Source organism: Lactuca saligna, chromosome 7 (genome assembly GCF_052625555.1).
Source record: "Lactuca saligna cultivar CGN05327 chromosome 7, ASM5262555v1, whole genome shotgun sequence".
Taxonomy (NCBI): domain Eukaryota; kingdom Viridiplantae; phylum Streptophyta; class Magnoliopsida; order Asterales; family Asteraceae; genus Lactuca; species Lactuca saligna.
Window position 1 is genome coordinate 177455863 of NC_136423.1, and position 72089 is coordinate 177527951.

The following is a 72089-nucleotide window of genomic DNA, read 5'->3' on the forward strand; positions in this document are numbered from 1 at the left end:
GGGGGTCCGACACCTCCTCCCATACAACAGCTCAAAGGGTGGCATACCAATGCTCGAATGATGGTTGTTGTTGTAAGAAAACTCTGACAAGAGTAAATATGTGTCCCAACTTCCTCCAAAATCCAAAACACACGCTCGGAGCATATCCTCGAGTGTCTGAATCATCCGCTCACTCTGCCCGTCCATCTGTAGGTGGTATGCGGTACTGAAATGCAGCCTCGTACCCAACTCCTCGTGAAACTTCTTCCAAAATCTGGAAGTAAATCGTACATCTCGATCTGAAACAATCGACATCGGTACCCCATGCCGCGATACCACCTCGCTCACATACAACTCTGCCAACCTCTTAGCATAAGAGCTCTCACTGATAGCAAGAAAATGAGCGCTCTTCGTCAACCTATCCACAATCACCCAAATTGCATCGAATCCCATCACAGTCCTTGGCAATTTGGTGATAACATCCATGGTAATCTGATCCCACTTCCACTCGGTAATCTCCAGCGGCTGCAGCTTACCATGCTGATGCTGGTGCTCAGCCTTAACTTGGCGACAAGTTAGGCACCTCTCGATGAACCATGCAACATCCCTCTTCATAAAGGGCCACCAATACTCATTCTTTAGATCCAAATACATCTTAGTGGCTCCGGGATGGATCGAGAACTTCGGTGCAGTGCCGGTTTTGTCGCAGATCTTCGGTTGGTCATAACTTCTTCGTTATAACTCGGATTTTGACGAAGTTTTCGCCTACAAGTTTCTAACGAGATTCTCTACAACATCAAATAATAAAATTTTACTTATTTAAAATTTTATATTTTCGCTAAATTTCACTATTTGGATTTTAATTGGAATCTCATAAGACTTCCAATATTTTCTGAGTGATTCTAAACATAGTTTTACTTTATTTCTAGTAAAAACCATCTGTTAGAACTCAACACTCAATTTTACATAATATTTCACAATTTTATTCATTACAAAACACGATTTCAAAATGTGTATGTTACAAATACCTCCTCCTTTTGAGGATTTCGTCCCCGAAATTACATCGATTAAAATAAATGGGGATATTTTGCTTTTATCTCATTCTTATTTTCCCAAGTATAGTTTGGGCCACGATGGTGTTTCCACTTGACAAGCACCAATTCTACTTCTTTATTGCGTAGCTTAGTTGTTCTTTCATTCACGATTTCTTCAGGCTCTTCAACATATCTTAACTTATTATCCACTTTCACCTCAGATAATGGAACTGTCTCATCGTAGATGCTCAAGCATTTGCGCAGATAACTTACATGAAACACATCATGAATACCTGCCAAATCTTCAGGCAATTCTTAGCGGTATGCTTGCTTTCCAATTCTCTGGATGATTTTGAAAGGACCAACAAATCTAGGACTCAACTTTCCTTTCTTCCCAAATCACATAAGGCCTTTCCTTGGGGATACCTTCAGCATCACAAAATCACCTACTTGGAATTCTATAGGTCGTCTTCTCTTTTCCGTATAGGACTTATGTCGATCCCGGGCCGCTTTCATTCTTTCTCGTACGATTTGAATCTTTTCGGTGGTGTCTTGAATCATTTCAGGGCCTCCAAGGATCTTCTGTCCTACATCACGCCAACATAACGGCGTACGGCATTTGCGACCATATAATGCTTCATATGGTGGCATTTTGATTGAAGTGTGGTAACTATTATTATACGAAAATTCGACAAGCGGTAAATATTTATCCCAGTTACCACCGAACTCCAAAACACATGCACGAAGCATATCTTCTACTGTCTGGATTGTTCTCTCCATCTGACCATCTGTCTGGGGATGATAAGCGGTGCTGAGAGCAACTCGAGATCCCAATTCGCGTTGCATACTCGCCCAAAAGTGTGAAGTGAAGCGAGTATCGCGATCGGAAATGATCTTTAGTGGCACACCATGTCTTGCAACAATTTCATCCAAGTATACTTGTGCGTATTTCTCCATTGGAGCCGTTTCACGCATGACGAGAAAATGTGCACTCTTAGTCAGGCGGTCGACGATTACCCAAATGCTATCATGCTGTCTAGCAATCTTTGGCAATTTGGTAATAAAATCCATGGACAACTCTTCCCACTTCCATACAGGAACACTAAGGCTTTCTGGAGTTCCATAAGGCTTTTGGTGTTCTGTTTTGACTTGTAAGCATACTAAGAATTCTTGTACATATCTTCCAATGTCTCTCTTTAATCCAGGCCACCAATAATCAGCTCTTACATCATAGTACATTTTACTTGTACCAGGATGTATTGATAGCTTAGACTTATGAGCTTCATCTAAAATCTTCTGTCTTAATCCACCAATCTTTGGAATCCATAGCCGATTCTTAAATACTTTTAATCCTCGTGGATCATCAATTAAAACATCGGCATAATGTACCATTCCTTCCTTCTTTACATTTTCTAGCTTTAAGGCTTCAACTTGCCACTTCTCTAGTTCATCAAGAATGGTGAACTTCATTGTAGTGTGAGTAATAGTATAACACATACTATTAGGATAAACTTTCCTGCTAAGTGCATCTGCAACCACATTAGCCTTTCCAGGATGGTACAGGATTTCGCAATAATAGTCTTTGATCAGCTCCATGGCTCGTTGTTGTCTCATATTCAAAGTTTGCTGACTAAATATATACTTGAGACTCTTGTGGTCGGTAAATAATTAGCATTTCGTACCAAAAAGGTAATGTCTCCAAAGTTTTAGGGCAAATACTACTGCAGCGAGTTCAAGATCATGGGTAGGATAATTCTTTTCATAATCTTTCAGTTGTCTTGAGGCATAGACTATCACTTTACCACGTTGCATCAACACACAACCGAGTCCCAATCTTGAAGCATCGCTATATACGGAGAAATCATCATCACCTTCTGGGAGTGATAAGATGGGAGCATGAGTCAAAAGATCTTTTAGAGTTGAGAAAGCTTTTTCTTGAGCTTCACCCCATTCGAACTTCACTTCCTTCCGTGGAAGACTTGTGAGAGGTACGGCTATATGAGAAAAGTCTTTAATGAATCTCCAGTAATATCCCGCAAGACCTAAGAAACTTCGAATTTTGGAAGCATTACGGGGCACTTCCTAATTTTGAATGGCTTCGATTTTGATGGGATCTACAGATACACCGTTACTAGAAATAATATGGGCGAGAAATTGAACTTGACGAAGCCAAAATTCACATTTCAAGAATTTAGCATAAAGTTTCTCCTTTCAAAGAAGTTCTAAGATTTCACGAATATGAACGGCATGATCGGCTTCAGACTTGGAATAGATTAAAATATCGTCAATGAATACGATGACAGACTTATCGAGCATTGGGCGGCACACTCGATTCATCATATCCATGAATACGGCAGGAGCATTTGTCAAACCGAATGGCATGACAAGGAATTCAAAATGCCCATAACGAGTACGGAAAGCAGTCTTTGGTAATCCTTGCTCTTGTACTTTCAACTGATGATAGCCAGATCTGAAATCGATCTTTGAGAAATAGCTAACACCCTGAAGTTGATCGAATAAATTGTCGATGCGAGGTAGTGGGTACTTGTTCTTGATAGTCATTTTATTCAGCTCACAATAATCAATGCACATTCGCATTGATCCGTCCTTCTTCATGACAAACAATACTGGAGCACCCCAAGGAGAAGTACTCAGTCGAATAAAGCCTTTGTCAAGTAATTCCTGCAGTTGGATCATCATTTCTTTCATCTCGGCTGGTGCAAGACGATAAGGAGTCTTTGCAATCGGAGTAGCACCGGGCACAAGGTCAATTCGAAATTCTACTTGTCTGTCCGGAGGAAGTCCAGGCAGATCATCGAGGAAAACATCGGGATATTCGTTAACAATGGGAATATCATTTACAGTTTTATTCTCCTTTCTTGAGATGTCAACTGTATAGGCCAGATAGATAGGACAACCTTTCGATATGAATTTACGAGCTTTTTGGAAAGAGATTATTTTTAAGATCATTTGTTCACCGTAGACATGAATAGGATCTTCCCCTTCAATAGGAATGTGTACCATCTTTTCGTAACACAAGAGTTCTGCATGGTTCTTTGACAACCAATCCATGCCGAGAAAAATATCGAAATTGGGCAAGGAGATAGGGATTAGGTTAGCAAGAAAATTATAGCCTTCAATTTCTATGACACAATCCCTATAGATTTAATTAGCAAGTAATGACATACTTCCTGCAGTATCTACGTGAAATGGTTGCGCGAGTGCATAGCAAATAGTTTGAAAAGAATGCGCAAAATTCATAAGATACGAAAGAATCCGAGGCACCAGAATCAAATAAGATGTGTGCAGGTCTAGAGTTGACAAGAAATGTACTCGTCACGACATTCGGGTCCTCACGTGCTTCCTCTGTGGTAATCTAGAATGCACGACCCTTAGCTTTTAGCACCTCCTCCTTTTTAGCTGGAGTACTCTTTGGTTGTTGGACAGGAACTTGACTTCTCGCTCGTTGTTGAAACACATCATGAATACCTGCCCAATATTCAGGCAATTCTAAGCGGTATGCTTGCTTTCCAATTCTCTGGATGATTTTGAAAGGACCAACAAATCTAGGACTCAACTTTCCATTCTTCCCAAATCGCATAAGGCCTTTCCTTGGGGATACCTTCAGCATCACGAAATCACCTACTTGGAATTCTATAGGTCATCTTCTCTTTTCCGTATAGGACTTCTGTCGATCACGGGCCGCTTTCATTCTTTCTCGTACGATTTGAATCTTTTCGGTGGTGTCTTGAATCATTTCAAGGCCTCCAAGGATCTTCTGTCCTACATCACGCCAACATAACGGCGTACGGCATTTGCGACCATATAATGCTTCATATGGTGGCATTTTGATTGAAGTGTGGTAACTGTTATTATACGAAAATTCGACAAGCGGTAAATATTTATCCCAGTTACCACCGAACTCCAAAACACATGCACGAAGCATATCTTCTACTGTCTGGATTGTTCTCTCCATCTGACCATCTGTCTGGGGATGATAAGTGGTGCTGAGAGCAACTCGAGATCCCAATTCGCGTTGCATACTCGCCCAAAAGTGAGAAGTGAAGCGAGTATCGCGATCGGAAATGATCTTTAGTGTCACACCCCCAAACCAGAACGGCGGAAACGTTCGGGGGCGGAGGACGTCATGTTCAATATCATAACAGTTCATAGAAAGGAAAGTACACACCACCATATATAATAAGTTTGCAAGATGTTTACATAGTTGTATTCATTACATGTTCAAAATAAAGGTACATAAACATCATTCAAAATGAAGTAATTAACGCCAGCGCGTTAATCCCAAAAGTTGATTCCCAACCTGCTTAGCGATTTCCTGAGAATACAAGTTATTTCAAAGAAAAAGTGTCAACAATTAAGTTGGTGAGTCCATAAGTAGTTTAGAAAAATTGGATGCCATTCCAAAATGGGTGTATGTTTTCCAGTAAACGTAGCGTTTCAAAATGCAAAGAGTTGTGATTTGTGGTGTTGGAAATGAATGCATTAGCTCCAGAAAATCCCATATTTTCCTTAATAGTTGAAATACGATTTGTTGTGTTTTCCAAGAAAACCCTTATTTTCTTATAAAAGTATGAGATGTATATAGTTGTTCATGTTATAAGTTGTAAATGATTGCACCGGGAAAATCCCTTATTTTCCTATTAGTAGTTTGGTTTGTATGCAGGAAAAACCCTTATTTTCCTCACACATAATGCCAGTCTCTAAGACCGAAAATTGCAAGAAACCGACGTTCCCCGTAAGTGTGTCATAGTTTTATATATAATAAAACTACGCGAAGACCGAACCGGTTGGATGAAGAATAGTTTTAATAACTACTCGCTCATCAAAACTGAATATCATAATAATTGTATATCCGATGAGTTTCTATAACCATACTAAACATAATATGCCTGTAACGACGTTCTTCAGGCGTCGCAGTGCTATGACAACTGTCACCCCAAAAGACGGACTGTAGCTAACAGTCAGGGTGCGGGATCATGACTTCCTGTATAGATCTATACACATTTGACACGTTCTCATCGCGGGAGATTCTGGTTATAGACAGGACCTACTGCAGTACTTTCTAATAAAGAAAAGTAACGTTTGAAGATGTACACGTCTCATGGATTCTCAATTAAGTCTATATTAAAGTGATAGTTTTGTATGCAAAGTTTATCCTTTTTCAAAATCTTTGATAAAGCAAAATCATAAGTTTTTAGAATGTATAAAACGATTTAACAATGAAAGATCATTATATGCTTCGTATAAGTCTAATGCACACAAAGTATGACAAGAGTTTTCCATAATAGTAATGAGTTCCAAGTGGTTTATTTGATAATATAAGTGAAGTGAAACTTTATAAAATACACGATAATAACCGTATGTTTACTTGTATTCCCCCCCTAAAAGAGTGTAAAAGTATTTAAAAATGTATTTAAAGTGTGTTAGAAAGGGGTATGAACTCACTTGACAACTTGAAGATAGCGAGATGGAAAAACGGCAGAGTTTCGTCTCGGGAAATGGATTTTCCTCGGAAATCTCGGGATTCCTCGGGAGAAAATCGACCTTCGGATCTTGTACGAAGCGACCAGGGCTTCGGGGTAGTACGAGCACGGAAAACGAGGAAAAACGCAAGAGAAATGAGAGAGAATGAGCCCTTTCTTTGGAAACCTTCGTATGCTATTTATAGAGAGGCTGGTCTGCCTCAGTACGCGGGGCGTACGCTAGTACGCAGCGCGTACGCGTACGTCACGCATGACCGAGGCCTCGACTGCCTCGGCTTCGGATGGGACGGATCCCTGGGTTCGCGGGTCGGATGGGACGGGTCGCTGGCACGCGGGTCGGATGGGACAGCGGGTCGGGTTCTCCGGATCGTGCGACGTGGACGATCCGAGGCCGTGGCCTCTCAGTACGCGGGGCGTACTAGGGTACGCGGCGCGTACTATAGCCCTAGGCTGACTCCTCTTCGGATAATACCGAATTTTGAATAAAAATTATATATAAATTAATTATCAAACTTCAAAAATTCATATCTCCCTCATACGAACTCCGTTTTTGGCGTTCTTTATATCCCCGCGAAGGTGAGACTACGATCTACAACTTTCATTTAGATTCCGTTGGCAAATTCCGAAATTATTTTTATTATTTATTTATTAAAGTGACGTGTTTAAGGAATTTCTTTAAAAATTCATAACTTATTCATATGATGTCCGATTTGAGCGTTCTTTTTATGCATGTTTGTAGTTTAACGATATCTATCACTTTCATTTAGACACCTAAGGTCAGAAAATGTTTTATTGAAACTTTGCGTTTTTACGTAACTTTGTATTGCTGGTTTTTGTCGGAAAACTTATAATGAGCATAACTTCTTCATTATAACTCGGATTTTTGTGTTATTTATATGTTTGGAAACCTTAAGATGATAACTACCACATAGTGTACTCCAAATAGAGTTTTTGAATACTTCATATTCTATTTCCTTTCTCAAGGAGGTTACATGACTCGATCTTTACTGACATGAAATAACGGGTTGTTACATCATCCCACCGTTAGAGGGAATTTCGTCCCGAAATTTTTAATACAAAGGAAGAGTCTTAGGGGCTGGGGAAGAGATGTGGATACTTCTGTTGCATTTGATCCTCTCGTTCCCACGTGAACTCGGGTCCCCTCTTAGCATTCCATCGGACCTTTACTATTGGAATGCGACTCTGTTTAGTTCGTTTAATTTCCCTATCCATGATCTCGACGGGTTCTTCCACAAAGTTAAGATTTTCATTTAGTTCGATCTCATCGAGTGGAATTACAAGTGTTTCGTCGGACAGACACTTCTTCAGGTTTGATACGTGGAATACTGGATGTACTTTGTTAAGCTCTATTGGAAGTTGGAGTTTGTAGGCTACTGGACCAACCCTTGAAATGATTTCGAAGGGTCCAATGTACCTAGGATTCAGCTTCCCACGCTTTCCAAAGCGTATCATTCCCTTCCAGGGTGAGACTTTCAGTAGTACCCGATCGCCAGTCTGGAATTCCAATGGTTTACGTCTTTTGTCGGCGTAGCTCTTTTGTCTATCCCTCGAGGATCTCAGTCGCTCTCGTATTTGCGCGATCTTTTCAGTAATTTCTCTGATGATCTCTGGACCAGTGAGGGTGCTATCAGGGACTAGACCTTTTGCTAGTTGGGTGTCGCCTACTTCCGTCCAGCACAGAGGTGATCTGCACTTACGGCCGTAAAGGGCTTCAAATGGAGCAGCATTGATACTGGTATGATAACTATTGTTATAAGAGAACTCAACCAAAGGTAAGTGAACATCCCATGCTTTACCAAAGTCGATTACACATGCTCGCAACATGTCTTCCAAGGTTTGGATCGTTCTTTCGCTCTGTCCGTCAGTTTGGGGGTGATAGGCTGTACTCATGTCCAATCTTGTTCCCATGGATTGTTGCAATGATTGCCAGAACCTAGATGTGAATCTGCTGTCTCTATCCGAGATGATAGACATTGGCACTCCATGGAGTCGTACGATCTCTCGGATGTAGATTCTCGATAGCTTTTCCATTTTATCAGTTTCCTTGATCGGTAGGAAATGAGCGGACTTGGTTAATCTATCGACGATTACCCAAATAGTATCTTGGCCACCCTGAGCTTTGGGCAGTTTCGTTATGAAGTCCATGGAAATCTGCTCCCATTTCCACTCAGGAATTTCAGGTTGTTGGAGTAGTCCTGAGGGTTTCTGGTGTTCTATTTTGATCTTGGCGCAAGTCAAACACTTGCTCACATATGTAGCGACCTCTGCTTTCATGTTTGGCCACCAGTAGAGTTGTTTGAGATCTTGATACATCTTGTCTGACCCGGGGTGTACGGAGTATGGAGTCTTGTGTGCCTCGTTCATAACTACCTCTCTAAGTCCACCAAACTTGGGCATCCATATTCAGTTCATGAGGTAGCGTGCTCCGTCACTCTTGATTTCTAAATTCTTGTCCATTCCCCTAAGGGTTTCACTTGTCACGTTTTCGGGTTTTAGGGCCTCTATCTGAGCTTCCTTGACCTGTGTCGACAGGTGCGAATGGATTGACATGGCTAATGACTTCACTCTTCGGCCAGAGTACTCCTTACGGCTAAGGGCATCTGCCACGACATTAGCCTTTCCTGGGTGATAGCGAATCTCACATTCGTAGTCGTTGAGTAATTCGACCCAACGTCGCTGCCTCATGTTCAACTCCTTCTGGTTGAAGATGTGTTGTAGGCTCTTGTGGTCTGTAAAGATAGTGCATTTGGTACCATATAGGTAGTGTCTCCAGATTTTAAGAGCGAAGACCACCGCCCCAAGCTCTAAATCATGAGTGGTGTAATTGACCTCATGCGTTTTTAGTTGTCGTGAGGCATATGCAATAACCTTTCCCCTCTGCATTAGTACACAGCCCAGCCCTTGCTTCGAAGCGTCTCAATATACTACAAAATCTTCGGTCCCTTCTGGGAGAGAAAGGATGGGCGCACTGCAAAGGGCCTGTTTCAAAGTCTGAAATGCAGAATCTTGCTTTTCTCCCCAATTGTAGGTCACCCCTTTCTGGGTTAAGGCGGTAAGAGGCTTTGCGATGCTGGAGAAATTTTGGATGAACCGTCGATAATAACCAGCCAGGCCTAGGAATTGGCGAATTTCTGTTGGTGTAGTTGGCGCCGACCAGTTTTTGATAGCCTTAATTTTTGATGGATCCACGTGGATCCCTTCCTTGCTGACCACGTGACCGAGAAAGTCCACCTTTCTAATCCAAAATTCACATTTTGAGAATTTTGCATACAGTCTCTCAGTCTGTAACGTCTCTAGCACTTGCCTCAGATGTTGACCATGCTCTTCTTTATTCTTTGAATAAATGAGTATGTCGTCTATGAACACTATCACGAATTTATCCAAGAATGGACGACATACCCGATTCATTAGATCCATGAATATGGCCGGGGCATTAGTTAGCCTGAACGGCATCACTACGAATTCGTAATGTCCGTATCGTGTTCGGAAAGCCGTCTTGGAGATATCACTCTCCAGGACTCGCAGCTGGTGATATCCCGACCTCAGATCGATCTTGGAGAAGTAGTTGGCTCCTTGGAGTTGGTCGAACAAGTCATCGATTCGGGGTAGGGGGTATCGGTTCTTGATGGTAAGTTTGTTGAGTTCTCGGTAGTCGATGCACATTCTGAATGATCCATCCTTCTTTTTCACGAACAGTACAGGTGCTCCCCATGGTGAGAAGCTCGGTCTGATGAATCCTTTTCCCAGTAGTTCATTCAGTTGGCTGGATAGCTCTTGCATTTCTGTCGGGCTAATCGATAGGGTGCTTTGGCTACTGGGGTAGCTCCGGGAACCAGATCGATTCGGAACTCCACTTGCCTCGCAGGTGGTATTCCTGGAAGGTCCTCGGGAAAAACATCAGGAAAATCGCGTACGTCGGGCACACTCTTGATATCTTGTACTTTGCGTTTCACATCCACAACATGTGCCAAGAACGCGTGACACTCCTTGCGTAGGCATTTCTGAGCTTGGATACTTGAGATGATACGAAGAGTGGTACTTGGTTTGTCGCCCAAGATAACGAAAGTTTCGCCGGTTGGCAGATTAAGACGAACGGCCTTATCGTAACATAGAATGTCCGCATGATGAGAACTCAGCCAATCCATGCCAATGATGACATCAAAACTCTTAATCGAGACTGGCATGAGGTTGATTGAGAATGGATGATCATTTAAAGTTAGGGTGCAATTTAAGTATATCTCCTTAGTGCCTTCGGTTTTCCCGTTGGCCATTTCTACTATGAATGGTTCACTCAATGATTGTGGTATTGATTTCAGCAGGCCTTTAAAGCCGTGACTCACAAAACTCCTTTCCGCGCCACTATGAAACAAAATGCATGCATACGAGTTATCGAGAAGGAACGTACCCGTAACAACTGTAGGGTCCGCAATGGCTTCATCCTGTCCCATTGCGAAAACTCGGCCCCTTCCACCGGTATTCCGGTTGTTTACCCTTGGGCAGTACTTGCTGTAGTGCCCTGTGTCTCCGCACTCGAAGCAGGCGCGGTTTACCCCGGTATTAGTGGTGGGAACGGATGGTTGGATTGGCCCTTTACAATAGCGAGTTGTATGTCCCTTTTTATTACAGTTGGTGCATTGAAGATTGGAGCAAGGACCGTGGTGGTGGAAACTGCATCGGTTGCATTTAAGAAGTTTCCCAATGTATGAGCTTGTGGGGGAAGGGTTCGTAGGTACAGTAATAGCGTGTGTCGCTATCACTTGTTGTTTCCTGGGGTTTTCCTGGAGAGTTTGTCCTCTCCTTTTGTTCCAAGTCTTACTCTGGCCCTGAGTTTCCCTAGGTGGATTTGCAGTTGTCGAAATGATACCGGGTTTTACTCCGTGGTCGATGAGTCGCTGGGCCAGGCGCTTAGCACTGTTGTAGGTAGCAGGGCCGGAAGCTAGGACATGCCCTTGAATCTGGGGTGACAACCCCCAAATGTACCTTTCAACCTTCTTTGATTCTGGGTTGACCATGGTAGGGCACAGTGCAGCGAGGTCGTTGAACCTAGTGGTGTAGGTGATTAGGTCAGACCCAGTCATTTTCAGATTCCAGAGCTCCTGCTCAAGCTTTTGTACTTCGCCCCTTGGGCAATATTCTTCCAGTAGTAGAACCTTTAGGTCGTCCCAACTCATGGCGTTGGCGACAGTGAGCGTCACTGAATTCACATGGCTTTTCCACCAAGTGAGGGATCGATCTACAAAGGTGCAGGCAGCGAACTTGACTTTGCTTGCTTCTAGGCATGAGCAGATCTCGAAGACCGTTTCGGTCTTTTCGAACCATTGCATTAGTGCAATGACTCCTCCTGTTCCATTAAAAGTTTTTGGCTTAGCGTTAGAGAACTCCTTGTAGGTACATTCTCTTCCTTGGCCATGACCAGTGCCATGATTTGGATGATTCGTGCTGCTTCCCGCCCCTCCATTCCCTTGGGAGTTTATTTGCGAGAGGGCTGCAGTTACTGCTGTTGTGATAGCAGCCTGAACCATGGCCGGATCATAAGCTGGTGGTGGAGGTGGTGGTGGTGCCGTGCCCGGCCTGGGCCTTAGGTTTGGACGAGGAGGCATCTTGCTGCCAAAAGAAAAATATGGAGGAAAATTATAAGTTTTGGCAGTTCAAAGTTGAATGATATTGAATGAACTTCTAATAGTTTTAGGAAGTTGAGTTTAACTGACACATGTTTTAAGCTTGAAAGTAAAGTTTGAATAGATGCACCAATGAATCGAACTATTTGCGCATGATTAACAACGGTAAGAAAAGCGGTATACCCTTATATATATTAAACATATAGTTGTGTTACAGCGGGGTCTAGACAAAATTTCTTGGCCTCTCTAAAGGCCTCCGGTTACGGAAAATTTTTAAAGAAAGTAATACTTTTATCCAAAGTCCTAGTTTATAACAAAATTTGAGAGTTGGGCAAGTACTACTTGCGGTGCGCCTTGCGTTTAGAGCTCGACTCTGTGTCGGACTGCTTCGACCCCATGAGGCGTCTATCAAACGCAGCTTGTTGTTCTCTTAATTCTGCGAAGGCCGCGTTTGCTTGTGCTTGAAACGCTTCGGCGCGAATGTGGATGTCGTTCTGCATCAACTCTAGGCGGTTGATATCGGCCGTGTGAATTTGCACATCCACATTGATCTCTCGGATTCGGTTGGCTTGCACTCCAGATTGATAGCACTGGTTGGCGAGTTTGCCAACCATGACCGGAAGTGCGCGATCGGCTGATCCCCCGCCTCTCACATCATAGAAGTCTCGGCACATGCCGTAAGGAGGGCGTAAGCTTTGTTGTTGGCTCCAATGATGGAGGTGACTTCCCCACACTGGAGTGGGTCCTTGGAAATTCCTCACGTGGACGGGAGGTTGTAGGACTGGTGGATTTATAATTTCTGGCTCCGAATCCGTGCCAGAGTCATCCCCTGCCTCCAAATCTATAGGCTCTTCGTCTTCTTCAGAATCTGCTTCGATCCACCCACCATTACCTTGGTTGGGGTAGTAGGGGTCATTGGGGTGATGGAATCCCGCCATTTAGACTGTACGAGAATAGGGTTAAAAGTTTACTATAAGTTAGAGCACATGAAACTTACTCTCGAGTTTAATGGTTGACGGCACTCGAATACACCCTCAATATTCTTTATGCTTTTGGAAATTTTAAAATTTGTTGTCCATTACAGACACTCCTTGGCATATGTTTAGTCGGCTCTTGGAAAAATATAGTTGATCAGGCTATATCCTTCCCAGTTCCGATTACATGTCCCAAGGCATACCTGCACTGCACAACCGATATATAATACTTCAATGTTGTTTTAACTATGGTAATGACCATGTTGTTGATATGAAATGAATGCATGCCTACTTTACAAAAACAAAATAAAAATTAAAATTTTTAAAAGTATGACTCTTACTCAGAGTGTTTTTACCCAGTTGAGTTTATAGTTGTATACCACAAAGAAATGGTTTTGATATACTTAATTCCCTATAAACAATGCTCTGATACCAATCTGTCACACCCCCAAACCAGAACGGCGGAAACGTTCGGGGGCGGAGGACGTCATGTTCAATATCATAACAGTTCATAGAAAGGAAAGTACACACCACCATATATAATAAGTTTGCAAGATGTTTACATAGTTGTATTCATTACATGTTCAAAATAAAGGTACATAAACATCATTCAAAATGAAGTAATTAACGCCAGCGCGTTAATCCCAAAAGTTGATTCCCAACCTGCTTAGCGATTTCCTGAGAATACAAGTTATTTCAAAGAAAAAGTGTCAACAATTAAGTTGGTGAGTCCATAAGTAGTTTAGAAAAATTGGATGCCATTCCAAAATGGGTGTATGTTTTCCAGTAAACGTAGCGTTTCAAAATGCAAAGAGTTGTGATTTGTGGTGTTGGAAATGAATGCATTAGCTCCAGAAAATCCCATATTTTCCTTAATAGTTGAAATACGATTTGTTGTGTTTTCCAAGAAAACCCTTATTTTCTTATAAAAGTATGAGATGTATATAGTTGTTCATGTTATAAGTTGTAAATGATTGCACCGGGAAAATCCCTTATTTTCCTATTAGTAGTTTGGTTTGTATGCAGGAAAAACCCTTATTTTCCTCACACATAATGCCAGTCTCTAAGACCGAAAATTGCAAGAAACCGACGTTCCCCGTAAGTGTGTCATAGTTTTATATATAATAAAACTACGCGAAGACCGAACCGGTTGGATGAAGAATAGTTTTAATAACTACTCGCTCATCAAAACTGAATATCATAATAATTGTATATCCGATGAGTTTCTATAACCATACTAAACATAATATGCCTGTAACGACGTTCTTCAGGCGTCGCAGTGCTATGACAACTGTCACCCCAAAAGACGGACTGTAGCTAACAGTCAGGGTGCGGGATCATGACTTCCCGTATAGATCTATACACATTTGACACGTTCTCGTCGCGGGAGATTCTGGTTATAGACAGGACTTACTGCAGTACTTTCTAATAAAGAAAAGTAACGTTTGAAGATGTACGCGTCTCATGGATTCTCAATTAAGTCTATATTAAAGTGATAGTTTTGTATGCAAAGTTTATCCTTTTTCAAAATCTTTGATAAAGCAAAATCATAAGTTTTTAGAATGTATAAAACGATTTAACAATGAAAGATCATTATATGCTTCGTATAAGTCTAATGCACACAAAGTATGACAAGAGTTTTCCATAATAGTAATGAGTTCCAAGTGGTTTATTTGATAATATAAGTGAAGTGAAACTTTATAAAATACACGATAATAACCGTATGTTTACTTGTATTCCCCCCCTAAAAGAGTGTAAAAGTATTTAAAAATGTATTTAAAGTGTGTTAGAAAGGGGTATGAACTCACTTGACAACTTGAAGATAGCGAGATGGAAAAACGGCAGAGTTTCGTCTCGGGAAATGGATTTTCCTCGGAAATCTCGGGATTCCTCGGGAGAAAATCGACCTTCGGATCTTGTACGAAGCGACCAGGGCTTCGGGGTAGTACGAGCACGGAAAACGAGGAAAAACGCAAGAGAAATGAGAGAGAATGAGCCCTTTCTTTGGAAACCTTCGTATGCTATTTATAGAGAGGCTGGTCTGCCTCAGTACGCGGGGCGTACGCTAGTACGCAGCGCGTACGCGTACGTCACGCATGACCGAGGCCTCGACTGCCTCGGCTTCGGATGGGACGGATCCCTGGGTTCGCGGGTCGGATGGGACGGGTCGCTGGCACGCAGGTCGGATGGGACAGCGGGTCGGGTTCTCCGGATCGTGCGACGTGGACGATCCGAGGCCGTGGCCTCTCAGTACGCGGGGCGTACTAGGGTACGCGGCGCGTACTATAGCCCTAGGCTGACTCCTCTTCGGATAATACCGAATTTTGAATAAAAATTATATATAAATTAATTATCAAACTTCAAAAATTCATATCTCCCTCATACGAACTCCGTTTTTGGCGTTCTTTATATCCCCGCGAAAGTGAGACTACGATCTACAACTTTCATTTAGATTCCGTTGGCAAATTCCGAAATTATTTTTATTATTTATTTATTAAAGTGACGTGTTTAAGGAATTTCTTTAAAAATTCATAACTTATTCATATGATGTCCGATTTGAGCGTTCTTTTTATGCATGTTTGTAGTTTAACGATATCTATCACTTTCATTTAGACACCTAAGGTCAGAAAATGTTTTATTGAAACTTTGCGTTTTTACGTAACTTTGTATTGCTGGTTTTTGTCGGAAAACTTATAATGAGCATAACTTCTTCGTTATAACTCGGATTTTTGTGTTATTTATATGATTGGAAACCTTAAGATGATAACTACCACATAGTGTACTCCAAATAGAGTTTTTGAATACTTCATATTCTATTTCCTTTCTCAAGGAGGTTACATGACTCGATCTTTACTGACATGAAATAACGGGTTGTTACATTTAGTGGCACACCATGTCTTGCAACAATTTCAGCCTATGTTTGCTAATTGGAACCCTAGCCGAAATTCTAAATGCATTCTCTCCTCTCACCTCTCATCCTTTTGCTACAAGTGTTTGTAAGCCTTTAAAGGTGCAACATTTGAGGCAATTTGCTTTCAACTGTCAAGATCTACAAGGTGTTCTTGTTATTACGGCAAAAATTTGCAGTTTAACTCTTTTTGACCGGTTGAAACCGGTATCAAATTAATTTGAGAGTATTTCATAAACTAACCCAAAATATTAGGACTTTCTATAAACAAAAATATTAGGACTTTTCTGCAAACAAAAACCTTATAATAATAATAATAATAATAATAATAATAATAATAATAATAATAATAATAACAATAATAATAATAATAATAATAATAATAATAATAATAAATAATATTACTGTTTTCCGAACTTGTTATTATTAATATTGTTAATAATACATATAAATGAAAAAATAATATTAATGACATTGTTTAAGGGTGGAGGTGGAGGAGATTGTGATGCTTTTAGCATTGAAATCATGAATATTTGTTTGTATATTTTTACTTTGTATATGATCATTTCATATTGGTTATTATTGTTTTCAATTTAGAATATTAATACTTAACAATTTATAAGAAGTTGCATATTTGTAAAATTGTTTATAAATAGTTTAAGGTAGAAGAATTTATCACTTTGTATATAAATTTTTTTAAGGTGGAAGGATTACTTTCCAAATCCAATAGATCCACTACAAACATTAAATAAGATATTGTAATTAATACTTTTGAATTTTGACGTGAGTTACCTATGTAGATGTTTGTGGTAGATCTGTTGGATTTGGAAAGTAATATTTATACCTTAAACAATTTTATATACAAAGTGAGAAATCATTCTATCTTAAACTACTAGTTGTGAGACCCGTATATTATACGGGTTGATTAAAACAAAATGTTAAGTACGAACGATTAAATAGAAATTTTATTTGAAATTGAAATTGAAATAAATGAAAATTATGAGAAAACAAACATGCAAAAAGTAAATAAATTAAAATTATGTGTTTAGTGTGTACTAAACGGGTTAATTATAGCAAAATGTTAAACATAAAGGTTTAAACTGTAAATTTATTTGAAATTTGAATTAAATTTTAAAATTTGAAATTTGAAATTTATAGTTATTATGGTTGGTTTAATTTATGGAAACTAAATTAATGATATATTGAAAATGAAAATTAAAGTAATGACAAGTGGAAAATAAATATATCTCAAATTATGACAAAATGACATGTGGCTAATTTTATGAGAGAATGACATGTGACAAAGTCATTTTCATTTATTAGGGTAGATTTACAAATAATTTTACAAATATACAATTTCTTTTAAATTGTTAAGTATTAATATTCTGAATTGAAAACAATAATAACCAATATGAAATGATCATATACAAAGTAAAAATATACAAGTAGACATTAGTGATTTCAATGCTAAAAACATCACCATTTTCTTTACCTCCACCCTTAAACAATGTCATTAATATTATTTTTTTCATTTAAATGCATTTATATGTATTATTAACAATAATAATAAGTTCAAAAAATAGTATTATTATTTATAATAATAATAATAATAATAATAATAAGAGTTTTATATGTAGAAAAATCATAATATTTTTGTTTATAGAAAAGTCATATTATTTTGTGTTAGTTTACGAAATAGTTCCAAATTAATTTGGTACCAGTTTCAACCGGTCAAAAAGGGTGAAACTGCAAAGTTTTGCAGGTTTTCACGACTTTTTCGTTAAAAAAAATCTTGAAACTTAAATGTAATTTTTCCAAAAGGGGAAATGACTTATTAGGGTAATTAATTGTTGCCTTTGTACTCAATTGGTCACTTTCTTTTTTTTCTTTTTTTTTTGTATCTCATTTACCATTGAACTTGTTGTAGGTGTTCACAGAAACTATTGAAACCGACTATTGAAGGTTTCTGACAATTTCTTATCTTCGGTGACTCTCCGGTCGTCTTCTCCGGCGAGCCTCCGGTAAAAATGTGATTTTCGACGGATCCTTGGGTCTCGGCTTGATGACTTATAGCAGCAGCAAGTAGCAGGAGGTGGTAATGGTGGTTTACCGGTAGCAAAAGGGAGGTGGCAGGTGGGTTCTAGTGATGGTAGGAGGAGGTGGCAGGTGGCTTGCTGCTTGCGTCCCTTCTACCTTTTTCTGGCGTCAAATCGACAGGAGGGGGAGAGGGGAAGGTGGAGAAAGCTATGCAGCAACAAAGGCGGTGGATGCCGCTTGGATGACAGTCGAGAAAAGTCCGCCAGAAAAACTTATTTTTGTTGGAGGCTCGCCGGAGAAGACGACCGGAGAGTCACCGGAGATAAGAATTTGTCGGAAACCTTCAATAGCTGGTTTCAATGATTTCTGTGAACACATACAACAAGTTCAATGGTAAATGAGATACAAAAAAAGGAAAGTGACCAATTGAGTACAAGGACAATAGTTAATTATCCTAATAAGTCATTTCCCCTTTTCAAAAATTTTGAGACTTTTCTGAAGATTTTCCACACAATTACTGTCTAAATGTTTATGTGTGTAATTTCATAATGGCATGCAACAAGTTTATTGGAGTTAAATTTAAATTTCCAAAAAAAAAAAGTTAAAACCCAATTTTTAGAATAATTCGTAAATTGGAACTTAAAAAAAAAAACAGTTTTCCTTTATCCGTAACCGGTTTGACAAGATGTATATATTCCTTTCAAAAAACTGATAAAAACCAGAACTACCTAACGAAATTCCTTTATAAAAAGAACGGATGTGGTCCGAACCGAATGTTTTAGAAAGTAGGTTTCGATATTAAATAGATTTTGTGTACATCTAGGTATAAAGTTTTAGACGGAAAGATGTGAGCAACATCCACAAATGTTTTTATGACTTGACAGTCGGATAACGGTGTTACCATGACACAAACACCTCCCCTTCACCGTTTTTATATATATTATGAGGCTTTCCGTTGCTTTTCATTACCATCACAACCTCCCTCAACACAGTTATCTTCCTCTCTTTTCTTCTCCTTCACCTCAACATGTTCTCCACTTCTTCCTTCTTGTCAAACTCGTTTCCAAGGTAAAAAAGATGAATAATTTTTTTGTTGCTTTTAAAATATAAAAAATAATTTTTCAACAAATAACAAAAGAATCACCGTTGCAGGTAAATATTTTAATAAAAATATTAATTATAAAAGTTATAATATTTTTATTATACTACTACTATTTATAAGGTATTAGTAATATTCATATAAGTTTATTGCAAATTGTATTCATTATTAATAATATTTTTGTGATGGAATTTTTTTTACTTGAATAGTGATTTATTTATTTATTTGATGTTAAAAATAATGAAAATTAGAGCTTGTGTTTGATATCAAAATGATGTTCATAAAGTTGGAATTAGGAACATTTCTTGGTATTTTGCTAAACCTCTTGTTCAATAAAAGCAAAATGAAAGACAAACCCACGAGATGCTTCATAGAAATCACATGCCAAATGATTCGTTTTTGAGTAAATTACACGAATGGTCCCTATGGTTTAGGGTAATTTGCGCGTTTGGTCCCTAACTTATTTTTTTAACTCGGAAGGTTCTTACTGTTTGTTTTTGTTACGCGGTTGGTCCCTATCTTACCTAAAAAGACTATTATGCCCTTGATTCTTTTAATTTATCTAAATAAACACACCCCTAATCCCACCCCATCACCTTACCTCACCTACCCCATCATTTTTTTCTCTTTAAATAATAGTCTTTTTAGATAAGATAGGGACCAAACGCGTAACAAAAATAAACAGTAGGGACCAAACGCGTAACAAAAACAAACCATAGGAACCTTCCGAGTTAAAAAAATAAGTTAGGGACCAAGCACGCAAATTACCCCAAACCATAGGGACCATTCGTGTAATTTACTCTTCGTTTTTAGATGCTGGCCAAACATCATCCCCAAAACAAATGAGCTTACCATTTATGGTTTATTCTAATTTAGGTTTCAATGCAAACCGCTTTTAACTCTAAACTTGATATTAATGTACACGATATCTAAAGGATAAATAAAAAATTATATAAAAAGCACAATAATTATTACCATATAAAAAACAATAACAACAAACCTCACAAATGAAATAAGATAGGAGAGGTGGATATCAACAATTATTAAACAATTATTATATGAATAAAATATTATCCTAAAACTTAAAACTTACAAAATATCTAAATATAATTGAAGAAATATAAATATATAATTTATCAAATTAAATTTATTTTAATTATTTGGATTAAATAAAGAAGAAACAAACACCTTACTTGAAGACAAAGAGTGAAAGCTCCTAATATTTGGCAGATTCTCAATGGACACAAAGCAAAGCACATTTCTTCATCCAAAGATGGAGGTGGACAACATGAAGACTCTCAAAAAGTCAAAATGTCTGACTTCCTACTTCTCCTTGACCACATTCAACCCAATCAAACCGCGTCTAATTTCTTCGAAGATTCCATTCTTTTAAATCTCAAGTATTCCGAATGAGCTCACCACGTTCCTTCCTTCAACCTCTTCTGTACCTTAAACTATTCCTCCATGAATTATTATTCAATCTTAGCGGTTTGACTTTTCTCTTTGACCATCTTCATCGACACCCCTTTTGATCTTCGATTTCGAACCAACAACCAAATAACAACAATCAATCCTCATCTGGGTATTCGTTTCTTGATCAATTTCCACAATTCCATTCAAAATATCAAGAAATGGGGTTGTGTAGTAGCAAAAGCAAGAGTGGAGGGACATACCCTGATGCTCATAGAACAAGATCCGTTGAACCCAATGCGGTTTACACCAAAACCCCTGCTCCGGCAGCTCAAACTCCGGCGAGAAAGCAGCCGCCGCCGCCCAGTCCCAAGAGGGTGTTTACAGCTGACTCGATTCTCGGAAAACCATTTGAAGACGTTAAACAACATTACACCATGGGGAGAGAATTGGGTAGAGGTCAATTTGGTGTTACATATCTTTGTATAAAGAAATCAACTGGTCAAAAGTATGCTTGTAAGTCGATATCAAAGAAGAAACTTGTAACCAAAAGTGATAAGGATGATATGAGGAAAGAAATTCAGATTATGCAGCATCTAAGTGGGCAGGCTAATATTGTTGAGTTTAAAGGTGCTTATGAAGATAAGCAATCTGTGCATTTGGTTATGGAGGTTTGTGAAGGAGGTGAGCTTTTTGATAGGATCATTGCAAAAGGTCATTATAGTGAAAGAGCTGCAGCCTCGATTTGCAGGTCGATTGTGAATGTGGTTCATGTTTGTCACTTTATGGGAGTGATGCATCGTGATTTAAAGCCTGAAAATTTCTTGCTTTCGGATAAGAGTGAGAACGCACTTCTTAAAGCTACAGATTTCGGTTTATCGGTCTTCATTCAAGAAGGTATTGCTAATCGAATCTCTATTTTGTAACATATACAAATCTTAATCTTTTGACTTTTAAGAAAAAATCCCATTGAAAGAATCGGTTCTTGCAAGATTTTATAGGATTCAACAATAATTAGATAGTTGAACTTTAAAAAGTTCAATGATTCACGTTTTATTGTGGGCATTTTCGTGATCAATCTTACTAATGAAAATTTCCTAGATTTTTATGTAAATGTTTGCAATATATCTCACGGACTTGTCTACACAAGCTCACTCTATGACACTTAGTCCTCAAACCAAGTCAAATCACTCTCGTAAACAAGGAAAACAAGGAAATGTATGTGAAGTAAAGCAAACGATGAACAACACAATAAGTTAATGGAAAGAGATTTGTTAGTAGTGCTTTAGAATGATAGAGAAAACTACACAAGGATAGGATGATTATATGAGTGGACAGTAATTTAAATGGAAACTATTTTTGAATATACACAACTATTATTGCTAGATCTTTACACTCTTATTCGGGTTAAGTGTCCATCTATAGAAAAAGCTTTTAAATGAAAAAATATCAAAATGTTATGTCTTTGATGTAAATAACATTTATACTTATTTGCATAAGCCGCACGATATTTTGACAATTTTTTCGGAAGAAAACATAGTATTTCATTTTTACATGATGGAACCTGTTAAACCGATAAAAGGCAAGAATGAAAGTTGGATAATACTTTTGGTTTACATTATAAAAAACAATTAGGTCGTATCTGAAAAACTGGTTAAAAATATTAGGTTTTTCGTAAAAATAACACTTCAAATTTAAAGAAATTACAATTTTAACACTTCATGCTTGAGATCTTTAGTCTTCCTGCAATACGAGGGGACAATAACATGAATGAACGCTAAAGAAGGTCCTACTTTACTCTTACATCTATAGATTCTTCCACCATCTTCTTGATATCTCCAGAAAAGTTCTTAATTCGATCTTGGTGTACAATGTCTTGAACTTCTTTTGAGCTACACAGCATTATATATGATGACCTTGTTATATGACAAAGCAAACAAATACTTTCAGGAAAAGCGTATCGGCAAGTTGTTGGAAGTGCGTATTATGTTGCACCAGAGGTATTGACACGTAAATACGGGAAGGAAATAGACATATGGAGTGCAGGGGTGATACTGTATATCCTGCTAAGTGGTGTGCCTCCCTTTTGGGCAGGTAATTTGATGCTCTGTTTTTTTATTTTTTTTTATAAGTTATAACATGAAATTGGGTATGAAATTGCAGAGACAGAGAAGGGAATATTTGATGCTGTACTTGAAGGTTATATTGATTTTGAAAGTGATCCATGGCCATCTATCTCCACAAGTGCTAAGGATCTTGTTCGAAGGATGCTCACACTAGACCCTAAGAAGAGAATAACTTCTGCTCAAGTTCTTGGTATGTATCTGTATAATAATAGATCATAGATGTAGATTCTTAGGTGTTGTTTCTTTTTTCAAATGATAGACTTCGGGGCTCTTTGAGAAAAATAAACCCTTTAGCGCTGAATGATCCCAACCTCTTACTGGTTTGGAGGTTATTAAACAGATTATTAAAATGGTGACATGTTTTAATCTGGTAACATATATACGACTGTTTTTTCCTTACTTCAAAAAGAACGGTTTATTTATATAAATAAAGTAAATAAATAAAGTTTTCCCCCATGGCCATAGGCATAGGGTAGAGTAAATTCCAGTATTTACCCTTATTTGACAAACGTTCCAACACCATTTAAGTAACTATTACAACTAACACATCCAAACCTTATTTCTTGCATTACTTTTTATTATGGTTAATTATCTGATTAAACTAGTCATTATCACATATTCAAAACAGGCTATGCTCATAAGCTCATATGTATAGATGCAGATATGCTCATGAGCTCATAATATCTTTCTTGTATGTTTCAAAAATGGTACACAGAGCATCCATGGATAAGAGAAGGTGGTGAAGCATCCGACAAGCCAATCGACAGTGCAGTCCTTTCTAGGATGAAGCAATTCCGAGCTATGAATAAGCTCAAGAAGCTTGCTCTCAAGGTAACCCAAAACAGCTACTATTTTAGCTTCAGTGTTACCTCTAATAGAGTGTGTTCATCCATAGAGGTGAACACAGACCGGGCTGGACCAGTATTGCTGGTCCGGCCCAGTCCAATTTGATTACAGTTAGGACTGGGTCCAGGACCTGGACTCAGTCCATTCCGAAAACCGTACACTGCTATCTATCTACTGACACCGACAGTATGAGTTTTATAGGTCATTGCGGAAAATCTATCAGCAGAAGAGATTCAAGGGTTGAAATCAATGTTTAAAAACATAGACACTGATAACAGTGGAACTATTACTTATGAAGAGCTTAAAACTGGATTGGCTCGATTAGGGTCAAAGCTCTCGGAGGCTGAAGTGAAGCAACTCATGGAAGCAGTAAGATGTTTCCCATGTTAAAAAAAAAAGTTGGAATTTCTATTTTTAAACACCCTTTTACCTTATAAACTTGTTTTTTATGATTCAGGCTGATGTTGATGGAAATGGATCGATTGATTACATTGAGTTCATCACAGCAACAATGCATCGACACAAATTAGAAAGGGAAGAACATTTGTACAAAGCCTTTCAGCATTTTGATACCGATAATAGTGGGTGAGTAAAGTAGCCTTAAAATTTATTGTATTTAACTATAAAACTATCACAATTCACAACCAATCTAATTTGGTTGTGATGTTTTGAGTGAATCAGGTTTATTACAAGAGATGAATTAGAAGCAGCAATGAAGAAATATGGAATGGGAGATGAAGCCACCATTAAAGATATTATAGCCGAAGTTGACACCGATAATGTGAGTTCTTTGTTGTCATAGTTGTCTTGAATGTTTCTTGAGTGTTTAAAAGTTACAATTGTTGTTTGTGTATGAATTATTATAGGACGGGAAGATAAACTATGAAGAATTCTGCACGATGATGAGAAGTGGGACCCAACCGGGCAAGCTGTTCTAACTAGTGCAATTTGTTTCTTCAAACAAAACAGAAAAAGAATCGGAAAACAGCTTCTAGAAACTCCAATGTCTACTAGATAGATACCAATGAATTTAGGAGCATAGATAATAATCCAAAAGAGCCGAGTCTGAGTTTGATTCATCAAAGTTTTACTATTTTCATCATTTTCCCAATACCCTACTCGTAATATGTATTATAGTTTTTTAAATCGCTCTTTTGTTTATGAAGCATTTGTTTGGTTTGTTCCTATATAAATTTTATAATGGTGTAAAGTTGTATCATTATTGTTATTTCCATTTTGGATTGGATTCTTATGTCTATCTCTCTACCTGTACCTAAACTAAAGAGTAAAGAGTGATCACAATTTTGTAAAAGTAAAGGAGACAAGGTTTGATGGTAAAGTCAACAACAGTTCTGGTTTGTAAAATAAATAATGTCAAATTTGTAAAAAGTTACGACTTAATATTGGGAAAAATCCCACTTCCTTAACTTTCTATGTTAAGTCATTCTTTTGGCATGAAGTTAAAAAAACAACTATAAACATGAGTTTTATAAATGTGGAAAATCTGTCAGTAGAAGATTTCAATTCAAGGGTTGAAATCAAAAATCAATTTTGTAGTAAAAAAAAAGGTAGAACAAGGTGGGGAAAAAGACTTGCTCTTAATATCCCGGTGGAAAGGACATGTATGCCCTCCTCGTCTAACTGTATTCAAACATAAGAAAGATCATGGCCATTCATTTTTGCTGATGAAACATGCATACAAGCCAATAAAATGAGTCAAATTCGATGCCAAAACCAATGCATGTTCAAATGTAGACTTTATTACAAAAATCAACTGTGAATGTGAGACATTATCTAAAAATTCCATAACAAAATGATCCAGAAAATGCTGATAAACTATAAATCTTGATTCAATCTTTTTGATCATTTACCCTTTTTTGCAGGTTTTTTCACATTTTGTGGCTTTTGTGGCTTACGTGCACGTGTAAGTGCAAATTCCCCTAATTTGTGGCCTACCATGGCATCTTTTATTTGAATAGGACGATGTCTCTTTCCATTATGAATAGCAATACGATGGCCCACCATTTCGGGTATGATCATAGATGCACGTGACCATGATTTTATGGTGTGTTTCTCATCATTTGCATTCAGCTTAGCTATCATTCTCTTCAAATGAGTAGCTACAAATGGAAATCTGTTTATAAGTGGTGCCATTGAGAAACAAACTTCTTCCTTTCACCAATACCTGAAAGTGAGAAACAATGTTTTCAAGTGGATATAGAGTTATAGACCAACTTTGCAAATACATTAACCCTAACTTTAGACCATATATGAAAATCATACTATAAAGCTATAATGTTAGATTGACAGGGGGAATGAAATAAAACATATGCATTTATAGTTTCATATCAACAAAATTCCTGGATAAATGCTTGAAATTGCAGGGTAAATTTTTGAAAATCATGTGACATAGTTGGTTTGTCATCAACCATTCTTTTATAAAATGGAGAGCATGTAGTAACACTAACATATTCTCAAAAACCAGATTCTAGAAGCTCTGTTAGTCTTTTAACATCTTCAAGAAACCTTATGAATTCAAAATAAAGATCTTCCATCTCCATGTAATGTACTTAAACTAATCAAACAGCCAAAGTGCCAAACAATGAGTACAAGTGTACAACCATAAGTAAGGATCTTTCCGGAAATCGAAGGGGGGAAAGCATCGACATCATGAAAGATGTAACTAACAGTCGAAAATGAAAGATGCCATAACTGAATGCAAGTCGCGTATGGTAAATAAAACCAAAAAACAAAACCTAATCGCAAGGTGTAAGCCTTTTCTAACAAATGTGAAGAGTTAGGGTTCTTATGATTACCTGAATCACTTCATCAAGAAGCCATTCAATAATTAAAAATCACTCGAGAGAGGCGTACCTAGATCGATGATGTGGGCGAGATCGATAAACTCGCTCTTATGAAAAATGAGACAGGCAAGGGTTTATTTTCAAGTTGAAGCGCCTCGTTTTTTTCTGTTTCGGCTCAACGAAGCTGATAAAATGTTAAAAGGGTAAAGGATATAAGAACATTCTTTTTTTCATTATTGTAATTTTCTTTTCTTTTAACTTTACTTTTTCTATTGGAATATTAGATTTTGAAACATCAATTTATTATAATGTCAAATAACAAGTTATTTTTATTTTTTTTAAACCAAAAAACTAATATAATCTTAAACTATTTCTCTAATTTTTCCCTCATAAGACTTGAACCATCAACCTAAAAAAAACATGAATTAGATGATTTAACTCGATAAATAACATGTTAATAATATATATATATATGACCATTACCTCTAGAGGTTAACACTTTTTTTGATAAATATATTATTTCAATTGCCTTCAAGTTTTTAACAACCCACAAAAATATTATAAAAGATAATAAAATTTGTTTTTTTCGATTTTCACCTGTTATAGTATACAGAAAGTCATTTTGCATATTTACATTTTGACCCATAATTTTAAATTGTTTATGGATTTGATCCAAACTTTAAATTTTGTTACATATATATGGTTCAAACTTTTTCTTGAAAACAATTCTACCAAAAAATTGTTTGTTTTTGTAAGGTGGTAAAATGTCAAAAAAATTTCTAGTATATTATAAAAAAGTTGTAAACACTATAAAAAAAATGTAAAAAAAGTTTAAAAAAAGGTTGTAAAAAATATAAAAAAATCCTGAAAAAACATAAAAGAAGTTGTACAAAATAACTACTTTTTGGTAGAATTTGTTAAAAAAAAAAAAGTTGGGGTCATATTCTTAACAATATTCAAATTTAGAATAAATTCATAATAAAATTTAAAATATAAGATAAACGTGTAATAAAAAAAAAAATACAGTTTATACATTTTTATAATATTCTTTTTGAGTTTGTTGACAAGTTGAAGATAATTAGAATAGTATATTTAAAAAAAAGAAAATGTTTGCCACAAACTTAATGGTTATATATCTATAAAAAACATAAATAACTAAATCTGTAAAACAAATTAATCTAGCAACAGAAAAATACTAAAATACTGTTCACTAAAATAAGTTTATTTATTTAATTTTAGATTTCCGTAAAAAAAAAAGTTTTATTTATTTATTTATTTTTTGAAAAAATTGTATGCGTTAGAGAGACTCTTGAATCATTTTACAACTAATGGAAGGTCGGTCATACAACTAGAAGGCCGTCGACGGAAACTCCGTATCACTGCCCAAATATCTATCGATCTTCGAAAATCTCTCAAGAACTCCGGTTCCGATTCCCTTTCAGGCCATTTCTCCTTCCTTTCATCATTTGATGGATAAAGGAAAGGGTTTGGAAGCCGTACAGAGATCCTTTCAGAATATTGATTTGACTTTCAATTCCAGGAACCCTAACAAATTGGCCAAGAATTATAACCCTTTGCTGCTATCTTCCTGTGAGTTTCTATATGCTAATTCTCGTTTTCTAATTGTTTATACACATAAGAGTTGTAGTCAACATGAATTTCTATTAGGCTAGTTATCTTGAAATCTTGTAATTTCTTTATAAGGGTAACACACTAGCTGAACATAAGGGCAAGGGGGTATGTAGATTCATATCTAAATGTTCGTATTATGTATGATGTGCTTCCTTTATCTTTCGATGAAAACGATGAATATCATATTTCGTAATTTAGTAGGCTGAGATAAATTTTGAAGAGAAGTTTCTGATTGTTTTGAACTTCACAGCTATGAGTTACATATAAAAGAACTAAAGAAGTGTTGCTGAGTATATCAGTTTTTCTTTTGGTTTAGTTTGAACTTGAATATGTGTATTTTATTTGGCTGCAATCAGCTTGCTTATAATTGTTTTGTTTGTGTAACAGGGTCACCTTTGGAGAAGAGAAAACCTCCTGCTCTTGTAAGCTTGTGTCTTGGATTTATAGGCAAACATCTTGAGGATATTATTGAGGATTTAGATCTTGTGGCCAGTTTCCCACCAGACATTAAGGTAGGTATTATGATTCTGTTATTTCACACTTATGTATGTGAATATCCTTTTGATGCTCAAGATTGTAGCAAAATGAGGATAACCAATTTGCGTTATAGTGAATATTATTTAATAGGAGTTTGGATATGTTTTCATTGTGGTGCTTATTGACTAAACTCTAGTCCTTTGACATGTATCTTAAAATTTTCATTCAATAAGCACATTGTTGTGACATCCCTCATTACATTTGGAACTACATAATTAAAGATCAGGAAGCTACATGCTGCTTTACATAGTTTTCAATTAGGTCTATGCATTTTGGTTGTAAATTTCATGGCTTAGTTTTATTTGGTAAAGGCCGTTGGATGGGGAAATTCAGGGTAGTTTTTTTTTTCTTTTTTTTTGTTCAGTTTGTTAGTATGTGTCATTATGTATTTTTAACAAAAAGAACTTTTTAGATTCTAGTCATAGAGATTTGAGTATATTTCTTTAAAAGAATGTTTGTGTTTTAGTCTAAATTCTTCAAATGAATGATCAACTTATCAGATGATCATAACAGCCATTGCAAGAAGAAGAAATTTGCTAAGTGATGATGTGATCGTTGCATTGGCTGAAAGCTCATGGGAAATTCTCGATTTATCAGATTCAGAAGTCTCAGATATCGGTTTATTGAAAGTGATAAGGATTTGTAGCCAATTAAAAGCTATGGACATAAGGTGTTATAACATGAAGATTCACTTTTGTCTTTTGTATGCTATTTCCATTAACATTAGTTTCTTATACAGTCGTTGCAGCAAGATCACTCCATTTGGTGTTTCAGAACTTGTGAAAAATTGCCCTTGTCTAGAGATATTGAGATGGGGGTACGATTTCCATATCTTTCTTTTCTATTTTCTATTTTATATTCATATAAAATGTTGTATGTAAAAAATTGTTGACTACACCACAAGATGAACAACCCAATATTTTGGGCTTATTGTATACGGGCTATGAACGCAGTTAATATTGCAGAGGATGCCCAAGGAGTGAACATACTGCACGCAACTCTTTAAGCATCTTGAAACCAACATTGAATGATGTTGAAGGCGATTCATGGGAAGAACTTGATACCACAGAGATCATACATGGAGCACAATCTTTACGTTGGCTTGTATGGGTACGTATTCAAACTTACTTACAATGTTTCTCCCAAATATACCCTTTATTAATTATAAAAAAGCTCAACATTCTACATGCCTTTTTATGTCATTTCACATTATTCAGCTAGCTTATTAGATAGTTTTGCTACGTCATTTTTATCGGCTAGTTTGTCAGTTAGCAGCTAGTTTTTTAGCTATCAGCTAGTCTGCTTAACATGGTCTTAGACTTATTCTTTGTGCTTGTTTTACAGCCAACAATTGACAAAGATTCATTAGAGATTTTGGCAACCGAATGTCCACGTATTATAGTGAACCCGAAACCATCATTCTTTGGGCACAAAGGGATTGATATTCCCAAACACGCGTTACCTGGTGTAGCATTGGATGAATTTATTGTAGAAGATATCGACCCAAAAACATGGGCAGTTTCAGGATCTAAGCTTATAAGGACAACTCAACCTGTTTTGAGCTCAGTTGAGTTGCCAATTGCTGAGAAATTTAGGCTTGCGTTTGTTGAGAGAGATGCTAGATTGGCTCCTAAACGTGCAAAGAATGCTAGACAACGACAAAGAAGGGCAGAAAGAGAGTGGGTGACAACAAGTACAAGTGTCAAGTCCATTGTGCTTGCTGGACAATTGAGTAAAAATTTACGTAGTTAGTATGTATCAATAGTTAAAGGTTGCAAATGTTTTATAGAATTTTGTCTATGTATATCGTGTTTTACTATATTGTAGCAATTTATGTGTGCTATGTTGTTTTGGTTGCAAGATGCTTAAATGTTTGCATGCAATGGTAGACACTGCCATACAGTGTCTACCCTTGACTGCTGTCATTAACTGTGAAATTTTCATATAATATGTGTTTGAATTCACTTAGAGCATCTCCAAAATTACCTTCTTTTTTCCCTATATCTGAGTTATAAACTTAGTTGAAAATCATATATGAAAAATCCAGAAATAACCGATTGATTTTGAAAATATTGTTTGTGTATAGGGAGATGCCTATAATGATTGTTGAGGTGTATCGTTGGACAAAAATTAGCTTCCTGAAAGGATTAAGTTGTGAGAAAAAGGTACTTCTGTATATTGGGTTATATAAAGGACATATTCTGTTAATCAAACTATGCTATATACTATTATTGCTCTTCAATCCACCATTATGTATCCCTTTGGCTTTATCCCTTAAAAAATGTTCCTTAGGATCTACTGTCAATATCCTTGATTCATATCCATGCTTTTAGAATTGATAATGATGGGGTGGAAGACGACAAATGTTTCAGGGGATATGAAAGTCAGAATTAAAAACTCAACATGCATTGAAGTATTTAACTTATATGGAACAAGTGGACTATTTAAAAGATGATTAATTTCACCTAAATGCCCAATTTTTTATAAACACGTGCGAATCTTTTCAATCGCCTTGAATGCATATTAATATATTAGGACTATTTAAAATGACTTTGGATGCATCATGTTTGATTTTTTGTTATAAAAACAAAAATGCTTTTGACATATATACATCCATACTTGTTCATAATCGCTCATTCTTGCAAACTATAATGTCTTTTTTAGCATTTTCACAAGAATGAAATTTAGTTTGCAAAAAAAGCCAAGTACAATTTTTTGAAAAGTAGGAGCACCTTATAGTGGAAAATCTTGTTAAAGAACACCCAACTCAATATGATGCCACTTTAGTAATATAAACAAACAATCATTTGTTCATATAGCACTGACTACTTTTACAGACGTCTTTGTTTACATAATATATAGATGTTAAGGGGACCCTTTTTATATAAAATCAGCATTTGAATAAACTTAATACATGTCAAAGAAGTTAACTCTGTTAAGATTCGGGGCCCATCTCGTGCTTTGGTGGCTGCAACCAACTATATTTAGGACCATAAACACGATACAGTCCAAACCATTCTCTTTTTTCCTTTATTTATATTATCACTCTCTTAATTTTCCAAAAGTAATCACAAATGGTTTAAATATATTTGAAAAACAGTGGAGATCTGATTGGTTTTGAATTGGTACTATATACATCGAATGGCGGCTGCTGTACACCAAACTAAATCATGCTGATGGCTGAACTGAATGGTTCCAACCTCTTAATGATTAAGAGAATTTAATATTGTTGCCTAGCTATTTAGATGAAATTCCAAGGCTTTTGATTCTTTCAAGATCCTGCAGATATTGTTCCAAACCCCTTGAATGCTAACCGATTCAGAGGTTACTTCTGAATAGTTTCATTCAAAGGTTACCAAACAACCCCTAAGCGGTTGTTCTTTTTTTTTTTCCCCTCATTAAGTGTGGTTTACATAAAATAATCAAATTTGTGAAAAGTCAGGACTAACAGGGAAAAACTTGTTCACTGACTATCTCTATTAAGTGATTGTCTATACATTAAATAAAAAAGAAATATTTATATATAATGGGTTATAGTAAGGAGCATTTATCCATTGATAATGTTCTTTACCTATCTACCTTTTTACTTCTCCCTAAATTTACTTTTTACATTCATTTTATTCAGTAATATTTCTAGACAAAAAGGTAAAATAGTACCTAACAGCTGCTGGTTTTGAAGATTTTCTGCGACTGTATTTGTATGACCTGATACATTGAATGATAGCTGGAGTTCATCAAACAAATTGGAAAGACCATTATGGCTTTCACGAAATCGATTATTTTAAGAAAAGGTCGATTGATGTTATTGATATTTATTTGATAGTTACAAATACCATTCAAAGAATCAATGAAAGAAGGCTCCTTTTTCATAAGCCAACATATTTTGTGCTTTCTTGATCACATTAAATCACGAATCTAGTTAACCTTTAATAGAAAAATTACGTTCTATGCTTCAATAAATGGCACATAGAACTACTATCAATCTATCATTAAAGCCTTTTCCCCTTTATCTCTAATAAAGTAGTCTTATTTATTTATTTCTGACGTAGGATCATAAAAGCAACATAAACAATAAAGATGAATTGGACTTATATGGAACAAGTGGACGAATAAAAAAACTGTCAAAAAGATCTAACCATTGAAGTCCAATAATTGAGTATATTCCAATCTTATAAAGAACCATCAAGGGTATAGAAACTTTGATCGAGTTTATACTCTTTAGTTTTACTAATATTATCTGCTTGGCGGCTTGTAAGAGCAGGAGAAAACGAAATTTTCATGCCCCTTTGAAGATAATTAAATTACAACTTTACCCCATCCTTGTTCTACTTCTTATTCAAAACTTTCACATGCTTTTAGGTTTCTTTTTTTTCATTTTAGTGATAACTCTTTATTGAAGTTGGGTCATTTCATTCGAGAAAGTAGAAACAGCATGGGCACAAATTTGGTGATTGTGAGCATTCGAGCAAGATTTTTGTAACCTTATAAAGTACAATCCTCAGACCTCAAGAATTCCACTATCTCTAAAACCCCTTTTCATTACTTCAAAGTTTGTATTTTTAGTGTAGTTAGAAGGTCGAAAGTTTATAAAATTTGATCATTTTTCACACAACCAGCTGAAAAGGTGAATCTTTGAATGGAAGGTGAGTATGGTATGTACAGGAAAGGAAGCAGTGGATGGTCATACATGACTGGAAATGACGAGTTTCAAGAAACTGATGTTTGGTCTGTTTGGAATCAAAGAAATGATTTTGATTCAAAATCTATCAAGTCAAAAGGATCGTCATCTTCTAATTTGACTTCAAGAAGCATTCCTCTTTCGACTGCAGCCAGAATGATTCCAAGACCTGGTACAAACAATCCCTGCATGGAATCTAGGATTCCTCAACAACAATCAGCACCTGTCAACGTTCCTGATTGGTCAAAGATTTATGGAAAGTCAAAGAGATCAGCACAGAATTCTACGTGGCTTAATTATGGTGATGATGATGGTGATGGTGATGATGATGAAGGTGGTCATAATGGTAGAGCGAGTTGGGACAGTGATGATGATGATGATGATGATGATGGGAGCATGATGCCACCTCATGAATGGATTGCACAGAAGCTTGCAAGGAGTCAAATTTCTTCATTTTCTGTATGTGAAGGTGCTGGAAGAACACTCAAAGGTAGAGATCTTAGTAGAGTAAGAGATACTGTCTTGATCAAAACTGGATTTCTGGAATAATTTTCTCTGCTCTACATACATTCTCTTCGAAAACATATTTTCCAGATTTTTTTTTTGAAAAAAAAGGAAAACCACAAAAAATTTTAAGAAGTGACATTATTGTTATCATTATCGTGATGACGTGACACTATCAGCAATTCAGTATGATTGATTATTTTGATAATAAAAATGGGCCCTATTCACTTCTATACCCTGGTATTGTTTGTGTGAATTATTATTGCCGGGACAGTTATAATCGAATCAAACGTTAAATAAATCGCTCGTGAATTATTCAGCGGAAATTTCGTTAATTTATTTAATAAATTGACAAGTATTAACAAGATTTTTTGTGCTTTTAGTTAAACGAATGAATACAAAATGTTCTCATTCGTTCAATTATGTTCACGAACGTTTATTTACATCATTTATGTTAGTTTATTATATGATATTATACAATTGATTAGAGTGAAAGTGAAACTTTTAAGACCGGTTCAAGTTTTACAACATAGATATTTTGTAATGTTAGTACATTTAGTATATTAGAAGTGTTGATGTTATGTTTTTCGATTCTTGATTTGAATGTTAATGTTCATTTAGGCTTATTCTTGTTTGAATTATGCTCATTGATGTTTTTTTTTTTTTTTTTTTTTTATATGTTTGTTCATTTATGGTTGTTTATGTTTGTTGATATGTATTTTTATGCATTAGTTTTAAATTTATAAATGTAACAATATATGATTTTTTGAAAGTGTTTCACATCCGTAGATCACGTTTTTTGAGACTTCTGCCCATAAACCCCGATTTTTAGACTTCTGCCGGTATGATGTTACTATTAGGGATGAGCATAGGCGGGTACCCGCCTCATTTGGCGAGAACAGGAGCCGGCGGTTCCTAGAAAGTTAGAACCGGAACTGGAACCGCTCCAGGTAGTTCTTAAATGTTTGGAACCAATCTCGGAACCGACGGTTCCGGTTCCGAGAGCGGGTAACCCGGTTACATTAATTTTCTTAACTTTTGCCGATAAAACCGCAATTCAGTTCGATCAAAATAAAGTTAATTCAGACCAAAGACGGACAAAATCGGACCAATATATTCTAAACCGGTCTTAGTAACACGCATGTTTATATATATATATATATATATATATATATATATATATATATATATATAAACCGGTTCCGGCGGGTACCCAACGGGTAGCGGTTCCGAAAATGAGAACCAGAACCGGAACCGCTTAAGGCGGTTCCATAACTTTAGGAACCGGAATCGGAACCACTTAAGGCGGTTCCAGTTCCAAAAGCAGGTACCTGAATCCGATGCTCATCCCTAGTTACTATGATTTGTTATTACTCTGATTTTGGTACTCAATATCATATGTTTTGAGCAAATAGATGCTTTTATTATACTCTTGAAAATGTTTTTGAATGAATACTTATTTAATGGGCCCCGCCCGGCATTGGGACCTGCACGACATCGAACCCCGATCAGAACAGATCTATCTATCATCAGGCCCCGCCCGGTACACATACAAACACATAAATACATGCAAAAATCACAAAGATAAATAACATACAATATATTCATCAGGCCCGCTCGGTACACATATAAACACATAACACATGCAAGAGTCATGTAGACAACTAGCATCATAATCATAACAAACTATTGGCCGATATTGGTGCCTTCGACCCTGAAAACATAGTGAGGAAACTCACCTCAAGCTATTAAATCTCTCAAATAAAATCTCGATCTGCTGTTCTGGAAAATCCTCATGCTAACACCAACAAATAATATCCAATTAATAATTGGATCCCGATCCATAATCAGGAATCTAAATATTTGCCAACATCCAGGGTAAAAGATCATTTTACCATTTTCTTACTTGGCCCAAAACCAAGGCCCAACTAATATGCTCTAAAGGCCCAATTCCTAAATGACATCCTAAGGCCCAAATTCTTAAATGGCATCCTAAGGCCCAATATGGCACAACTTCCTAATTGGGCCCAAAAACCATCATGGACCCAATTCCAAGAAGGCCCATAGACTAACCATAGCCCAAAGGCATAAGTCCCAACCCTAGAAGCCCAGATATGGCCTAAACCCGTAAAAGTCAACCGATAATCAAACTGCTGAGTATGTTGGGCGTACTCAGACTTACGCTTGGCGTACTCCTTTCGGGGCCAGTACGAGCTGGGTACGCCTCACATACTTCGAAGACAACCAAATCAATTCATTAAGCACTTAACCAGTTAGGCCATCATGTCAACACTAAAATCTGATCCTAAATGGTGACTTAACACGTAAAGCTGGCAACTTTACTCCCATGCATGACCTAATGGGACCCAAAACTCAAAAATAACCATATTAAGAACCCTAACACTTGCATGGACCAAAATAACTCATAAAGGTTGCATTTTTATAGACAAGGGACCTCAAATGTGCAAAGATCTAACATCCATGGCGTCTGGAGTAGACCAAAATCTCAAATATGGATTAAAAGACCAAAAAATGCACAGATAACACCCTAAGTTGGATCTAGCATAAAGAACCATCAAGATGAGAGATTGTTACCTCAAATGACTTGCTAAGATGAAGATGACTTTAGATCTACAAGCTCAAGTCACTTCCAAACCACCTCCAAGTGTTCTTCTTCCACTTCACCAAAAAAAAAAAACCCACTATCAAGCTTAAATCTCACAAATGTCTCTTAGGGTTTCGATCTCAGGGTATAGAGTGATGGAGGTTGTTCATTAGGAGGTCCAAGGGTGTCTTAAGTTGTTTAAATAGGGTACAAGCCCTAAAATTTAGGGTTTGTCCCTACATTACGTACGCCCTGTGTACTCTCACGTATACCCCATGTACGTGGGTGCATCAGTGATCCATCGATGATCTAGTACGCTAAGCGTACTTGGAGAGTATGCACCGCGTACTAGCTATGGACTTAAATGATAGAAATTTTTACAATAAGGGTCAAAACAAACATACCAATAAATCTCGAATGTTACAATTTTCCCCTACTTGAATCATACTTCGTCATCGAAGTCTGCTGCCCCCAATAACTGTGGATAATGCTCCCTCGTCTCGTCCTCCGGCTCCCACATCCATTATGAACCCTTGCGGTGTTGCTAATGAACTTTCACTAACTAAACAACCTTATTCCTCAAGGTTTTCATCTTTCTGTTAAGAATCACCACCTATCTCTCGATTTAATTTAAGTGATCATCCATGTGAATATCCTCCAATAGAACTACCACAAAATCATCCCCTAAACATTTCCACAACTGAGAGACGTGAAACATGATATTGATCTAACTAAGCTCCTCTGGAAGATCTAAGCGATAAGCAACCCATGCTACCCGAGCCAAAACCCTGAAAGGACCGTTGTACCTAGGGCCTAACTTCCCCTCTTCCTGAATTAGATGACACATTTCCAAGGTGACACCTTCAGGAGAACCATATCCCCACCTGGAACTTTATATCTGTTAGGCGCCTATCGACGTAGCTCTTATGCTGACTCTGAGCTGTCTCAAGTCTGCTCCGAACCTACTGAATCAACTCGATAGTCTTGATTACCACTTCAATACTCCCTATAACTCGCTGACCAACCTCACCCCAACATATCGGGGTCCTGCATTTCCTGCCATAAAGCATCTCAAAAGGAGGCCCATCAATATTGTTGGCATGATATTGTTGTTATACGAAAATTCCACTAACGGAATATACATATCCCAACTCCCATCAAAATCTAATAAACACACCCTAAGCAAAGTCTGGAAAGTCCACTCACTCTATCTGTCAGTCTTCAGGTGGAAACTGTACTGAAATGCAGACGAGTACCCAACTCCTCATGGAACCTCTTCCAAAACCTGGAAGTAAATCGGATATCCCTGTCTGAAACCACTGAAACCGACACCCCATTACGTGCCACAACCTCCCTAATGTGTATTTCGGCTAACTTCCCTGCTGAAATACCCTCCTGAATAAGAATAAAATTCACGCTCTTGGTCAATAACTCCACGATGACCCATTTAGAATCCACTCTGCACGCGGTCTAAGGCAACGTCGTAATAAAATCCTTAGTAATCTCTTCCCATTTCCAAATGGGAATGTCTAACGACTGCACCTTTTCGTGAGGTTACTGATGTTCAACCTTGACTTTCCTACAATTCAAGCACCTCTCTACATACCAAGCCATATCCCGCTTAATACAGGACCACCAATAATCTCAACGGAGATCTATATACATCTTCGACTCCCCAGGATGAATGGAGAATCTTGATTTGTATGCCTACTCCATCAGGGCCTGACGCGGACCACCCTAATAAAGTACTCACACTATCCTATGGAGAGTGAAAAATCCTCGACTATCATAATCAAAGGAAGCCACCTGACCCATAATACACTCACTTTTTCGGTGCTCTTCCTTCATAGCCTCAACATGAGCCTAAATCTGCCCCAAGAGTGGAGTAATCATTGTCATCCTCAAACAAATGTCCTTGATTGGAGCCGCAATATCCTTGCGGCTTAGAGCATAGGCCACCACATTGGCCTTCCTTGGATGGTAAAGGATCTTACAATCATAATCCTTGACCACATCCAACCACCGGTGCTACCTCATGTTTATATTCGGCTGATCCATCAAATACCTTAGGCTCTTGTACTCCGTGAAAATAGTACAACGTACTCCATAGAGGTAATGCCACCAAATCTTGAGGGAGAACACCACCGCCCCCAACTCCAAATCATGTGTAGGGTAATTCTCCTCATGAGGCTTCAACTGCCTCGAAGTGTAAGCAATAATGTGACTCTGCTGCATCAGAACTGCACCCAAACCCGAGATTGAAGCATCAGAATAAACCACAAAATCTTTAACACCCTCAGCCAAGTTCAGAATTGGCGCCTCACATAGTCTCTGTTTCAAAGTCTCAAAAGCTTCCTGTTGTTCAGGCCCCCAATGGAAAGTGACTGTCTTCTTCGTCAATCGAGTTAGAGGGAACACTATCTTAGAGTAATCCTGAATGAATCTCTTATAGTAACCTACTAGACTAAGGAAACTCTGAATCTTAGATGGAGACTTTGGAACCTCTCATCCCATCACCGCCTTATCCTTGGCCGAATCAACCAAAATATTGTTCTAGTTGACAAGATGCCCCAGAAAATGCACCTCCGCAACCAAAACTCACACTTGGAGAACTTCACAAATAATCTCTCCCTCCTTAAAGTCAATAATATCTCCGTTAGGTGCTCCTCATGCAATGATGTGTGTAAAATGCACTGGTTTTAATCCTACTTTTAAGTTGTAAATTTAGCACACAAAGGCAGTGAACTTGTCTTTTAGTGGTATAGATGAATAAGTAGAGTGTTGAACTCAGGGAACGGAAATTAAACTAATAACTAATTTTAACTAAGCAAATAATAAAAGTAGAGGTTTTTCTCTAGTTTTACAAGACTAGAAACTTAAACAAAACACCTAACACGAAATTTAACTAAAAAACTATCAAGTAAAAATTCACCAAATTTTGATAAAGAGCTTCTGTTTAGGTCCAACCAATTCACTCATATGGTTATTTTTATAGTAATGTAATATATTAATTGTTATGGGTTACCAACTATAGTGGTTAGGTTCATTATCACTAATACTAACCCTTAGATAATTAATTAATTCACACCGTGGCCAATTGTTTAAACTAATAAATTCCCTAGTTCAACTATTTGGATTAAATAAGATTTGTAATTGGTTAATCAAGTGGGTGATTTAGTTAACCTCTTGTTTGTTGGTTTCTCAAACAAGCTCACACATTAATTTACCTATTCTCTTATTAATTCTAGTTTCATGTTCATTATTCCTAGTCATATGATAAAGTAGTCACATAAACATATGAGGTTAACAACTAAGAGATGTTCATGCAGCTTAATTGTCTTCCAATTAACAGAAAATAGTTTTAATCAATCCATTAGGTTCTTTAACAAACTTAATTTAATGAAATCACCAATAAACAATTAACAAAAGTATCAATTAAACCATAGGAGTAATTAGGTTCTTCCTAAACAGAAGCCATCCGAGTTTTAGCTCATGATTGCAAGAAAAACAAGCTCAAAAACGAATTTGATTAAACTAAACATAATGCAATCCTAGATTAAGTGGAAAATATAACCTAATTTGCTTCCAAGCTTCAAAAGATCAAAGACTAGGGTTCTTTAGCTCTTCAAGGGTTTCTCCAATCGTAGCTCTCTCTCCAAGGAAGCCATAAAAGTCTTTAATTCGGATTAAGAATCCTTATTTATAGTTATCACAAAACAGAGGCTACTCGGCGAGTAGGTCGTGGACTCGCCGAGTAGATGCATGGAATCCGTGTACAGCAAGGATTTTTGACTTTTCTTCGGGATCCTTCTTACGAACTCATCGAGTAGAGGTGTGGACTCACCGAGTAGATGTGTTATACTTCCTTTTTCTTCATCCTTTGGTCTCTAATTGCTCCTCCTTACTCCTTTTTGCTCCAAAGCTGTCTCTTGGACTGAAAACATAATTTAAGCATCATTAAGTACCTTTTGTCCAAATTATTCATATAATTAGCTAAAAATGAATAAAAATATATGCTAAACATATGGCTAATTATGCAAATATCACTTACGCTCAGCATATAAGGCTAGTACACCCAACGTAAGTGGCCAAACTACAACTAAAACAACATGAAGGCATAAATGAAAGTACCTAGAAATGGGTGTTACAGACGGGTGTCAGATTCTTACATTTTCCAAATAATGATCTCTTGTATCCAATGCATCTTCATATTTTAGTTTTATGTTAATCGATCAAAGCGACGGGTGGACAAAGGTCCATCGATGGAAGGAAAATAAGATGTTGGGAGGGGGTGTATTTTCATAGATTAGGATCATCATTTATTACTACAAATTCTAATTTTGAATCTGTGTAAAGGTATTCTTCTATGTTGTTTGTTATGAATTCTTTGTAATCAGTTAGAACATGTGACTTTTGAAAGCTTTTTTCAAACACAAAAACATATCAAATGTTATATTTCTTAGTGATGTAGTACAAATAGGATGATTTTAGATTTTCCCTTTTTTAGTAGATAATATGTTTGAGCTTATTATCAATCTATGTTCCTACAACATTTTATAGAAGGGACAAAAAAAACAAGGTCTTCATAAGGCTCGTTGGCCGAATATGGGAGGTAATCAAAAGCATGTAACATTGCACAAAAATATGGATTTTCGGGTGTTCTAAGTCTTATGTTAAGAATGTAACTAAATTAGAGGATATGGTCTTTAGATTTGATAAATTAGATGTTATGATGAGCAAAACTATATAATATTAGGTTATTGGTTAAATGAAGAAATTGAAAATTATTTAAAATATACATTCATTGTGTACTAATGTAGGATTTAATGATTTGGAAATCCATCACATCAAAGATAGTGATGATTAAACTTTCATCTCCTACGAGTTACACAAAGTTCCTTTAATATATGGGTATTAGTGGATTTCTTGGAAAATTATTAATATGGTCATTGAACTTTGAAAGCAAAGAACATATTGTACTACTCAAGACTGAGTGGATTCCTTTGAGTGTGTAGATTATAGTTTCTTGCTATTAGTGTATCCCATATAGGTGTGGCAAGGTCCTATAAATGTCTATATATGTTTGATTCCATCATCTCTCCATTAGGTCTCTTTCGGAGTGACCATATTGGACTCAACCATATATTCTACATGGAATTAGAGTCGGCATCTGCACTTGTAGCTCAATAGATTTTTGTCTGACCTTATCGAGACTCCTTCTTTAAAAGGGAGTGTTAGTGTATCCTATATTGGTGTGATAGTGACACCGTCCCTTATATATATATATATATATATATATATATATATATATATATATATATATATATATATATATATATATATATATAATATTCGAGTCTCCCTTCTCGATCTCTCTCTATAAGAGCCCATTCGACGTATACACCCTTATGGCTTGTTACAAACATTATCTATCATCATTTATCCTTTACCCCTAAAGGGGTGTGTTAATGTATCTTATATTGATGTGACATGGTCCTATAAGTGTCTAGATATATTGAAGTTCCCATATATATATATATATATATATATATATATATATATATATATATATATATATGTGTGTGTGTGTGTGTGTGTGTGTATAAGAGCTTTTTTGGAGACACAATATTTGACTCCATATACGTGTTACACTTTCTACGAGTGTAGCTAGTCTATAACTATTCCAAAAGGGTAACCTCTAACATAAGGTGTACATTAAGACTAAACACTTTGTATGCATTATGGGCTTTAAAATTAGTTCTTGGTAATAAAAATATTATTGTGAGAATAAGAGGGACTACATGGTGAATAATAGTTTTAGAGAAGAGTATTTTTCACTCGTGGAATGTGATAGTGAATCGATCAAAGAACCAAATAGTTTTAATGGTAGTATAAAATATGAGCCAGCTGAAGATTATGTAAGGTCGAACCTTATAATCAGATGAGTCAAATACACGTTGACCATCAGCTTCAACCCCAATGCCAACATCATCTTATTTACCTCTCCAACGGCAGCGTGTGATCACTAGTAGTAGTGTATTTACTTTATATTCTGTAATTATACTAATAGTAGTTGTCAGTTAACTATTCCTTAGTCTTAGTGATTATGATCAATTTATTTACTTAGGTTAGAGTCAATCCCTTAAATGTCGGGATTGATTGTAACTAGTCTTACTATATATCTGTGTACTCGGTTTGTCCTAATTGCCACCAATAATCGATGCTTTGTGTCGATTCTCTTTGTGAGGATCATTTCTTAGTGAAAATATCTTTGTGATAACTTTGTTCTTAGTTCTTCTTGTTTGTATCTGATCAAGAGAACCTTTAGATTACTTGTCAACCAAAAATAGAAAACGATACTAAAGGTAAAGATGTATATTTAAGATAGAGATATGCATGGAGGATCCTAAAATTAATATGTGTAAAGAAAATGAATCATGATGTAATGTGTGACATCCCCAAAATCACGGCCAGAAAAGACCGGTTTTGTTTATACTTTATTTCAAAATCAGAGTTATCTTTTAATAAAAGGGTTGCGGAATTTGTCCCAAAACAATAATATGATAAAGATTTATCAAAAGCATTTCCATGGAAATGTATTTCATTAAAAGACTCGGGATGTCATGTTCGTACAGATCAAAAGTATAAACAGTACAATATAAGCCTTACTACATTATTTCATATCTACAGGCCTATATCCGTAATCCCTCGTCCAAAACATCACACCTATGCTCATGCGCCATTACCTGTAATGCATAAAGCTGAGTGGGTCAGGCTTGGGAGCCTGGTGAGCACATAGGGTTTTCAACCCACAATAAATAAGTTTATTAATTTCATCAATCAACAATAACCCGATTACCCGTTCCCGTTATCCTCACTTTACGTCCCTAAACACCTATCATAAGGGACCTAGCCTAAGGATCATCATCGGGACGAACACTACTGCTAAGGGGATTCCTCAGCAATAAATGTCCTAATAGGCAACCATGTGGGGGATGGAGTACACCGGTGAACACATCGTTCACAACACCTACAGGTTGCGAGCCTGCTAGCGTTCCACTGGACTGTCTAGAAGAGTCCGTGGTCGTCATCTATACTCCGCTAGATGACTGGATCAACAACAACAACATCGAGGCCTCTCATCATTTTATCACACATCACCTATTACATCTACCCATGTTTTACCCCAACATTTTCGTAGATATAAAATACATATACAGTTTAAATCATTGAAAACATGTATAACAACGTTCATCTAGCATAGATAGCAAGTATTCAGATAATATGCACACATAGCACGTAATTTATATAAAATACTTCATATCTATGTGTAAGTTGAAGGTAACTATGCACTCACCGGAAAAGGTGGTGATTCCGAACTCAGACAGCGCTTCGCTTCTTAAAAAGAATTTTTCTTCGACGAAACCTAGTATTATTACCACTAGAGTTTAGTTTATTATTCGTCGAGACTAATTAATAGTCTAGCTATTATTATTATTATATAAGCGTCAAAAAAAATACTTATATAACCCATAATAATAGCCCAAGTATTTATTATAAGTTCCTAATAACGTTACTATAATTAAATAAAAGTTATATTAAAAATAGCGTAGGCGTAGCTCACTTACAGCGGGTTTTATAGAAAACCGGACTTTGCTTGGAGCAGCGTTCCCGAGCCGAAAAGCTCTTCTTCTCGGAGCCTTCGAGCACTCCGGGGCTTCCGCCTCGTGCTAGGGAGGTTCCCTAGGCTTTTCGGGGGATTTCGGAGCTAGAGAGAGGTTCTAGAGAGAGAGAGAGAGAGAGTAAAGAGAAGAAAGAATGGGAAAGGTGTGAAGAAAATGAGGGTGGGAGAGGTGGTATTTATAGGGTGAAATGTGGCTGAACTTGGTGCCACATGTCACCATCTGGTGGCAAGCCTTGGGGAGAAAGCAATGGCCAAGATTGTGCCACATCACCCATTTTCGCACAGCACACTTCCGACTTCTAAAATCCGTAACTTTCACATACGACCTCCGTTTTTGACGTTCTTTATATCCACGCGTAGGTAATAATAAGATCTACAACTTTCATTTTGACACCGTCAGCTAATTCTCGACCGATCTTAAATTTAACAGTACAAGGAGATTATACTGTTAAACGTCTGCGTAAAATTAATAACTTCTACATACGGACTCTGTTTTTGTCTGTCTTTTTACCGTTGATTTCCTATTAATGAGATCTTCAACTCTCATTTATGTTGCGTAAGCCAAAAACCGCTCGAACTAAAATTCGAGTTTCAGGCCGTGCACTGCTAAGTCGAATCTTAGAAAAATCATAACTTCTTCATACGAAGTCAGATTTGGGCGTTCTTTTTATTGATGTTCTTAGTTTAACATATTCTACGACTTTTGTTTAGATTGCTAAGGCTAAAAAGTCTTCTATCGTAAATTCACTATTTACGTCTCCCGGTATCGTGCCGGTTTTGTCGTAAAACTTCGGCGGGCCATAACTTCTTCGTTATAGCTCGGATTTCGGTATTCTTTATATGTACGGAAACCTTGAGACATATTCTACAACTTTATGTAGAGATATCGGGATTATCTCACACTTTAATTTTGACGCTCATTTTTATTCTTTATTAATTATACATTTATAATTAAATAATAAACACATAAACACACATAATTCACATAATACTCAAATATTTCATATTTATTACTTCAAAAAGAGTTACAATAGTTGACCTAGACTATTACATTGACAAAAATGCTTAGCCCTGAAAACCCGGGCGTTACATAATGTTGATTATAGAGTGCACATGATATTAATATTTCTCAAATTTCATCAAAGGTTCATGTTGATAAGGTTCAACATGTATTGTTATTGATATGAAGGTTGAAAAAGAATCAACATATCAAATTTTTAAAAGAAAGTAGATTAAGGTATGATCAAGTATTTGAAGAAGGTATGATCAAGTATTTCCATCATTTTTCATACAAATGTGTATGTTTTTATATGGTTGTTATGCAATCTAAAATATAACTAATAATGGAACACTTTTAGTCAGAAAAGATGTAATAATGGGCTCCATCCCATATAAGAAAACATTATGTGGATGAAATATTAGATGTTAATAGCATATTGTGTGACTCTTTTGTATGAGTTAAGTCCAAGTGGCTCAGATTCTTCTAGAACTCGAAAATGAAATTGGATCTCTATAATCAATGAAATTACTCATAAAATTGCAATTAGTAAAGTTATATGAGTATAGATGAGCAATTGTGTAAAATATCTACTTAGTTCATAAAGATGTAATATGTGTTTTATAAATGATGGTGTGTTTTAATTATGTGAAGCACTAGTTGCAAAAACTAAGGAGTTGAATAAGCTTTATGAGGCTACACTTTCATACATGTTTGTTGGAAGGCATCTATATATTATCAAACATATCAATAACAAGTATTGTAGGTTCTTGAAATGAAACTTCTTCTTTTAGTCTGATATGATAATGGATCTTCGCCTTACATACGTTGTTCACTTTGTCATGAATGTTATGTGTTCAAACCACTTTATACATTGAGGAAGGCTGGATTGTTTAAAGGAGTTATGGAATCTTCTTCATATGGAATGGTTAATTGAAACCAAAGACAATCAACTATTCAAACTATCATGGTTAATCCAGTTCAAATGGATGAGTAATTTCGGTCTTCTTTTTCTTTAAAATTTAAGGATTAGGATTTTATAAGTCAGAGAATAAAAGGAAGTACTTTCAAGAGGCTTTCTTATAATAGTAAGGAATTACTTAATGCTACATTTTTTGTTGTAAAAATCAAATAAGTGTTGCATCTAGTACGTAAGAAACAAAGAATTTACTTTAATGCTAGTTATACGTGAATCTATGAGGTTACTGACAAATAACATTAAAAAATACAAGGATAAATAATATATTTACAATATATAAATTATTATTTAAATAATTAGTTATTTATTATTTATTATTATAATGTAAATAATAAAAAAGGTTTTACTTATCATTAAATAAAATACTTTCTTTAGTTTATTTGTCTAATTAACTAATTAATGAGTAATTAATGAGTTTGGGATACTGAAGTGGTTGGCATGAACACGCTTTCCTAAAGCTCACCTAAAGTTCAAATAAAAGAAAGACATGTAAGAATTATGGAAATAAGTCAATACTGAAAACCCTAATCCAATCTTATCATTCACCTTGTATTTAGTGACTCCATTTGGTCCCCCTCTCTTGGTCGACAATCATAAGACAAGTGAAAATATAATTGTTTTGATTTTGATTTTTGGTGTCTAACAGTAGTTCGTATTAGCTCATATGGATAGCAATAGTAGTGATCTATCTTGATCATTGTCTCCTACATCAAAGGATCCATACATACTAAGGTAATAGATTTCTAACATCATATGGGTTGATGTTTTGGTTAATTATAAATGTTCTAATGGGATCCAACTTTTAGAAATTCTTATAAAGTTTTAATTTGTTAAGTCTTCCTTTGTGTACTACTCTTAAACTGGTTTTGGTTTACATACTTCCCAATAAGGTATCAAAGCCACATTTATATTTATGATCACCATTAATTTATTTTGATTGTTTATGTTGATCGTTCTTGGCGTTCATGTTGAAGATTAAAACACTTCAATTAAATATTCATATATTTAACTATTTAGTGGTTCTTATATAATTATTTTTTAGAAAGTATCATTTTGTTATAAATAACATATATTATTTTATAAAAATCCATTAAATTTGTTACAATATGATGTAATTGTAGTATGTTGTTCTTGTCCATTTGAACGTTCGTTATCGTGACGTTATCATTTTAGTCACGTCAACTTGAAATATATAGAAAACTTCCAATAAAAAGGAATCTTAGCATCATGTAACTTTGAGTCATTTTAATTTATGTGATTTATATTATGTGAGAAGGGGATTAAAGCATCATCACTTAGATGAAAACATTACTCAGACTAATGCATATTGATGTATATGACCTTTATAGAAAAATGTCCATATAGACTTGCCTTACATCTATTTTTTGAGATTATCCTTTAGAGTATGCAATAAGCATTCTTAAATGGTTTTAACTAAGGAAGGAGAACAACTCACCATATTTTCTATGGCTTGGGCAAGCTTTTTAAATTGTCTTAAATGAAATTCTAGAAATTGCTAAGCCTACTTATGAACTTTGACGAAATTCTTCTTTCATGTAGTAATCATTAAAGTGTTATGATTACATATTTTCATATGTGTATAAGAGGATTATTAGAGATGTCAATAAGAAGTTTTGATTACATAGTCATATATGTATAATTGGATTATCAGATATGGAAAATAGGAAGTATGTTAAGTACAAATTGATTCTTCCAAATAAAGATCCATTTGGACTTAAAAGTACATACCTTTAATGATCTATTCACAACGAATGATTCTCCAAAATTATAAATATTTAGGAAACTCTTCTTTCATATAGCAATCGTTAAAGCGTTATAGTTACATATTGTCATATTTGTATAATTGGATTATCGAAGATGACAAATAAAATCAAAACACATTCCTAAATGGTTTGTTCTTGATAATCGTTGAGATAAGTTCTATGTTTCATTCAGGCTAATTATCCAAGCTTGCAAGACCTTAATATTGGCTTGAAAATTGCTTTTTCCCCAGGAAATACCATATCAAAATCAAGATCTATATTGATAGATCTAAACAGAAAATTGTCCTATGACTTTTGAAGATTGACAAGACTTTGATATAATTCAAGATACAACATTGCAAATTTCTGAATCTTGATAATTACACACATGATTAATTAATGTTGAGTATGTATTAATGTCCCATCACATATGATGAGGTAAGATATATAATTGAACTTTTTTTAGGTTTTTCTACCGATTGAATCATCACATATGTTGTGATAAGTGCATATTTCCTAGTTTATTGATAAATAGGTAGATATATTAGTGAAAAGTGTTGCATTGAAACAAACTTTAAAATATATATATATATATATATATATATATATATATATATATATATATATATATATATATATAATTTTGTTTTATATGGTTTATAAAACATAAATTTTTTTTTTACAAAATTTACAACTACGTTTGCAACATTTTGCAAACATTTTTTGCAACTTTTCCCTAATGTCCTCTTATATATATTCTCTTGTAAAAAACTTTTTCTAAAATTTTAGTTTTTATAAACTAATTCTTTTTTAACATATTTGTTTATATGCATATAAAATTGTAAAACTCCTTTTTTTACATACAGCTTTACATATTTGTATAAAAGACCAAGTTCTAGAAAACTTAGTAAAAAAGTTGTCAAAATAAGTTTTGCAAAAAGTTTTCAAAAATGCAATTTAAGAAAAGTTGTAAAAACTATGGGAACTATTTGGGACAACTATCATGGTTGCTCTTGGTGTAATATATTAGTGTTTTAAGACGATTGAAGTATCTCGTTTGCCAAATTTATTATATTTTCTTTCTCTTGTATTAATAATCCATGTTTTTTTTGTTTCAAAATAATAATTTACTTTTGAAATAAATAATCATTTTATCAAATTACCTCTTATTATTAGTTAAAATACCATAAAAATAAATATAGCTATTATAAAATTAAATGTAATATTTTATTCAATAAAGTTAATGATAATGAATATTTCTTTAATGTGTATGTTCTTTTTTTTGGACAATAATTTTGGAACGAAATATTTAAATACTATTTATATCATTTTACGATTATCGTCTAGTTAGTCTATTTTAAATATTATTTTTTTATAAACTCCCAATAAATTTATTATATGAAAAGCTAATATATAGTTAGTCTATAAAACATAACCCAAATTCTTAGCATAATAAAACCTTGAAAGCACCATCTTTCCTTTTTTTCTAGACATGACGTCAATTGTACTTTGTGAATAAATAGTTATACACCATAAAAAGAAAAACCACTTATAACTATATCCATCATTACTCATTAGCCACAAAACCCATTTAATTATACAAACCATAAAAAAACATTAAAAATAAACAGAGGAATAATAATTTACACACACAATACCACCACAAGATGAATGGGACCCATCTTATTATCACAATTATCAATCATACTGATAATGATAATGTCATTTCTTGAATTTGTTGGGTTTTAAAAAATATTTCGTGGGAAGTTATGAATTATGAAGATAATGTATGTAGAGTAGGGAATATTATTCAAGAAATCCAGTTTTCGTCAAAACAGCATTTCTTACCCTACTGAGATCTCTGCCTTTGAGTGTTCTTCCAGCACCTTCGCATACAGAAAATGAAGAAATTTGACTCCTTGCAAGCTTCTGTGCAATCCATTCATGAGGGGGCATCATGTTCCCATCACCATTATCATCATCATCATCACTGTCCCAACTCCCTCTACCATTATTATGACCACCATAATCAAGCCGTGGAGAATTCTGTGATGATCTGTTTGACTTTCCATAGATCCTTGACCAATCAGGAACGTTGACAGGTGCTGATTGTTGTTGAGGAATCCTAGATTCCATGCAGGGATTGTTTGTACCAGGTCTAGGAATCATTCTGGCTGCTGTTGAAATAGGAATGCTTCTTGAATTCAAATTAGAAGATGATGATGATCGTTTTGACTTGATAGATTTTGAATCAAAATCATTGCTTTGATTCCAAACAGACCAAACATCAGTTTCTTGAAATTCTTCATTTCCAGTCGTGTATGACCATCCACTGCTTCCTTTCTTGTACATGCCATACTCACCTTCCATTCAAAGATTCACCTTTTCAGGTGTGTTTGGTGAAAAATGGCTGAAATTTATAATCTCTTTACCTTTTTTCTACATTAAATATACAAACTTTGAAGTATTGAAAAAAGGGGTTGAGTGATAGTGGAGTTTTTGAGGAGTCAACTTTATATCGTTACAAAAATCTTAGATATGATGTTTCTACTTTCTCAAATGAAATGACCCAACTTCTATAGAGTCTTGTAATTTATTAAACAACAAATAAAGTTTTAGAACAAATATATAGAAACCCGAAAAGAAATGAGAAAAGAGAAAAAAAAAAAAAAAAAAAAAAAAAGGTGAAAGTTTCAAATAAGAAGGATGGAGTAACCTTGTAATTTAACTATCTTGAAACGGACTTTTATAACTTCATTTTCCCCTACTGTTATATTATTAGTAAAAATATAGAGTGCAAACTCAAACTAAGTTTCAATACATTCGATGGTTCTTTATAAGAATGGAATATACACAATTATTGCACTTGAAATGTAAGAAATTTTTGACATTTTTTATTAGCCCACTTGTTCCATATAAGTCCAATTCATCTTTATTAGTGGTTAGATGTCCCATTAAAAGAAGCATAGAAAGTAGTTTTTATGTTCAAAGGTTACATAGATACATCAAAATTCGCGATCTAATGTCAAAAAAGCAAGAAATAAGTCGGTTTTATGCAATGTTTTACAAATCGGTTTGAACCGACCGATCGATCCGGTTGGACCGAGAACCAAGGAAGGAAATTGTTCACCTATTAACCGTTTTATGCATATTTTTTAACTAGAACGAACCGGCCGGTTTTTACAAAAACCCGGTTGAACTGGTTAAATTAAATCGGTTGAATCGAATAAATTGAATAAAAACACATGAAAAAAAAACATTTTACAGAATAAACTTTGATGATCTTTTTCACATATATTTAGATTTCTATAAATAAAAACATTCGTAAATGTTATGAAGTTTTTTTATGTGTTTGTATTCATTTAAAACTATATTTTTTTTCGGTATTATACTTTGTTTTTCTTTTTGATGTATGTCGACTGATGTAAAATTTATCGTTATGTGTTAATTTAATGTATTTGGATTGATCTACAACTTATTTTTATGTGTATTTTTAATGTATAAACTTGTGGACGCAAAATTCTTGATTTATATATGTATGCATGTGTAGAAAAATAAGAAAAAAGAAATTATAGACACATGTTGACCCGACGGTGGAACCGGTTAAACCTATTGAACTAGAAACTAATCACCATACCGGTTCAACTAACAAACCGGTTTCTAAAACATTGGTTTTATGAAACATGAATCTTGTTTCATTGATTCTTTGAATGGGATACATATGAGATCAAAGACTTAAACATACATGTAACTATCGATTAAGCATAACTAGCATCAATTAATTTTTTAGATAAAACTTCAAAAATGGTCCCTGTGGTTTTCAAAAATATCAAGTTTAGTCCCTAAGTTCAAAAAACCTCACAGATGGTCCCTGTGGTTTCAAAACTTTTAACAAATGGTCCTTCCGCCTAACTCCGACAGCTTTCTACCGTTAAGTGAGGGGTATTTTCGTCATTTCAATACACAGGGACCATTTATGAGGTTTTCTCTATTTTATATATGAGTAAATTACACGAATGGTCCCTATGGTTTAGGGTAATTTGCGCATTTGGTCCCTAATTTGTATTTTTAACTCGGAAGGTCCCTATTGTTTGTTTTTGTTACGCACTTGGTCCCTATCATACATAAAAAGACTATTTTACCCTTGATTTTTTAATCTATTTAAATAAACACACCCCCAACCCCACCCCTCTCACCTTACCTTACACGCCCCATCATTTTTTTCTATTTAAATAATAGTCGTTTTGGGTAAGACAGGGACCAAGCGTGTAACAAAAACAAACATTAGGGACCAAGCGCGTAACAAAAACAAATAGTAGGGACCTTCCGAGTTAAAAAAATAAGTTAGGGACCAAACGTGCAAATTACCCCAAACCATAGGGACCATTCGTGTAATTTACTCTTTATATATATATATATATATATATATATATATATATATATATATATATATATATATATATATATATATAATTATTTAATTAAAGGGCCCCACTCTCTCTCTCTCTCTCTCTCTCTCTCTCCACCCATAGAATACTCTCATTCTTCACCTTCTTTGTTTCTCTCATCGCTACCCGTCCCCCCAAGACAAACACCGGCTGCTGCCATCGTCTTCTACAATCAGCCACCTGCCGCCGGTCATGGTCTTCTTACTCTGCCTCCGCTGCACCTAGTCACCGACCAATCACAGCCAACATGCCTTCTCTCGTACCGGAAAAGCACCAACCACAAAACCCAATCCACCTCACCGGAAAATCGCAAAAATCGCCACAACATCCACCTGCTCCTTCTGATCACCAAAATCGCCACAACGACTACATCGAACATCGGCAGTGAGAGATAGCGACCAGAACAGATTTAGGGTTTTTTTATCCACCACAAAACATAGAAAAAACAGAAGGGAAAAGTTGCAATGCATGTCAGAGGTGGTGGGGAAAAGCACAAGTCGATTCAAACCACTTCTTAGGGGGAGATCAATTTGAGGTCACCAGTGCAAATGCAAATCGATCCTAGGATGAACAACTATACACAAATCGATTTCCAGAAGTGAAATTATGATTAGGAATTCAAATAATCGATCCATCGTACCTAGCGATACAGAAAAAATCAAAGAGCCGCTGTAAAATGCGACCTTCTCTCCCGCCTAAATTCAATTCAGTCGACGCCCAAATTCCGATCACAAGGTACAAAATCGAGTTCAGGTATGGTCGTTTTTTACATCAGGGACGCCAGTGGGAATGTATCCGATCGCGATTGGGATCGATTGGAAGAATTTTGGGGTTCGCCAAGATATTACGTACCGGGACGATTTGGCTTCGATTGGGTACGAGGATCGGAACCAATTGAGCATTTCTGGTAACTATGGTTCCATCTCACCTCAAGGAAATTTTGATGTTTTCATCGTCTAATACAACATAATCCACCATCGCTGACAATTTTGAGCTATGTTATGTAGTAGCCCTGTCGAAAATACCCGATACCCGAATTACCCGCCCGATTTTTTCGGGTATCGGGTAAATCGGATCGGGTAAATCGGGTATCGGGTAAATTATTCCGGGTAATCGTGTTACCCGATTTTTTTCGGGTCGGGTAAAGGGTACATTTTTTGGGTTTCGGGTATACCCGAATTACCCAAATTATTTTAAATTTTTTTTTTTGTAGAGCTTGTACTATATAACAGTTATTTGATCACGCTTAAACTAACTATCATTATTGTAAAACATAAATATATTTATTATATCAATAAGACACTAACAATATTAAAAGTAATTTTTATATATCATCACGTTTTTTAAAACTTAACTATTTTCTAGATTATAGTTTTTATTACAACTAACAAACTCATTATCTTGACGAAACTTCAAAACATGACAAAACTTATGGCTACATTTATCTTAATCATTTTAAACTTTTAAATTAAGATCTTTAGGTGTTTATTTTTTTAACATCTTATTAGACTAGATTAAGTTGTTAAAAAATTACTTGATATCTCATGTATTATTGACTAAAAAATCTTAATGTTCAAAGCTTGAGTAACTTCGTTTATGTCTCGTTTGTTTATATAAACAAGACTATTAAAGCACGACGTATTTATTTTATTAAATTTATTTTCAGGTGAAATTCAAAAAAAAATATTATATATTTCGGGTAATACCCGAATTACCCAAACCCGATCCGATACCCGAATTACCCAAACCCGAATTACCCGAATTTAGTTTGGGTAGGGTAACGGGTAATTTTTCTAACATGAAAAACCCGAATTACCCGAAACCCGAAAAAATTACCCGTTCAACACCCCTATTATGTAGTAATGCTCAACTATAGAAGTGGGCTTTCATGGGGTTGGATTTCTTGAGAGAGAGAGAGAGAGAGAGAGAGAGAGAGAGAGAGAGAGAGAGAGAGAGAGAGAGAGAGAGAAAGGGGTAGGGCCCTTTAATTAAATAATTATATTTTTTTTTCTTTTTTTTAATAGAGAATACCTCATAAATGATCCCTGTGTATTGAAATGACGAAAATGTCCCTCACTTAACGGTAGAAAGCTGGCGGAGTTTTGCGGAAGGACCATTTGTTAAAAGTTTTGAAACCACAGGAACCATCTGTGAGGTTTTTTGAACTTAGGGACTAAACTTGATATTTTCGGAAACCACAATGACCATTTTTGAAGTTTTGTCATTTTTTTATAACGATTAATTAGTGAAAGCCATACATGCACTCCGGCCATCATTCAATGAATCAAGTCTCATGAACACTTATAAAAATCTTCAAAACCAATTAGCTCTTAAAGCATCCATAACGGTGACTTGAATGAGGTGGCAAGTTTATTTATCATTTAATGGATTAAACTCTATCATAGTAAGATGTCCCTTTAGCATTCAATGGATTTAAAGTTTAATGGTCATTGAACTCTTCAATGGAAAAAATAAAAGTTTTTAATTCTTATATATATATATATATATATATATATATATATATATATATATATATATATATATAGAGAGAGAGAGAGAGAGACACACACACACACTATAAATTAGTTTTTTTATTGAACTTTGTAAAGTTCAATGCATTGTAGGAAAAAATTGATAAAGTTATATGGAATGTAAAAAAATGATATGACAATGTGTTGAACTCTATGAAGTTCAATTCATTGTAGATATCCTTAGGTACCATCTCTTTTTGACGACTTGGCGGATTTAATGGGAACAATACTTCATCTGTTTTTTTACCATTAAGTGTTGTATGAGTAAAGTGACGAAAATCAAGGGAAATGAAAAATTCCCCGTGTAATTCGAACTTTTTACAAATTGGCCATTATTTATTTTTTTTCCTTCTATTTTCTCCAAGTGTGTTGTAATTTACTTAAATATATTTTAGGGCTTTTTTACCGCTTAATAAGAAAAAGAAAAGAAACAAGGCATTAGTTTGTTTGAAGTGCAGCCGTCATTCGATGTATCTAGCCAGTCAAGTACGGTAAGTCGGTAACAATATCTTCAAAACCAATCAGATCTTCGCCGTTTTTCAAATTAATTACAACCGTCTGTATTTTGTAATTACTTTTGGAAAAAGAAAGTGTGATAATATAAAGAAAGAAAAACAAAAGGAACATGGTTTGGACTTTACGGGGCTTATGCTCCTAAAAACAGTTGGTCACAGCCGCCAAAGTATGAGATGGGCCCCAAACCATAATAGAGTTAACATCTTTGGCATGTATTAAGTTTATGTAATGATGATTTTATATAAGAAAGGGTCCACTTAACAGTTAAAACCTATATTCTGTAAAAAATATGTTTGTAAAAGCAGTCAATGCTATATGAACAGATGATTTCTTTGTTTATATTACTAAAGTGCGTATCCTATTGAGTTGGGTGTTATTTAACAAAACATTTCAATGCCAGCACTTGTAAATACTGTGTATCATATATATGAGGAAGAATAAAACTTTTTACTAAAGAATGATCAAATTTGTAAACCGTTGTACTTGGCTTTTCACTTCAAACTAACCATCAAATTCATGATTTCTTCCAAGATTCGAAGGTGTGAAATATTTAATTATATTTTCTACTTTTAATTAGGCAAATTTTGATGTTTTAGGTACAAAATAATAGTCTTTTTCATATCCCACTTGCTCCATATAAATCCAATGCATGTATATATTTTTTTTAATTTCGGCTTTTTTATAACCTAAAACTTTGTTGTCATCTTCAACCCCATCATTTGGGACAATCGTAATTGATTCTAAAAGCACGGATATGAATCAAGGATGGTGAGTGGAGATCCTAAGGAACCTTATGTTAATAAAGCCAAAGGAATTAATAAAGGTGGATTCAAGAGCAATAATATATAACAGCAGTTTGTTTTACAAAACATGTTCTTTGTATAAATGGTAAACAATATACACAAGTACATTTTTTGAAACTGTTCCCTTTCAGGACGCTATTTTCTGTCCAATTATGGATTTCGACCTTCATTATATGCATTCACATGTATATAAACATCTTCAAGATCAGTAATATGTTGCTCATAAATAACCATCAACTCTCCAATATTATTAATCAGTAAAAGAAGGTACTTTTGGAACTTACTGTGGTTATAACAAAATGACCATGCTAATCATGAGAGTCTTGAGCAGGAAAATAACGATCCCTACACGCGTGTTATAAAATAACTTACTGTGGTTATACAGCTCGATCCCAGCCAGGGGCTCTGCCCCTTGGACCCCGCTCCCAGGGGCGCTGCCCCCAGACCCCCTTTCGTTTAGGGGTTTCGTCTCTAAATGACAGTTTACTTTGAATCTTGAATAAACTCAAACAAGTGTGCACTCCGCACCTTCCTTACTTGTTTAATATTTATCAAGATTGATTTTTGGTCACCAAGTCAATCCATTACACTTAAATACACATTGATGATACAAAATCACCAACACTTAATGCCATACACATAAATGTATTTCGACCAAAATACGTTTCGATATCATAATGCTTGAAAAATATCATTTGGTATTAGTCTTAAAAATACATTATGGTATTAAATTCTTCAAAATACCTTGTTGTATTAAAGTCGTGAAAATACATAACGGTATTAAATTCTTCAAAATACCTTGTTGTAGTAAAGTAGTAAAAATACTTTATGGTATTAAATTCTTGAAAAAATCGATCTTCAAACATTCTTTAACGAACAAGTGATATGATCTCGCGATCCCAGCACTTCCAAACCGAAAGCCTCTAAAAATTGGCAATTGAAAAGATAATAACCGGAAACTCCAAAAGAGTTATCCATAATAAGGTCTAGGTTGATTGTGGATGATTTCAAGTTCTTTCACCTCCAACTTGTCATCATAATAAATTTGAACCATAACATCTCTCATATTCACATGCCAAATGGAAAATCTAGCCCCACGATCCAACATCACAATTTTACAACTAATGTTGGCCATAAAAAATATTTTAAATAACATTTAAAGAAGGCCAAGGGGAAGATCGATTTATAAAGGATTAAAGGCCAGAAAAAAATCGATCTGAAAAAAATTGATTTAAGAGGTTAGAAAAAAAAGATCAATTTTCTAGGCTAAAAATCGATTAAACGGCTAGGATGACGCCTTGTGAAAATCAATAAATATGCTATTCAAGCTTTAAGAAAAATCGATATATGTGGGGAAAATGACTTGATAGGGTAAGATATTTTTTGAAATATATACATTTAGTTCTTATTCTCTTTTTCTTATAAAATAAACTCTTATACTTTATTTTTTGTAACAATGCAATCCTTGTGATGGGTTATACCCGATATACCGGTCATATACGGAATTTCTTCTAGGGAAAATGACTTGATATGATAAGATACTTTTTGAATTGTACACATTTAGTCCTTATTCTTTTTTTTTGTAAAATAAACCCTTATACTTTAATAATATGTACACATTAGGTCATTTTCACCGGATTCTATAGGTTTTGCTGACGTGGAGGGTTTATTTTACAAAAAAAAAAAAAAGAATAAGGACTAAATGTGTATATTTCAAAAAGTATCTTACCCTATCAAGTCATTTTCCCTTTCTTTTATTTTGTTGAAATGAAATACCCAGGTGGCATCCACATATCAGCAACGAAATTGTTCCAACTTTTATTCATCATGAAAAAGAGGGAGAACCCCGATCTCCGGCGATTCCTTTGTGTGTTCCTACACATCACTGGTACCAAAGGAGGAATGATGGCAAAAACAACAAGGTCGAAGGGGAAGGCAGGAGGAAGTAGAGACAGTAGTTGGCGGCGAGGAACTGCTCTGGTAGCCCCCTCGTCGATTCTTTCTTCTTTTTCTGGCAACATATCTCAAAGATGGAGGCAAAGAGAGACAGATCGGAGAAACACAACAGGTAAAGGGTGTTTGGTTGTTGCTGTTCGACCGGAAGGAAGCGAGAAGAGAAAGAGAAGGGTCGCCTCCCTTTTCTTGTTGCTGGAGGATCACCCACCTCCGGTGACTAAGCTAATTAATTGCTATTTAGTGTCACTTGTGCTTCCATATCAGCAAAACCTGTAGAATCCGGTGAAAATGACCTAATGTGTACATATTAATAAAGTATAATGGTTTGTTTTACAAAAAAACGAATAAGAACTAAATGTGTACAATTCAAAAAGTATCTTACCCTATCAAGTTATTTTTCCAAAAAAGAAATTCGTATATGACCGGTATACCGGATATAGCCAGTCACAAGGATTGTATTGTTAGAAAAAATAAAGTATAAAGGTTTATTTTACAAGAAAAAAATAAGGACTAAATATGTATATTTCAAAAGATATCTTACCCTATCAAATCATTTTCCGAAAGTTTAATAAGGGCATAATATTATCGATTTTATATATGGTAATAGCTGAGTAAAATAGAAATATATATGAGGCTGACAGTATATGGGCTCAAAGAAAATTTGATCAATGGTCCAAATATAATGGGCTTACAGACCGATTAATGTTTGAGCGTTAACGGATGAATGCGGCTATTAAAAAAATCACATATAAGGCTTCTAGCCTTCTAGATAAGTGAAAGAGGCTGGCATAAATAAATAAATAAAATAAAAAATATACATTATATATAAACGTTTGTGGTGATTATAAAATTTAGGGATAATTTCATATATATACCCTTTTAAACTTCAAAATACCATATTTATCCAGTTTAATTTCTTAATATCATATTTACCATTCATAAACCTTCAAAATATCATATTTGTCCAAATCCTATTTTATAATGTTTTTAATATTTTATAATCATTTTTATACCTTAAAATTATTATAATAATTAAGAAATTTAAACATATTATCCTTATGTTTATGATAATGGAATGTGAACTTCTAAATTGTTGGAATGTCGGTCTTTTGACAGACAAAAATATTTATCTTTAACCTTTTCTATGGAATGTATATTTTGATTGTTTTGTTTTTGCTGTTGTTGATTATTATCATTTTGTAGATGAATTGATATTTTGATGTTTAAAAAGTGCATATACGATGTTTTGATATTTAAGAATGACATATATTATATTTTGATGTTTAAAAAGAACATATATGATATTTTGAAATTTTATAAAGGGTAAATATGATATTTAGAAATTAAGTTTAGTGAATATGATATTTTGATGTTTAAGAATGACATATATGAAATTCTCCCTAAAATTTAATAGACAATTTTTGTCCATATGATTTCTAAAACTTGCATAAATGACCATTTTTGCTAACGCATGCTACTGTTCATTCGATAGTGTGAGAGTACTTTGATATTTTCAAATAGTATGGAGTGAATTTGTGACTATGATTAAACCATAAAGACTATTTATGTAATTCATTTTTATATTTTATGTTATGAGTTTGTGTTCACCTCTAACTTTTTAAAATATCACTTTTAATCCTTCGAACTTTGAAAAAATGTTAATTTCACCCATATATTCTAAACTTTCGTGTTTAACCCTATATTATATATCATTTGATTTTCATTAATAACTTTCGTTTGTTAACCTAAAAAAATATTTTTATGCGTTTGTTTCTATATATTTGTTGGTATATGTTGAGTATTTGAGATATTGAAACTAATTTGGCATGTTTGACTATTTAGGGAAGCCTTTTAGGGTTAATCGTTTTATGATTCCCTACGATGCCTTTACAGTAGAAGTTTTTCATCGAGCTCTTCTAATAAATTTGTTTTATATTTTTGCTAAATATTTTATGTTCCTTATAATAATCACTAGGTTAGCTTTTGATATAGGCTTTTTCCTGATTAGGATTTTATTTGTACGTTCATATCATAATCAATATAAACAAAACCTTTATCAGATTACCTACATATTATGGCGATTGATTCTTGATTACTCTTGATATCCTGCATTCGTCACCTCGAATTTATTCCCAACAAGTGGTATCAGAGTAGATTCTTGTATATCTTAGCGATTATTGCAAGAATCGATCTTGTTTATGGTGATATTTTATCATAAATCTCACCTTGTTTTTCAAGTTTTGTAAGTTTTCTGAAAAGAAAAAGTCTAATATCTCGTTTTATTGCAAAATGTTGTTCAGATCTGTTATCTTCTACTCATTATTTCATATGATTTGTTCTTGAATCGTGTTCTGGAAGAGAATTAGAAGAAAATTTTCGTGTTTATTCGAATTTTTGTGTTCATATCTATTTTATCTCTCTAAAAATCATCTCGGATCCATTTTCTCTTTCTAGAATTCTTCTCAGATCTGCTTTCTATCTCTTCAAGTTATATATCTTGTTGAAGATCTAATGGATCTTTTATTTTGTAACTCCATTTTAGAACTTGGATTAAAGGTTACTAAACTAGTCTATAGTGTCGAAAAGGTGACTTTATTTCATGTTCTTGGTGATTATACGTTGAGGGATGTTACTAAGTTATATAATTTTTTTGTTGATAAGAAAATATCTGAATACTCACGTAGTCACGTGTTAATGAACGTGAATTACAAAAGGATGAGATAATAGTAGAACAATTTTGTATTATCCATGGACATTTAGACCGAGAAAATAAACAACAGATTTTGGAGATAAAAATAGCTGAAAAGAAAAAGGAAGATGTTCTTGGTGTTCTTGGTGAAGTTCATAATGTTCCTCGTGTTTTTGAAGAAAAGATGACTCCAGATTTTCTTGTTGAGGGGGAGTCAAGTGGTTCGTGTTTTATAATCCAAATCTAGATGTTCTGAAGACGAATCTCATTGCAAAAATTTAGAAGTCGTGAATGTGAAGAAGTATTGTTCAATTGGAACTCAAACATATGAATTTTCTTGCTCTGATGAAGTTTTTGAAGGAATGGTTCCATATAGAAAGCCAGTAATTCAAGATATTCAGATTTACCAAACTCCAAAAGTTTGTGTACCAAAGGTTTCTAATGTTCAGATTCAGAAAGATGAAGAGGCTATTCAGATCCGAAATTCGTTTCTGAAGCCTAGAAATCAGAAAAGAAAGAAGAAGAAGAAGAAGAAGAAGAAGAAGAAGAAGAAGAAGAAGAAGAGTAAAATAAAGAAGGTTTGGATGTCCAAGGTACAAGTACCTAATGCATGTGAAAAGATTTAGAAAGCTGAAGTCAAGAATGTTCAAAGAAAATTCAATTTTTCTTCAGATGAATATGTTAGAAGTTGGAGAAAAGAGAAAAGAGAATTTGGTTGGTTTAATGAAATTTGTGGAAATTTTTGTTTTCCAACTAAAAAGTGGGTATTATTTTCAAAAGATGATCGATTGAAATTGTGTTGAAGAAATCTATTTTTATTAATTTTTAATGGTTGATAATGACAAAAAGGTGAATAGTTGAAAAAGTGGGTGAAAATGACATTTTCTGCAAAAAGAGGGATTCTATCTGACACATTTCAGCAAAAGGGGTGCAAGTTGTCAGTGTACTGTAATAGGAGGATAAGATTCGGAACCATTGAAAATGGGGGTAACATTCGGAATTTATTGAAACTTTGGTCATAATTTGTTAGTTTCGGAGTTAAGGGTATACTCCGTCATTTCTTTAAAATGTGAAGGATGTTTTCGGGGTTTGGTCAATTGTTTAAATTTTTTCCAATAAAACGACATTGAAGAACCAAACTCTGAATCTTGAAATTGACAATCGATCAATGTTTACCATCAAACTCCGAATCGCTTCGAGCATTCGGAGGTCTAGGCTCGGAGTGATTCGCTACCACAACACTTTCGGAGTTTATGAATTCGGAGGTTGCAATCGTTTGGAGTTCTGAAACTCGCAATCGCTTTATGGAATTCATGGTCCATTGTGTTCATACTCAGAGTCCTCGGAATCACTCTCTCGGAATCGGAATTTACAGTTAATCGGAACGAAACTGTAACTGATTCGAAATTGAAATTATTCTAAGTTTGCGATTGTCGTTCTGAGTTTAATGAATCGGAAGTTAATTTTTTCTATAGTCAATGATGCAGTTTTCATTACCAAATTCATAAGAAAGATTTACATAGACATTGCGAGTAAACGATCAACAAGCTATACCGCAATCCCTTTTTGGATGACAAAACTAATTCTTTTAAAAATAACATATATAGATCTAGTAGTCATAACATTACTATGCATGCCCTGTTGGACTCTATTGAGTAGCTCCACAGCTTCTGACGCAAGGAAACCAAAAGTATCAAATGAAAAGGGTATAAATGTGTGTTGATTTTTCATGCACGCTTTTTCATGTTTTGCCACTTTACTTGACGCACTTTTAAAGCAGTTTGCCCCATAGTGAAAACTCCACTCCCTAAGCCCACAAGAGGGGAAACCCCTATTAGATCCATGCATTTATGTTTTCCTCCAGCCCATCCAAATACTAAAACATCAGTTGGTCTAAGTGTTGATCTTCCTTCCAATGGGTCAGTCAGAAAGTTCACAGGGGCCTCTTTCTTGGCAGAAATCTCAGCATGCCTAAATATGTCGAAAAGAACACCCCTACCTAGATCGTGTCGGTACTTGAAACTTGGGAGCTCTTTATAATGAACGGCATGCTCCCTAAAGGAGTCCAAACATGCCTTTCGACAAACAGGGCAAGTCTCGTCAGCTGGAAATAAAGGGATCATAAGGCGATACTTAAGGATGACACAATACTCCAGTGGTAACATATGCTGGCCAAGACCGTCAATAGGAATAATCATAAGAAAATCCTGAGCATGTGGGATCCTTAGACACGCAAAAATTGTTTTTTGCCTACTCACCATGTCAAAGTGAACTTCCATGTCTTGGACAATTTTAAAATTGGAATTGGAAGTCATATTCTTTCATAGTTAACAGGTTTTGGACTTGATAATCCCGTTCGATGCTGATATTGGTATCACAAATTGGAGTTATAAATCAAAACGTAAAAGTATGCAATAGTCGGAGGTATTTGATTTCATCAAATGTGATTTTGACTTTTGAAAGTCAAACAACGTGTTCGCATCCGTGAAGAAGATGCTCCAGTTTACAATTTCAGTCCTCGGAGTTCTTTTAGCTTGACAATTTTAACCTATTTTTCCAAACTGTTCATAAATTCTAGGATTTTACCATTTTAACCCATTTTTACCAAAGTATTTTCATTTCTAATCTTTTTATTTGGTCTTATTCTTTTTAATCTCTTCTAAATAATTGTTTCTTATTCTATCCTTTTGGTCTAATATTTAAAAATCGAATAATACAAAAAAAAAATTGTTATGAGTAAATTACACGAATGGTCCCTATGGTTTTGGGTAATTTGCATGTGTGGTCCCTAACTTATTTTTCTAATTCAGAAGATCCCTACTGTTTGTTTTTGCTACGTGATTGGTCCCTTTCTTACATAAAAACACTATTTTGCCCTCGATTTTTTTAATTTATTTAAATAAATACACCATCAACATCACTTCCACATCACCTTACCTTACCTTACCTAACTCATATTATTTAAATAAATTAAAAAACCAAGGGCAAAATAGTCTTTTTAGGTAAGTCAGGGACCGAGCGCGTAACAAAAACAAACTGTAAAGACTTTCCGAATTAAAAAAAAAGTTAGGGACCAAACATGCAAATTACCCCAACAATATATTTGCATATTATGGTGATTGATTCTTGATTGTTCTTGATATTCTGCATTCGTCATCTCGGATTTATTCCCAACCGTATAATTCAAGGTAGTCAACGTTTCGACTTTAATTTAGAAATTTGTTTTGTTATTTTTTTTTTAAAATACATGTTTTTTTTTTTATAAAATTGTCGATTTAAATTCGAGTTTATCTATGTTTCGACATAGTTTTTTCACATTTTTGTGTTTAAAACTTTTTTTATGTTTCATCGAGCTTATCTATGTTTCGTACTTGTCTACGTTTTTTTTATAATAACTTTTCATTCGTTAACTTCAAAAATTGTATTATCATCGAGCTTGTCTACGTTTCGCAAAATATATTTTTTTAAAGTTTTTGTGTTTAATTTTATATACATTTCATACGTATGACTCGGTCACATATAATACGTTTTTTATTATTTAAGTTTTAATCCGTTAATTTGAAAAAAATTACTTACTTATTTTTATGCATGTGTCGATATAAATTTAAGTTTTTTTATGTTTCGAACTAATTTTTTTTTTTACATTTTGTTGCTTAATTTATGTATCTTCCTGCATATGAGTTTTTTCATGTGTAATAGATAAAAGTGTAATTATAAGCATTAAATTTTGTAGCTTGAAATTTAACGATTGTATTGATAATCGTTATGTTTCGATGTAAAAAAAACACGAACGAAAAAAACACATATATAAAAATAACCACAAAACATTAAAAATTACATCGAAATGTAGACAAACTCGAGTCTATACTGATACTTACAAAAAAAATTACGTCGAAACGTAGACAAACTCAAATATAATATATTTTTAAGCTAATGAACAAAAGTTATTATATATGATCCGAATAGTATACATTAATTTATATATAAAATTAATCACAAAAACGTAAAAATAAAATAAAATACAAAAATACATCGAAATATAGACAAACTCAAATATAATATGTTTTATAAAACTATCAAACAAAAATTACTATACGTGACATGTCTCATACGTAAAAAGCATACATAAAATTAAACACACAAAAAAAAATTACGTCGAAACATAGACAAACTTGAATTTAAACAGATAAAATTATTAAAAAAAAGAAAAAAAACATGTAATTAAAAAAAAGTAACGAAAGAAATTTCTAAATGAAAGTCGAAACTTTGACCACCTTGAATTATACCAACAAATATATAAAAAAATAAATATGTAAAAATAGTTTTTTTAAGCTAACGAACGGAAATTATTACTAAAAATCAAATTATATGTACTACAAGGTTAAACACAAAAACTTAGAAAAAAAAAAGGGTAAAAGTAATATTTTTCAAAATTCAAATTGAAAGGTTCAAATTAATATTTTAAAAAGTAATTTGTGGAAAAGTCACAAACTCATAAACATAATATATAAAAAAAATTACATAAATGGTCCCTACGGTTTACCTATAATTACAAATTCAGTTTTTGCTATTTGAAAACACTAAAATACTCTTACACTAACGGATTAACAGTAACTTTATCAACAAAAATGATAATTCGTGCAAATTTTTGAATCATAGAGACAAGTTCGTAAAACAAATTAACAAGAACGTGAATTTAGTAACCACAAAAGCCATTTTTGTAGTTAATCACAAAATCCATTTTTGTAGTTAATATGTGGATGAAATAGAATAACGAGCTCTTGAAGATAATCGGCTAAAGAAAAACATCTCTTTAAAGAGTGTTTTTGGTAGGGATGTCAAAAAGTCTCGTGGGATCCTGATCCTGTGGGGGCCCCATTCTGTATGGGGGCATTTGTTGAAAGAAATCGGATACGAGGGCGGGGGCGGGGCAAAGTTAACCCCCGTTTTAATTTTGGGGGTAGGGGCGGGGGTGGGGGTTGGTAGTCCCGTCCCGAAACCCCCGTGTGGGCCCGTTAATAAATTATATAAATTGACATATATTAATTATATAAATATAATTAACAATAAAATGATTTTTGTGTACAAAAATTCAACAAAACATGTTTTTAAATTGTTTGTAATATGTAAAATTATGTTATAAATATCTATTTGTTACCCAAAAAATAGTTTCTTTTACCCCAAACAATAACTTATTTTAGCTCAAATAAGTTAGCTCAAAATCAATCGGGGGCAGGGACCGGGGTGGAAAGGATGGAATTCGGGGGCGGGGGCGGGGCAGGGGAATGAGAAAACCTTGACAATATATATATATATATATATATATATATATATATATATATATATATATATATATATATATATATATATATATATATATATATTAGTTTATCAAAAAAAAAATCACAATGCAAAAAATTTATGTATCGATAGGTACATAAATTTTGTATATAAACCACATGGTAGAAATTAGGATTGTGAAAATTATACCATGAAAAATCAATCAACATGTTACCAATCGAACCAAAAAAGTTGGTAACCAGTATATTTGATCGCCAATATATTTGGTTGGTAGTACCGTACCAATTAAGAAATATTGGTACGGTAATAGTACTGAAGTTTGAATACAATGGTAATATCGTACCAACCAATTCGTTATATATATATATATATATATATATATATATATATATATATATATATATATATATATATATATATATATATATATATATATAGAAACCAAAATTGTATATTTTAATTCTCAATTGTGTTTAGTATTTATAGTTTTAAGAATATTATATAAATCATTTGGTCGCATTATTCAATAGTTATTACCACGTAAAAATGCAAAATTAAAATAAAATTACCTAATGTATTTGTTTATTTTAAATTTTTACAAGAAAATTAAAAGAAGTTGGTATATATTATTGTCAATTTGTACCAACAAAACTTATTGGTAGATAAATATATTGGTATCAAATCTAGTTAGTACAATATTGATAACAAAAATTTTATACCTACTATAGTTCATATCAATTTCATCCCTAATAAAAATCGATAATCTCTAGTCTTTTGACTCTATTTTTATTATTGGCACATGGGATTCGGTATATTGTCCACCTAATAGGCTTAAATAGTCCACCAAATTGAGTCGTCTTACCTTTTTGGCCTCTTAAATTAACAAAAAAATATTAACGTTAACTGTATAAAAGAAGATGATATTATTGTTCTTTTAAATATTCATAATAGTAGATGCGAATGTTTATCCCCCATTTTCTTGCACGTGCAACCATGTGCCAAATGGTGGTGTTTCTCTTACCAGATTTATGAAAGTAATTATGATAACAAATTATAGGTGTTTATGTACTTTTTGTTGGAAAAGAAGTAGGATATTGTGATTTGAATTTCATCAATGCTTTACTTTAATACGAAGATGATTTAACTTTTACAAATTAAAAAGGTTCGAAAATAGAAAATCTTTATGCGTAAAATAGCAATTGTAAACTATAAAAAGTTTGGTGGTATTTTGCATGGCGAATGAGGATTGTAAACTATACGAATAAATGGATAAATGAAAGGGTTAATGTTACATTCTGGTTACCAATTATAAACAATTTATGTATTAAGTCATCAAAGTCTTAATGGTGTTTGCTGGGTTAGAAACCAGGTTATCTCTTTAAGTGATCTAAAGTTCGTTTTCTAAAGTTTATTGCCCATATGAGAGTCTTGGTAGAAAAACGTGTGGATATGCACAGTGACGAATCTAGAACTAAAAACCACATGGTTCCTTATCTAAATAAAACTGAAATAAATAGTTTTTTTTAGCAAAGATAAGTAGATATTTTAGCCAAAATAAGATAGATCCTTCATATTTTATATATATATATATATTTGTTGTAATTAAAAAAAAAGTAGGTTCTAGGACAAAAGGTAGGTCCTAGGACCTACCTTAGCTACACTTAGCTACGCCACTGGACATGCAGATGATGGTCAACTTTTATTATTTAATAAAAAGAAGGAAGTCTAGTTATCGAATTGTTTAATGAAATCTATTAGTCGGATTGTCTTTGTTGGAACTTTGTATATGGAAATTGTATTATGGGACATTGGGACTTGTACCACATTGAAAGAAAGAAAGAAAGAAAAAATCTTCCTTATAAACATAATTTCTATTAGATTATCAATATGGATAAATCATCGGGCTAAAGTGGATAAGATTGGTATGTGTTGTTAATTAGGTTAGTCCACACCACATACTAAACCCAATCTACTAGAAATTAAGCTTACAAGTAAGAACTTTTTCTTTCTTGCATCCAATGTGGAACAAGCCCCACAAGGCAATTTCTATATACAAAGTTCCATCAATCTCTATCTTGGTTACTCGTTGTATGGTCAAAGATTCACAAGATACTATGTATACAACTTAAAAGGCCTTTTGGTTCAAGTACAACCATTTACCAAAAAAACTCATTGGTCCAAGCAGAGAATCAATCAATATCCTCATACATAGACTCTCAATAACAGAAGTAGACATCTTATGAATCAAAGCATCAGCCACCACATTGGCTTTCCTAAGATGATACAGAATCTCACAGTTATAATCTTTGACTACGTCAAGCCACCTGCACTACCTCATATTCAGATTCGGCTGATCCATGAGATATCACATAATCTTTTGATCCGTGTAGGCAGTACAACGGAAGACATAATCTTGAGAGCGAACACCACTGCTTCGAACTCCAAATCATGATTCGGATAACAAACCTCGTACGGCTTCAGCTGCTGAGAAGCATAAGCAATAACTCTCCCACACCGCATAAGCACCTCTCCCAAACCAGTGATGGATGCATAAAAAATTACCATAAATCCTCAACGCCCTCAAGGAGGGTCAACACTGGGGCCTCCCATAACTTTCTCCTCAAAGTCTAGAATGTCGCCTGCTGCTTAGGGCCCCAACGGAAATCCACACCCTTCCTAGTCAGACGAGTGAGGGGTAACGCAATCTTGGAGAAGTCTTGAATAAATCTCCGATAATATCCTACCAATCCTAAGAAAGTCCTGATCTTAGAGGGAGACTTTGGAACATCCCACTGCATCACAACCTCGATCTTAGCATGATTGACCAAAATCCTGTTTATATTCCAATAATTTTATTGACAGTTTAAAGACAATTAATTGTCAGTTCAATACATATCGATTGAAGGCAAACGGGCAACAAGCTGTGCTGCTAGCCCTTTCTGGATAGAAAAACCAATTCTTTTGAAAACAACATTTGTGGATCTAGGAGATATGACATTAGAATGCATGACCCGTTGCACTCTATTAGGGAGTTCCACCGCCTCTGGTGCGAGAAAACCAAATGTATCGAATGCAAAAGGAACAAACACATGTTGATTTTCTCTGCATGCATTCTTGTGCAACGCTCACACTTCGAGAACTTGGCATACAGTCGTTCTCGCCTCAACACTCCCAAAAGCTCTTGAAGGTGCTCCTCATGTTTCTTCCAGGTTTTGGGATACACCAATATATCATCAATGAATACAATAACTAATCGATCGATCATCGGCCTGCATAATCGATTCATCAAATCCATAAATATCGTAGGCAAATTGGTGAGCCCAAATGGCATCACCACGAACTCATAATGACCATAACAAGTCTGAAATGTGGTCTTCTCCATGTCCTCCTCTCTAACCCCCAGCTAATGGTACCCCGATCTCAAATCAATTTTGGAGAATAAGGTTTGCACCCTACTACTGATCAAATAGGTCATCAAATTATGAAGCGAGTAACGGTTCTTCACCGTCAACTTGTTCAACTCCCGGTTGTAACACTTGTTTCCAAGTATGAAATTATTTCTGATTTGTGTAGTAGTTCTTTTTTGCCACGGCATGGTGAAGCCTCACCACGACATGTCAATAAGCTTTTGAGGATGCATTTTTATGGACCACCACAGAGTGGTGGTGGATGATGGAGAAAACACTAAGTTTTAGGAGATGAGCCTTATTTAAAGATCTTTAACCCCTCATAGCCTCCCTCACACCAGCCTCCATTCCCCCAAATCGTTCCTTGCAAACCCTAATCACCTTCCACCATTTTTGAGCTAGTTTGGTACTCTTTGTAGCTCGAGAAGGAAAAGGAGGAGGAAGGGAGAAAAGATCAAGCAAGTAGGTCCCCATTCTTCATCTTGGCACTCTCTTGGACCCTTGTAAGTCTCCAAGGCTCGATTTTTATCTTACCAAGTTGTTAGATCTTGAGTTTTGTCCTATTAGCCTCTTGTTCTTGATTTTTGGAATGGTTAAACTGATGGGTTTTGGTCATAAGACATCCTATGTGCTCATACAAACCCTAATGCTTGGATCTAGGTTTCTCTATTGTACATGCAAGTTATCCAAGACTATAAACCCAAATTCTAGCATTCAAGTAATCATATTAACATAAGAATAGGTTTATAATGTTACCTTGATTGTTATGTAGCAATAACAATCTCAAATCTCCTTGTATTGACTTTGGAAGGCTTAGAGTCACAAGTGTCACTCCTCTAATGGTTCACAAACACCATAAGCAAGAGGATGAAGAGGAGAGAGGTTGGAGGCTGCCAAAAACGTGTAGAACCCTATAAAGATCATTAGCCACGTTTTTGAGCCTTAAGGGGTCTTTATATAGTTGGGCTATTAGGGTTATCTAACAAGGAAACCCTAATTTGGATGCTTAAGCCCTAAGCAACCCATAGACTCCTTTAATTAAGCCACGAACGATTTCCTTATGGGTTTCCCATTAGAATTCGTCCATCCCTTAATATAAGGCAATCCATGGCCCAAATTATAATTATCTTATAATTACAATTCCAGTCCCTTAAGTTTAATTAATCTCTTTTAGTCACAAAACTAATTACCAATTAATTATTGACTAATATAAATTAAACAATATGATTTCTCCTTTAATATATCATTCCCATAATATATTAATAAATCATATTTAATCCTTTCTCTCCATAATTCATCCTATCAAGTTGCTTTGGTGAAGGCAACCCAAAAGGACCATGCACCATCGGGTCAAGTACATACCAAAATAGTTATGGACTTAGACACTAATCCAACAGTCTCCCACTTGGATAAGTCTAACAACTATTATGCGTATGACTTCAGATCCTGATCTGCAATCGTAGCTTTCCAAAGCCGCTGTCAACTCTGATCCTATCAGATACGCGTGTCCTTAGATAAGGGATCATATATTCCTCCATTCTAGATATCGTATGAGATATGATTTCTAATCATTCTCTTTGTACTATATCTCGATTTCCGATTTATGACGACAGACTAATTGAACAAATCAAATTAGCCCTAGCCCGGCCGAGCATTTACGTTTGTCATCACTAAACCATCGAGGGGCCCAAAAGATATCGCTTTTATTCTTTGAATAAAAGGAATGGATAAACTTTGATACAATGCTTGCTTGCACTTACTAACCAAATCACACACAACAATATGTTTTATAACACCAAGTTACTAGTGCGTTTACATATTATCAATGTGCAACCGATTCGCAAGATACAACTCACACATCTCGGTTTCAAGAATATAAGATGTTATCGTCTCACCAATCACTCGTAATACAATTCATGGAGTGATCCAAGTGAGCGTGGGTTTAATCCAATGCTCAAATCATATTCATAAGCACTCATGAACGTTGCAGCAAACATTTGCTTATGTCTAATACTTTTCTAGACAATCCACACACCAATTCACGACAGTCTTCATTCATATCTACTTCCAACATATGAGCGACTGTGGCCCGTTCGAATAATTCGATTATTCTTAATAAACTCAATTATTCTGGAAGTCAAAACATGCAAGGTGAAACACAAGAATAATACTAATCCCATATGGCCTCAAACTTTTGAGTAAAAATAAAACTCCTTTTATTTATCACCATATCGATTACTCATTATTTGTCGTTTCGGGTAATCAACTTCTTACTTGAATTATAACACTTGTCCCATGCTCTTAGCATGCACACAATGTTTACCTACGGTTCTTACTTTGTGAAATAGACAAATTGAACACATTTCCAATCATTCTCACTTTACAACTCCAAATCCTTTTTCATAAGTGTAAGAATATCAAATTCTTGCTACTTATAGAATATGCTAGATTCTAACACTTTATGCAACGATCCTTTCGTAATGTCACTGCACCGAAGTCACAAAGACTATTGCTAATGATGTTACAAAATCTTTTATCGGAGATTGTTACAAGATAATTCCTTAGATATTATGTCTCTCACTCAAAGTACATTCCTTTGAACATCCTTTTGCATAAAAGTTTCTAATCTAGTCATAGATTTTCAATATTTTACTTCCCAATATGGACACGCTTCCATATTTTCCATATGACAACTTATT

The 72089-nt window shown here is 34.8% G+C and overlaps 4 protein-coding genes and 1 long non-coding RNA gene across 5 annotated transcripts; 3 read left to right on the plus strand and 2 right to left on the minus strand.

Moving 5' to 3' along the window:
• Nucleotides 1-20446: 20446 nt before the first annotated feature.
• LOC145004205 (calcium-dependent protein kinase 9-like) lies at nt 20447-24790 on the plus strand. Its single transcript, XM_078963092.1, has 8 exons — nt 20447-21481; nt 22535-22678; nt 22748-22900; nt 23426-23541; nt 23758-23925; nt 24014-24141; nt 24238-24337; nt 24423-24790. Exons 1-8 carry the CDS (start codon nt 20806-20808, stop codon nt 24492-24494), a joined length of 1557 nt encoding a protein of 518 aa, XP_078819218.1. The 5' UTR covers nt 20447-20805; the 3' UTR covers nt 24495-24790.
• A 508-nt stretch (nt 24791-25298) lies between these two features.
• Nucleotides 25299-26548, minus strand: LOC145004206 (uncharacterized). Its single transcript, XR_013662319.1, has 2 exons — nt 26431-26548; nt 25299-25741 (listed from the first exon to the last, which is right to left on the minus strand). It is a non-coding gene; the product is annotated as an uncharacterized LOC145004206 (long non-coding RNA).
• A 1119-nt stretch (nt 26549-27667) lies between these two features.
• On the plus strand, nt 27668-30497 carry LOC145003770 (RNI-like superfamily protein). The gene is made up of 6 exons (XM_078962682.1): nt 27668-27950; nt 28380-28504; nt 29030-29199; nt 29269-29346; nt 29495-29639; nt 29874-30497. Exons 1-6 carry the CDS (start codon nt 27830-27832, stop codon nt 30279-30281), a joined length of 1047 nt encoding a protein of 348 aa, XP_078818808.1. The 5' UTR covers nt 27668-27829; the 3' UTR covers nt 30282-30497.
• Nucleotides 30498-32732: 2235 nt separating this feature from the next.
• On the plus strand, nt 32733-33944 carry LOC145007540 (protein S40-6-like). Its single transcript, XM_078966453.1, has one exon. It carries the CDS (start codon nt 33166-33168, stop codon nt 33754-33756), a length of 591 nt encoding a protein of 196 aa, XP_078822579.1. The 5' UTR covers nt 32733-33165; the 3' UTR covers nt 33757-33944.
• A 15369-nt stretch (nt 33945-49313) lies between these two features.
• On the minus strand, nt 49314-50420 carry LOC145004014 (uncharacterized). The gene has a single exon (XM_078962919.1). It carries the CDS (start codon nt 50107-50109, stop codon nt 49546-49548), a length of 564 nt encoding a protein of 187 aa, XP_078819045.1. The 5' UTR covers nt 50110-50420; the 3' UTR covers nt 49314-49545.
• Between the last annotated feature and the right edge of the window lie 21669 nt (nt 50421-72089).

What these genes read in the sequence shown, in the direction of transcription:
- LOC145004014 (XM_078962919.1), bottom strand. Translation starts at nt 50,109, where the DNA reads ATGGAAGGTGAGTATGGCATGTACAAGAAAGGAAGCAGTGGATGGTCA.
- LOC145007540 (XM_078966453.1), top strand. Translation starts at nt 33,166, where the DNA reads ATGGAAGGTGAGTATGGTATGTACAGGAAAGGAAGCAGTGGATGGTCA.
- LOC145003770 (XM_078962682.1), top strand. Translation starts at nt 27,830, where the DNA reads ATGGATAAAGGAAAGGGTTTGGAAGCCGTACAGAGATCCTTTCAGAAT. An exon ending in CTAGAGATATTGAGATGGGG is followed by an intron (nt 29,347 to 29,494) that starts GTACGATTTCCA and finishes TTAATATTGCAG; the next exon opens with AGGATGCCCAAGGAGTGAAC. An exon ending in CTTTACGTTGGCTTGTATGG is followed by an intron (nt 29,640 to 29,873) that starts GTACGTATTCAA and finishes CTTGTTTTACAG; the next exon opens with CCAACAATTGACAAAGATTC.
- LOC145004205 (XM_078963092.1), top strand. Translation starts at nt 20,806, where the DNA reads ATGGGGTTGTGTAGTAGCAAAAGCAAGAGTGGAGGGACATACCCTGAT. An exon ending in TGTGCCTCCCTTTTGGGCAG is followed by an intron (nt 22,679 to 22,747) that starts GTAATTTGATGC and finishes ATGAAATTGCAG; the next exon opens with AGACAGAGAAGGGAATATTT. An exon ending in AACTTCTGCTCAAGTTCTTG is followed by an intron (nt 22,901 to 23,425) that starts GTATGTATCTGT and finishes AATGGTACACAG; the next exon opens with AGCATCCATGGATAAGAGAA.